Raw genomic sequence first — 72,089 nt, 5'->3', positions numbered from 1 at the left:
GGGTCAGAAAGGATCTTGCTTTGATTTATGTCATAGAGTGTTCTGCCTATGTTTTCCTCTAAGAGTTTGATAGTTTCTGGCCTTACATTTAGGTCTTTAATCCATTTTGAGCTTATTTTTGTGTATGGTGTTAGGGAGTGATCTAATCTCATACTTTTACATGTACCTGTCCAGTTTTCCCGCACCACTTATTGAAGAGGCTGTCCTTTCTCCATTGTACATTACTGCCACCTTTATCAAAGATAAGGTGTCCATATGTGCATGGGTTTATCTCTGGGCTTTCTATCCTGTTCCATTGATCTATCTTTCTGTTTTTGTGCCAGTACCATACCGTCTTGATGACTGTAGCTTTGTAGTATAGTCTGAAGTCAGGGAGCCTGATTCCTCCAGTTCCTTCTTTCGTTCTCAAGATTGCTTTGGCTATTCGGGGTCTTTTGTGTTTCCATACAAATTGTGAAATTTTTTGTTCTAGTTCTGTGAAAAATGCCAGTGGTAGTTTGATAGGGATTGCATTGAATCTATAGATTGCTTTGGGTAGTAGAGTCATTTTCACAATGTTAATTCTTCCAATCCAAGAACATGGTATATCTCTCCATCTATTTATATCATCTTTAATTTCTTTCATCAGTGTCTTATAATTTTCTGCATACAGGTCTTTTGTCTCCTTAGGTAGGTTTATTCCTAGATATTTTATTCTTTTTGTTGCAATGGTAAATGGGAGTGTTTTCTTGATTTCATTTTCAGATTTTTCATCATTAGTATATAGGAATGTCAGAGATTTCTGTGCATTAATTTTGTATCCTGCCACTTTACCAAATTCATTGATTAGCTCTAATAGTTTTCTGGTAGCATCTTTAGGGTTCTCTATGTATAGGATCATGTCATCTGCAAACAGTGACAGCTTTACTTCTTCTTTTCCAATTTGGATTCCTTTTATTTCCTTTTCTTCTCTGATTGCTGTGGCTAAAACTTCCAAAACAATGTTGAATAATAGTGGTGAGAGTGGGCAACATTGTCTTGTTCCTGATCTTAGTGGAAATGCTTTCAGTTTTTCACCATTGAGGATGATGTTTGCTGTGGGCTTGTCATATATGGCCTTTATTATGTTGAGGAAAGTTCCCTCTATGCCTACTTTCTGCAGGGTTTTTATCATAAATGGGTGTTGAATTTTGTCAAAAGCTTTCTCTGCATCTATTGAGATGATCATATGGTTTTTCTCCTTCAATTTGTTAATATGGTTTATCACATTGATAGATTTGCGTATATTGAAGAATCCTTGCATTCCTGGAATAAACCCCACTTGATCATGGTGTATGATCCTTTTAATGTGCTGTTGGATTCTGTTTGCTAGTATTTTGTTGAGGATTTTTGCATCTATGTTCATCAGTGATATTGGCCTGTAGTTTTCTTTCTTTGTGACATCCTTGTCTGGTTTTGGTATCAAGGTGATGGTGGCCTCGTAGAAGGAGTTAGGGAGTGGTCCTCCCTCTGCTATATTTTGGAAGAGTTTGAGAAGGATAGGTGTTAGCTCTGCTCTAAATGTTTGATAGAATTCGCCTGTGAAGCCATCTGGTCCTGGGCTTTTCTTTGTTGGAAGATTTTTAATCACAGTTTCAATTTCAGTGCTTGTGATTTGTCTGTTCATATTTTCTATTTCTTCCTGATTCAGTCTCGGCAGGTTGTGCATTTCTAAGAATTTGTCCATTTCTTCCAGATTGTCCATTTTATTGGCATAGAGTTGCTTGTAGTAATCTCTCATGATCTCTTTTATCTCTGCAGTGTCAGTTGTTACCTCTCCTTTTTCATTTCTAATTCTATTGATTTGAGTCTTCTCCCTTTTTTTCTTGATGAGTCTGGCTAGTGGTTTATCTATTTTGTTTATCTTCTCAAAGAACCAGCTTTTAGTTTTATTGATCTTTGCTATTGTTTCCTTCATTTCTTTTTCATTTATTTCTGATCTGATTTTTATGATTTCTTTCCTTCTGCTAGCTTTGGGGTTTTTTTGTTCTTCTTTCTCTAATTGCTTGAGGTGCAAGGTTAGGTTGTTTATTCGAGATGTTTCCTGCTTCTTAAGGTGGGCTTGTATTGCTATAAACTTCCCCCTTAGAACTGCTTTTGCTGCATCCCACAGGTTTTGGGTCGTTGTGTCTCCATTGTCATTTGTTTCTAGGTATTTTTTGATTTCCTCTTTGATTTCTTCAGTGATCTCTTCATTATAAGTAGTGTATTGTTTAGCCTCCATGTGTTTGTATTTTTTACAGATCTTTTCCTGTAATTGATATCTAGTCTTATGGCGTTGTGGTCAGAAAAGATACTTGATACAATTTCAATTTTCTTAAATTTACCAAGGCTTGATTTGTGACCTAAGATATGATCTATCCTGGAGAATGTTCCATGAGCACTTGAGAAAAATGTGTATTCTGTTGTTTTTGGATGGAGTGTCCTATAAATATCAATTAAGTCCATCTTGTTTAATGTATCATTTAAAGCTTGTGTTTCCTTATTTATTTTCATTTTGGATGATCTGTCCATGGGTGAAAGTGGGGTGTTTAAGTCCCCTACTATGAATGTGTTACTGTCGATTTCCCCTTTTATGGCTGTTAGTATTTGCCTAATGTATTGAGGTGCTCCTGTGTTGGGTGCATAAATATTTACAATTGTTATATCTTCTTCTTGGATCGATCCCTTGATCATTATGTAGTGTCCTTCTTTGTCTCTTTTAATAGTCCTTATTTTAAAGTCTATTTTGTCTGATATGAGAATTGCTACTCCAGCTTTCTTTTGGCTTCCATTTGCATGGAATATCTTTTTCCATCCCCTTACTTTCAGTCTGTATGTGTCTCTAGGTCTGAAGTGGGTCTCTTGTAGACAGCATATATAAGGGTCTTGTTTTTGTATCCATTCAGCTAATCTGTGTCTTTTGGTGGGAGCATTTAGTCCATTTACATTTAAGGTAATTATCGATATGTATGTTCCTATTCCCATTTTCTAAATTGTTTTGGGTTCGTTATTATAGGTCTTTTCCTTCTCTTGTGTTTCTTGCCTAGAGAAGGTCCTTTAGCATTTGTTGTAAAGCTGGTTTGGTGGTGCTGAACTCTCTCAGCTTTTGCTTGTCTGTAAAGGTTTTAATTTCTCCATCAAATCTGAATGAGATCCTTGCTGGGTAGAGTAGTCTTGGCTGCATGTTTTTCTCCTTCATCACTTTCAGTATGTCCTGCCACTCCCTTCTGGCTTGTAGGGTTTCTGCTGAGAGATCAGCTGTTAACCTTATGGGGATTCCCTTATGTGTTATTTGTTGTTTTTCCCTTGCTGCTTTTAATATGCTTTCTTTGTATTTAATTTTTGACAGTTTGATTAATATGTGTCTTGGCGTATTTCTCCTTGTATTTATCTTGTATGGGACTCTCTGTGCTTCCTGGACTTGATTAACTATTTCCTTTCCCATATTAGGGAAGTTTTCAACTATAATCTCTTCAAATATTTTCTCAGTCCCTTTCTTTTTCTCTTCTTCTTCTGGAACCCCTATAATTCGAATGTTGGTGCGTTTAATGTTGTCCCAGAGGTCTCTGAGACTGTCCTCAGTTCTTTTCATTCTTTTTTCTTTATTCTGCTCTGCAGTAGTTATTTCCACTATTTTATCTTCCAGGTCACTTATCCGTTCTTCTGCCTCAGTTATTCTGTTATTGATCCCATCTAGAGTACTTTTAATTTCATTTATTGTGTTGTTCATCGTTGCTTGTTTCATCTTTAGTTCTTCTAGGTCCTTGTTAACTGATTCTTGCATTTTGTCCAATCTATTGTCCATTCTATCTCCAAGATTTCGGATCAACCTTACTATCATTATTCTGAATTCTCTTTCAGGTAGACTGCCTATTTCCTCTTCATTTGTTAGGTCTGGTGCATTTTTATCTTGCTCCTTAATCTGCTGTGTGTTTTTCTGTCTTCTCATTTTGCTTATCTTACTGTGTTTGGGGTCTCCTTTTTGCAGGCTGCAGGTTTGTAGTTCCTCCTGGTTTTGATGTCTGTCTCCAGTGGCTAAGGTTGGTTCAGTGGGTTGTGTAGGCTTCCTGGTGGAGGGGGCTAGTGCCTGTGTTGTGGTGGATGAGGCTGGATCTTGTCTCTCTAGTGGGCAGGTTCACGTCTGGTGGTGTGTTTGGGGGTGTCTGTGATTTTAGGCAGCCTCTCTGCTAATGGGTGGGGTTGTGTTCCTGTTTTGCTAGTTGTTTGGCATAGGTTTTCCAGCACTGTGGCTTGCTGGTCGTTGAGTGAAGCTGGATGCTGGTGTTAAAATGGAGGTCTCTGGGAGATTTTCGCCGTTTGATATTATGTGGAGCTGGGAGGTCTCTTGTTGATCAGTGTCCTGAAGTTGGCTGTCCTACCTCAGAGGCAGAGCCCTGTCTCCTGGCTGGAGCACCAAAAACTTTTCATCCACAGGCTCAGGATAAAAGGGAGAAAAAGTAGAGGGAATTAGTAGAAGTATGAGGAAAGAAAGAAGGAAAGGAGGGTAGGAAGGAAGGAAGAAAGAAAGAAAGAAGCAAAGAAGGAAAGAAGGCAAGAAGGAAAGAAAGGAGGGAGGGAGGGAGGGAGGAAGGAAGGAAGGAGGGAAAGAAGGAAAAAAGACAGAAAGAAAGAAGATACAGTAAAAATAAAATAAAGTATAAAAAAGTTATTGAATTAAAAACTTCTTATTTAGAAAAAAAAAGGGACGGAAAGAACCTTAGGACAAATGTTGGAAGCAAAGCTATACAGACAAAATCTTACACAGAAGCATACACATACACCCTCACTAAAAGAGGTAAATGGGGAAAAATCCTAAATCTTGCTGTCAGAGACCACCTCCTCAATTTGGGATGATTCGTTGTCTAAAGGAGGGAAGGAAGGACGGAAAGAAAGAAAGAAAGAACGAAGGTAAAGTATAATAAGGTTATTAAAATTAATTATTAAGAAAAAAAATTTAAAAAAAACATGGACGGATAGAACCCTAGGACAAATGGTGGAAGCAAGACTATACAGACAAGATCTCACACAGAAGCATACACATACACATTCACAAAAAGAGGAAAGGGGAAAAAAATCATAGATCTTGCTCCTAAAGTCCACTTCCTTAATTTGGGATGATTGGTTGTCTATTCAGGTATTCCACAGATGCAGGGTACATCAAGTTGATTGTGGAGCTTTAATCCGCTGCTTCTGAGGCTGCTGGGAGAGATTTCCCTTTCTCTTCTTTGTTCTCACAGCTCCCAGGGCTAAGTTTTGGATTTGGCCCTGCCACTGCGTGTAGATCGCTGGAGGGCGTCTGTTTTTTGCTCAGATAGGATGGGGTTAAAAGAGCCGCTGATTGGGGGCTCTGGCGCACTCAGGCCGGCGGGGACGGAGGGGCACAGAGTGCGGGGCGGGCCTGCGGTGGCAAAGGCCGGCGTGACTTTGCACCAGCCTGAGGCGCGCTGTGCGCTCTCCCGGGGAAGTTGTCCCTGGATCCCGGGAACCCGGCAGTGGCGGGCTGCACAGGCTCTGCGGAAGAGGGGTGTGGAGAGTGACCTGTGCTCGCACACGGGCCCCTCGGTGGCGGCAGCAGCAGCCTTAACGTCTCCCGCCCGCCTCTGGGGTCCGCGCTTTTAGCCGCGGCTCGCGCCCGTCTCTGGATTCTGCGCTTTCAGCCGCGGCTCGCGCCCGTCTCTGGGGTCCGCGCTTTCAGTCGCGGCTCGCGCCCGTCTCTGGCGTCCGCGCTTTCAGCCGCGGCTCGCGCCCGTCTCTGGATTCTGCGCTTTCAGCCGCGGCTCGCGCCCGTCTCTGGATTCCGCGCCTTCAGCCGCGGCTCGTGCCCGTCTCTGGGGTCCGCGCTTTCAGCCGCGGCTCGCGCCCGTCTCTGGAGTCTCTCCAAGCAGCGTTCTTAAACCCCTCTCCTCACGCCCCAGGAAACAAAGAGGGAAGGAAAAGTCTCCTGCCTCTTCTGCAAGTGCAGGCTTTTCCCCGGACTCCCTCCCGGCTAGCTGTGGTGCACCAACCCCTTCAGGCTATGTTCAAGCCGCCAACCCCAGTCCTCTCCCTGCGCTCCGGCGTCAGCTCGCAGCCCCGCCCGCCCCGGCGGGTGAGCAGACAAGTCTCTCGGGCTGGTGAGTGCCGGTCGGCACCGATCCTCTGTGCGGGAATCTCCCCGCTTTGCCCTCCGCACCCGTTGCTGTGCACTCCTCCGCGGCTTCGAAGCTCCCCCCTCCACCTCCCGCAGTCTCCGCCCGCGAAGGGGCTTCCTAGAGTGTGGAAACTTTTCCTCCTTCACAGCTCCCTCCCACTGGTGCAGGTGCCGTCCCTATTCTTTTGTCTCTGTTTTTTCTTTTGCCCTACCCAGGTACGTGGGGAGTTTCTTGCCTTTTGGGAGGTCTGAGGTCTTCTGCCAGCCTTCAGTAGGTGTTCTGTAGGAGTTGTTCCACGTGTAGATGTATTTCTGGTGTATCTGTGGGGAGGAAGGTGATCTTCGCGTCTTACTCTTCCGCCATCTTCCACCTTCTCCTATAACTTTTAATTATGGCTGCATTTGACAACTTGCTTATAAAATTCCTGACAATATAACAATGGGCTCTTTCATGCCAGGTGTGAGCTTGCACACAACTGGTGAGAACCCACGGTACTGTACTATTTTGCCTCCTATCTACTCTGCTTATCGTGACTTGCTTAGCTTCCTTAGCACTTGGAAGCCTCCTCCTGCAATTTTCAAGCCTACATTTTTCTTTTTTTGCTATCAAAATTACCAAACTAAAAAGAAAGGCAATATTGTTGAGCCACTTCTCTCCACCTATGATGTCCTTGGGAGGGTTAAATTCTCCATGTTCTTCAGTCTTTTTCCCCCACTTTCTGCTAATCACTTTATAATTAAATTTCACTGGGTTTCTGGCAAGTATAATTTATGCTTTTCCCATTGACCTGCTACCTAAGGCCAGATTGAGAATACTCTGTGTGGGCCTATATAGACCTGAACTTTATATAATTTGGGGGAATATTTTAAGAAAATAGAACACAAAATACAAATTCAAATAATGTACAGGTCTTTGGAAATTCCTCTGCCTAAATTCACTTGGTTTCATAATAAATTCTCCTCTCTAGCTCCTAAATTCTGTCTTGAAAATGCATGGGTAGTTGGAGGGTTTTGTGTGTGTGTGTGTGTGTGTGTGTGTGTGTGTGCGCGCACATGTACATTCATATCAACACGATGAGGAACATCCAGAGGAGAATGTGAGCTCGAGGTTGTGTTTTGGCAGGGTTGGGTCCAAGGTAACTTCACTTTCATCTGGAATCTCCCTGTTAATTTACTGGGTGATCCTCAGCAAGTTATTTGACTCCTGGAAGTCTCAGCTTTCTCAATTGTAAAATGAAGGGATTGTACTGAGTCCCTGTCAGTTTTTAATGGCACTTTAAATGTATTTTAAATTGTTAAGATATACGTGTTGGGGGGACAAGTATCTCAAAATAAGTATTTGTAGAATAAAAGTAGGATCTGTTCATGCTTATCACAATGAAGGGTGGTACACCGGTGAGCAAACCATTATTTCCCATTTTAATTATTGTTGGAAAGAGTGACCTCTTGGAAGAGGGAGAACTGAATAAGAGATTGAGACTTATTTGTGTAATTTGTGTTTAAGTTCAGGCAATAGTCTCCTCTTAAACCTTTACTGCAGCTCTCCAGCTGTTTAACCCTTTATGACAGCTACCCAGCATCAGTAGCATTGTTACACTAAATTATTTCTCCAGAAAAGGGGGTATGTCCTTCTCAGAAGAAATTTTCCAGTGGTAATCCCCTGAATTAAGTTCTGTCTCCCTCTGCTGGGCCTTTGTGTTCAACCCCAAGACTATTTTTTTCTTGCTCCCTTTGATACGCTAAGTAAGGGTTTCATAGACTTCCCAACCTTACCCTCATTGGCTATTTCTCATTCCACCTTCTTACTTTTTGCCACAATTCTCTAAGTTCCTTCAGCTGCTGACACCTTTCCCAGCCCATCTCTCTCTTCCATGTTAGAGTCCACCCACACCTTCAGTAATGACCCTATTGCCTCCATCCATGGGCTTCACCTGTGTGGAGGGCACAAGAGTGAGCTTGGGATTGTGAAGGAAGATCAAAGTGGAGCGGGTATTGCTAAGAGAGCTCTCTAAAATGGAGCTGAGAGGCCAATGAGGAAGTGCAGTTTATGCATGTCTCAGCCCAGATGGAATCTGAACTTTCACCACTTACTCTCTCAACATAGGCATCCAGAGCATCTGTCCAATGTTCCAGGAACTCATTGGACCCTTACCCTAAATAACTTGTGACAGCCTACCCCTTAAAGATAAAATGTGTCCTTTTTGTATCAGTCATAATTCTTGTAACTTTAACAGCTGTATAGCTTTTGCCTTTATAAGCCCCTGACTCTATTTCTTCCCTGAATACTCTTTCGGTTTTACCCAAATCTGTGTCTCCCAAATTACAATTCCTAATACCCCACATAAAACTCTTTGTTCTTTGTAGCTTTGATATTGCTTATTGTTTTACAGAATCCCAACTCACAATTTACCAAACATGTCACCTCAGCCTAATTATTTAATTTCTCTTTGTCTTGATTTCCTCATTCATCAAATACAGAGAGTAAGGGTACTTAATCCATATGTTTCTTGTAAAGATTAAATCAGTAGTCAATGTGCATTAAAGACTTAGCAGAGCACTTGCAGACAGTAAAGACTAAGTAGATGTGAGATGTTATATGTTTATACTATTATATGTCATATTATGTTATATATTTCTGTGCATACTCCAAAGGCAGTGTTTGTAGGCAATACAAACACTCTTATTCCAACAGCCCGGCTGACAAACTTTACTGAAAAGTTGAAATTTTTGGTAAAGTCAATTATTTTGCATCGTGTAAAAACCCCTCTCCTATCTATCTCCCTTCAAAAATCAAAGTTTTCTGAATTTATACCTATATTTCTATAACACTTTATAATTGAACTTATTCTTGGTTATTACTAAACATTGTCAGTTTTACCTCTTCCTTTCCTATCTGGATGCCTTTTACTTTCTTTTTTCTTGCCTTATTGCACGGAATGGGACCTTCAGTACAATGTTGAGTAGGAGTGATGAGGTGACCATTCTTGCTTTGTTCCTGATCTTAGGGAAAAACTTTAATATTTCATCCAATCTATTGAGTGTGTGAATTGAACAAAAAGGCGGCCTGCTTACTTGACCTGAGACATGCATCTTCTGCCCTCATATATTGTCACTCCTGGTTTGTGGGCTTTTGGATTCAGACCAGAACTTATTTACACCATTGGCTCCCAATTTTCAGGACTTTGAACTTGGAAAGAATTACACCATTTTCTGGGTTCATAAGCTTGCAGACAGCAGATTGTGGAACTTCTTAGCCTCCATAATTTTTTGAGCCAATTCCTATGAATAAATCTCTTCTTATATCTATCTATATCTATATCTAATCTATCTATCTATATACTATTGGTTCTTTTTTTCTCAGAGAACTCTAAGCCAATGCCCTTCATCAAATTGAGGATGTACCCTTATACTCCTAATTTTCTGAGAGTTGTTTTTGTCATGATTGGATTTCAAATTTTGACAAATGTTTTTTCATCCTCAGTTTTTTATAGTTACAAAATAATCCTAATTAATGGACATATACGTTGTTCACAAATTTGCTGTTACAAAAAAAATTGTGGTAAGCAGCACCATATCAATATCTTTAAGATAAATTTCCAGGAGCAGGAATATGGAAAGGGTGTTTATTTATAATTTTGATAAGTATAAACAATTGCCCTACATAGGGATTGTACAAATGTACATTCCCTCCACCAATGTAAAAGAGTTCTCATTTCCTTTCAGGGTTGCTAACAGAGGATAATTTTATTTTATTTATTTATTTATTTATTTATTTTGCAGTATGCGGGCCTCTCACCGCTGTGGCCTCTCCCTCTGCGGAGCACAGGCTCCGGATGCGCAGGCTCAGTGGCCATGGCCCACGGGCCTAGCCGCTCCGCGGCACGTGGGATCCTCCTGGACCGGGGCACGAACCCGCGTCCCCTGCATCGGCAGGCGGACTCTCAATCACTGCGCCACCAGGGAAGCCCCTATTTTTATTTATTTTATTATATTTCATTTTTGGCCTCACTGGGTCTTTTTTGCTGCTTGCGGGCTTTCTCTAGTTGCCGCAAGCGGGGGCTACTCTCCGTTGTGGTGTGCAGGCTTCTCATTGCGGTGGCTTTAATAGAGGGTAATTTTATTTTTAATTAATTAATTTTTTAAGATTTATTTATTCAATTTATTTTTGGCTGCGTCAGGTCTTAGTTGCGGCACGCGGGATCTTCATTGAGGCATGCGGGAACTTTCGTTGTGGTGCGCGGGCTCTTCATTGTGGTGTGCGGGCTCTTCATTGTGGTGTGCGGCTTCTCTCCAGTTGTGGTGTGTGGGTTTTCTCTTCTCTAGTTGTGTTGCACAGGCTCAAGGACACATGGGCACTGTAGTTGTGGCACGCGGGTTTCAGAGCGCGTGGGCTCTGTAGTTTGCGGCACGCGGGCTCTAGTTGAGGCTCAGTAGTTGTGGCACACAGGCTTAGTTGCCCTGCGGCATGTGGGATCTTAGTTACCTGGCCAGGGATTGAATCCACATCCCCTGCATTGTAAGGCAGATTCTTTACCACTGGCACCAGGGAAGTCCCAACAGAGGGTAATTTTAAACTTTAGGATTTTCCCAATCTAAATTGGTAAAAAGTGGCTTTTCAGTAAATTTATAAATTGCATCTCTTCTTATGAGTGACAGTAACTATCTTCTATTTAAGGGCCTTTTTATATTTACTCTTCCCACCTTTTGCCCTTTTCTTTTTTTACTGTGTGTGTGTGTGTGTGTGTGTTTATGATTTTCTTATTGATTTTTAGGAAATTGTTTATTATGTATCAATGTTTTTTAGCCAATTTATTCTCTTTTGACTTTGCTTTTGGTATGTGTGTAAAGGCTATATTTTAGCTTAAGTGAGTCACATTATTTCCATTATTTTTTTCTGATGAGCCTTTAGAAATGGGCCTTATGAGAAAATCTGGGAAACACTGTAATTTTATCAATTCTTTTGACAAATCATCTTGTGGAAAGATGTCCACAGTAGTAAATCTTACAATAATAGTGTGCTGATTCCTGCTAATTTTTTTTTCACAGAAAGTACTCAATATAACTTGTTTCTTCTTTCATTGGTGTGGATAGAAGGTACAATCCTCACTCACTCACAGCATACCTTTAGTATTAGAGGAGCAGTAAAGGTGAAGAAACAGAGTCACACTATTTGATGCATATGGAGTTATGATGTCCCCTTGGACTCATGGTCACCTTGAAATGATTAGTGGCTTGGTTTCAAATAGAATGTTCCATACTTCTGAGGGTATACTCGTCATTGGTGTCTTAGCCCAAATCACATGTGGTAGAAGGAGAGTCCCAGGGCCTCATTTTACAACCCAGACTCTCCAACTTGGGGATTTCTGAGAGCCTAATATTTTAGCCCTTACTTGGATATCAAAGTGCTGAGTTCACAGTGATAAACTCAACCAACTCTTTATTTAACTTTTATTGTCATTGCCTTCAACGTATGACACTATCTCATATGATGCTGGCACATACAATGGAAACAAAAGTTATTTTTTCTTTTAAAATTAATAGTAAAAATATAGTGTTATGACATTAATATCTTCCTTCCTTCTCTCTAACTTCCGTTTTCTATAGCTTTTTTTAACCTCAACTCAACTGACCCACTTTTTCCTTAGTTTTTTTTGGATCAGTGTCTCAGTTCCTTTTTTCTTTTTCTTAGGACATACAGGAAAATCTCTTCCTAGAGCTAATTATGTTCATGTTTGTTACACTATTGAGAAATTTATTTTAATACATCAAAAAATATATTTTTAGAACATCCCAGGAAGAATGAGTATACTGGTCAATTTCAATTACACCCGCTGCTTGAGGAAATCTACAGAGGTGGAGATACGGAGAGTAAAGTGAAGAATTTTATTCATTTATGTTTTTTGTCAAAGTTTTAAAAGTACTTAATCATAATAGTCATGATTCATTTATTGATGTTTCTATTTAACAAAGAATTGTTAAAATAAATGCATGCAAAATTATTTTCATACTCCTAGTTTTTAAAAAAGTAGATGGTTGATATAATCATTATCATCAAAGACAACTGGTGTACATCTAAGAAGGCAAGACAAACAATAATGTAAATCAATTTCTGGAAAAATAGAATGGTGGAGGCAATACAGAGCCAAAGCACAATATACCATAGCAGTATTTTTCCAGCCCCCTACTTCATATTTAGGTGCTTACAGCATCTTTAAACCTTTTCTAACTAATTTTAGTGAGGAGCAGGGCAATAAGTAAAGTCAGTGTTTGCATGTATAGTGTCTTTGCATGAATTACCCAAAGATGCCCACTTTGGTAAATAAATTACAAAAAGGCATTCACTTCTGAGTACGTAAAACATATAAAGATCCATGTCACGCAGAGATTTTCCTATCTACTCCCATATGCCTGCTCAAACAGGCCGTAAGTACCTTGACCCTAGCATATTACAAAATGCCTGCATGTAGTAGATGCCTAATAAAACTTGTTGATTTGAATTGACCCTATACTTTTCTTCCTCTGTCCCTCCAGCTGTTAATAATATTACTTGTCACAACCTACTGCCAATGCATTAAGTGCCAGAGATGTCAAGGTTTTCTGACTGAGTCCCCAGTGAAGCCAGAGCAGCTTACAAAAACCACAAGAGACCCAATGCATTAATACATTGCTGGGAAAATGATGGATCAAAGCTGCCACCAGGATCAAAGCTGCCACCAGACCCCAGGCCATGGATGTTAAATCTAGCCATCCACAGATTGGTCCCTTCTCCCTAAGTCTCAGGCATTTCTCCATAGAAGCTGTGACAATAAGAGAAACAGGCACAGGGGAGAACTCAAAGTTTTCTCTCTTCTCCATCCTGGCCCCTTGTGCGCGGATTGTTCTTTTGTACTTAGAAGAAGATTTAGAAGAATATTTTCCTGCCAACAAATTTCTGGTGAGCCATCTACAAGTGCTCCTGATATGTACAGGCTTAAAACTTAGAGGAAAAATGACTTTGAAGTTAGATATGGGTTTGAATGCCCACTCTTCTACTTACTAGCTATGAGTCTTTAATTTCCAAGCTACTTAATTTCTCTGCACCTCAATTCATTCATCAATAAAGAGAAGATAAAAATACCATTCCTAGTGGGCTGTGGGGAGAATATAGCAAATGTAAATATAAACAAATGCCTAACACAGTGCCTGGCACAGAGTTGATGCAGAGAAAATGACAGCTATTATTTATTAAAGCAACATCTGAGCAAATACATGCTACTACTGTGCTGACATATCCTACTGGTCATACAGCAGTGAAAGAAGAGGGGTGGAGGAAGGGAGTTCAGAACAGTGAATATAGTCATTAAAGGTATAGAGAAGATAGGGTGGTTATTCTAGGCAGGGAAGACCACATGAGCAAAAATGTAGAGGTCAGAGTAAAAATCTTTATTTGGGGAAAGAGTAGAGGCCATGCTGTCTGAGGCAGAGCTTCCATTTTAGATGAATGAAGAATAAATTGGTTGAATTGGAGAAGTATAGGGAGTATGATGATTTATTGTTGCTCTACTTATCCCACTCCCATTGACTTGCAATTTAGATCACTAGATCACCATCAATGGGCTTAAAGGACTCTGAGTTTTAATTTAGCTCAGTCTGACTCAGGAGATGGTCTTGGGATTGCATCTCCAGGAAGTCACATTCTGGTGATATAAGCCTGGACTTTGCACATAACTTTTGTTCATCTATAATGAAACAATGATGCCAAACCCATAGAATTATTACAAGGATTAGAAAAGAAGATGCATGTGAGGGCCTGGAACCACAGCCTCGATCTCAGGTGTCAACCCTCAGTGACTCATCCATGACATAATCTCTGCTGCTATGGTCGTCCCTTCTGGGAACACAAAGACTTTAAGGAAAGTTTCACCATCTTTGGCTTATATGGCCAAATTTTGCAGATCTTATTATTGATCTTTCCCCTTTAGAAATTTCTTCTGTTGTGTCCTAAGAGTGAGTTTCATTTGGATTGTGAAATCTTTGTGTTTCACCTTTGGATAAAGAGGAATTGTCTCAGGTTAGCAACTGAGAGATTTCTAAGACTGAAAAACACTCTAGACGTGTTGGGACCCTGTCAGAGGAATGAGGGAGTCAGAGCAGTAACTTAGTCTAAGTATTTCTTTAATCTCGTTTCTCTTTTTTTTTTTTTCTCTCTCTCTTTTATTTTCCAACATCTTTATTGGAGTATAATTGCTTTACAATGGTGTGTTATTTTCTGCTTTATAACAAAGTGAATCAGCTGTACATATACCTATATCCCCATATCTCTTCCCTCTTGCATCTCCCTCCCTCCCACCCTCCCTATCCCACCCCTCTAGGTGGTCACAAAGCACCGAGCTGATCTCCCTGTGCTTTGCGGCTGCTTCCCACTAGCTATCGGTTTCTCATGTAGATTTCCATTTTAGGTCTGGAAGCCTGGATGAGAAGGTAAAGGATGTGAGCCAGGATAAAATAGGGAGCTCCCCTTACTAGAACTTTAGAGCAGGCTTTCTGAGTTAAGTCTGTTCAGAGACCAAATTTGCTAAAAAGTCAATCATTATGAGTAACTGATCTATGAGGATCAGAGAATAGAGTTGCCAATGTGATTCAATGGAAAAACGATAGTTTTTTTGTTTGTTTGTTTGTTTGTTTGTTTTGTGGCTGTGCTGTGGGTCATTGCGGGATAGATCCCTGACCAGGGACCCGTGCCCACTGCAGTGGAAGCGCAGAGTCTTAACCAATGGACCACCAGGGAAGTCCCAGAAAAGGGATAGTCTTTTTAACAAATAGTGCTGAAACAATTTGACTATGGTAAAAAGAAGCAAACAATTGTTATCACAACTACCACCACCACCATATCAACAAAAGAAAAAACAGCTCTATCCCTAGCTTGCATTATATATAAAAATTAACTAGAAATGGACTAAATGCAAGACAGAGTGGACAACACCAATGTGCATACACATTCATATACACCCCTGCATGCATATACTCACACACACACAAGCTTACATATGAAAGTAGTAACTTACAGTTTTGTTGTTAGCCAGAGAGATTAAGTTTTGAGTAGAGGAATGGGATGTTATGTTGTATCTTAGAAATTTTACCTGGCTGTTATATTATTAGTAGACTAATGGGTAAAAAGGGAAATAGAGAGAGGAAGGGAAGATTATTGTAATAATCCATGTAAGACTTGATGATGGTAGCATCAAAGAGAGTAAAAAAATGGTCGGATTCTGCATATATTTTGAAGCAGAGCTTTTAGGATTTCTTGATTGATTGACTATGCCTGGTGGAAGAAAGGAAGGATTGAAAGATAAATTCCAGAGAAAATGGAAAAAGTTGACATCAACTGGGTGGAGAAAATTGGGGAAATACTAGGTTTTAAGATCAATAGTTGTTTTTTTGTTTATTTATTTATTTATTTATTTTTCGGTACGCGGGCCTCTCACTGCTGTAGCCTCTCCCGTTGTGGAGCACAGGCTCCCAATAGTTGTTTTTCACATGTTAGATTCTAAATGCCTATTAGAAAGCCAAGTGGAGATATTTATTTATTTTTTAACTTTATTGAGAAATAATTGACAAATTGTATGTATTTAAAGTGTACAATATGATGATTTGATATACATATACATTGTAGAATGATTACCAAGATCAAGATAATTAACACATTCATCACCACACACAGGCAACATAGTTAACTAGTGTGTGTGTGCGCATGTGTGTGCATGTTTTGAGACTACCTAAGATCTACTCTCAGCAACTTTCAATTATAAAATACCATGTTATTAACTATGGTCAACATGCTGTATATTAGATCTTTTGAATGTTTTTTTTTTGCGGGAGGGCACACCAGGCTGCTTGCGGGATCTAGTTCCCTGATAAGGGATTGAACACGGGCCCAAGAGGTGAAAGAGCTGAGTCCTAACAACTGGACCACCAGGGAATTCCCTAGAACTTCTTTTTTTTAAACATCTTTATTGGAGTATAATTGCTTAGCAATGGTGTGTTAGTTTCTGCTTCATAACAAATTGAATCAGCTATACATATACATATATCCCCATATCTCTTCCCTCTTGAGTCTCCCTCCCTCCCACCCTCCTTATCCCACCCCTCTAGGTAGTCACAAAGCACCGAGCTGATCTCCCTGTGCTATGTGGCTGCTTCCCACTAGCTATCTATTTTACACTTGGTAGTGTATATATGTCTATGCCACTCTCTCACTTCATCCAATCTTACCCTTCCCACTCCCCGTGTCCTCAAGTCCATTCTCTAGGTCTGCGTCTTTATTCCTGTCCTGCCCCTAGGTTGTTCAGAACCATTTTTCTCTTGTTTTTAGATTCCATATATATGTGTTAGCATACAGTATTTGTTTTTCTCTTTCTGACTTACTTCACTCTATATGACAGACTCTAGGTCCATCCACCTCACTACAAATAACTCAATTTCGTTTCCTTTTATGGCTGAGTCATATTCCATTGTATATATGTGCCACATGTTCTTTATCCATTCATCTGTCGATGGACACTTAGGTTGATTCCATATCCTAGCTATTGTAAACAGAGCTGCAATGAACATTGTGGTACATGACTGTTTTTGAGTTACGGTTTTCTCAGGGTATATGCCAAGAAGTGGGATTGCTGGGTCCTATGGTAGTTCTATTTTTAGTTTTTTGAGGAACCTCTATACTGTTCTCCATAGTGGCTGTATCAATTTACATTCCCACCAACAGTAGAAGAGGGTTCCCGTTTCTCCACACCCTCTCCAGCATTTATTGTTTGTAGATTTTTTGATGATGACTATTCTGACTGGTGTGAGGTGATACCTCATTGCAGTTTTGGTTTGCATCATTCTAATGATTAGTGATGTTGAACGTCCTTTCATGTGTTTGTTGGCAATATTTTCTTTGGAGAAATGTCTATTTAGGTCTTCTGACCGTTTTTGGATTGGGTTGTGTTTTTTTGATATTGAGCTTCATGAGCTGCTTGTATATTTTGGAGATTAATCCTTTGTCAGTTGCTTCATTTGCAAATATTTTCTCCCATTCTGAGGGGTGTCTTTTTGTCTTGTTTGTGGTTTCCATTGCTGTGCAAAAGCTTTTAAGTTTCATTAGATCCCATTTGTTAATTTTTTTTTTTGTTTCCATTTCTTTAGGAGATGGTTCAAAAAGGATCGTGATGTGATTCATGTCATACAGTGCTCTGCCTATGTTTTCCTCTAAGAGTTTTATAGTGTCTGGACTTACATTTAGGTTTTTCATCCATTTTGAGTTTATTTTTGTATATGGTATTAGGGAGTGTTCTAATTTCATCTTTTACATGTAGCTGTCCAGTTTTCTCAGCACCACTTATTTAAGAGTCTGTCTTTCCTCCATTGTATACTCTTGCCTCCTTTATCAAAGACAAAGTGACCATTTGTGTGTGGGTTTATCTCTGGGCTTCCTATCCTGTTCCATTGATCTATATTTCTGTTTTTGTACCAGTACCATACTGCCTTGATTACTGTAGATTTGTAGTATAGTCTGAAGTCTTGGAGCCTGATTCCTCCAGCTCCGTTTTTCTCTCTCAGGATTGCTTTGGCTATTCAGGGTCTTTTGTGTTTCCATACAAATTGTGAAATTTTTTGCTCTAGTTCTGTGAAAAATGCCATTGGTACTTTGATAGGCATTACATTGAATCTATAGATTGCTTTGGGTAGTAGAGTCATTTTCACAATGTTGATTCTTCCAATCCAAGAACATGGTATATCTCTCCATCTGTTTGTATCATGTTTAATTTCTTTCATCAGTGTCTTATAGTTTTCTGCAGACAGGTCTTTTGTCTCCATAGGTAGGTATACTCCTAGGTATTTTGTTCTATTTGTTGCATTGGTAAATGGGACTGTTTCCTTAATTTCTCTTTCAGATTTTTCATCATTGGTGTATAGGAATGCAAGAGATTTCTGTGCATTAATTCTCTATCCTGCTACTTTACCAAATTCATTGATTAGCTCTAGTAGTTTTCTGGTAGCATCTTTAGGATTCTCTATGTATACTATCATGTCATGTGCAAACAGTTACCGTTTTACTTCTTCTTTTCTGATTTGGATTCCTTTTATTTCTTTTTCTTCTCTGATTCCTGTGGCTAATACTTCCAAAACTAGGTTGAATAATAGTGGTGAAAGTGGGCAACCTTGTCTTGTTCCTGATCTTAGAGGAAATGGTTTCAGTTGTTCACCATTGAGAATGATGTTGGCTATGGGTTTGTCATATATGACATTTATTATGTTGAGGTAAGTTCTCTCTATGCCTACTTTCTGGAGAATTTTCATCATAAATCGGTGTTGAATTTTGTTGAAAGCTTTTTCTGCATCTGTTGACATGGTCATATGGTTTTTCACCTTCAATTTTTTAATATTGTGCATCACATTGATTGGTTTGTATGTATTGAAGAATCCTTGCATTCCTGGGATAAACCCTACTTGATCATGGTGTATGATCTATTCAATGTGCTGTTGGATTCTGTTTGCTAGTATTTTGTTGAGGATTTTTGCATCAATGTTGATCAGCGATATTAGACTGTAGTTTTCTTTTGTTGTCACATCTTTGTCTGGTTTTGGTATCAGGGTGATGGTGGCCTCGTAGAATATGTTTGGGAATGTTCCTCCCTCTGCTATACTTTGTAAGAGTTTGAGAAGGATAGGTGTTAGCTCTTCTCTAAATGTTTGATAGAATTCACCTGTGAAGCCATCTGGTCCTAGGATTTTCTTCCTTGGCAGATTTTTAATCACAGTTTCAATTTCAGTGCTTGTGATTGTTCTGTTTATGTTTTCTATTTCTTCCAGGTTCAGTCTTGGAATATTGTGCTTTTCTAAGACTTTGTCCATTTATTCCAGGTTGTCCATTTTATTGGCCTAGAGCTGCTTGTAGTACTCTCTCATGATCTTTTGTATTTCTGCAGTGTCAGTTGTTACTTCTCCCTTTTCATTTCTAATTCTATGGATTTGAGTCTTCTCCCTTTTTTTCTTGAGAAGTCTGGCTAATGGTTCATCAATTTTGTTTATCTTCTCAAAGAACCAGCGTTTAGTTTTATTGATCTTTGCTATTGTTTCCTTCATTTCTTTTTCATTTATTTCTGATCTGATTTTTATGATTTCTTTCCTTCTGCTAACTTTGGGGTTTTTTTGTTCTTCTTTCTTTAATTGCTTTAGGTGCAAGGTTAGGTTGTTTATTCGAGATGTTTCCTGTTTCTTAAAGTAGGATTGTATTGCTATAAACTTCCCTCTTAGAACTGCTTTTGCTGCATCCCATAGGTTTTGGGTCGTCGTGTCTCCATTATCATTTGTTTCTAGGTATTTTTTTATTTCCTCCTTGATTTCCTCAGTAACCTCTTGGCTATTAAGTTGTGTATTGTTTAGCCTCCATGTATTTGTATTTTTTACAGATATTTTCCTGTAATTGATATCTAGTCTCATAGCATTGTGGTCAGAAAAGATACTTGATACAATTTCAATTTTCTTAAATTTACCAAGGCTTGATTTGTGAGCCAAGATATGATCTATCCTGGAGAATGTTTCATGAGCATTTAAGAAGAATGTGTATTGTGTTGTTTTTGGATGGAATGTCCTATAAATATCAATTAAGTCCATCTTATTTAATGTATCATTTAAAGTTTATGTTTCCTTATTTATTTTCATTTTGGATGATCTGTCCATTGGTAAAAGTGGGGTGTTAAAGTGCCCTATTGTGATTATGTTACTGTTGATTTCCCCTTTAATGGCTGTTAGCATTTGCCTTATATATTGAGGTGCTCCTATGTTGGGTGCATAAATATTTTCAATTGTTGTATCTTCTCCTTGGATTGATCCCTTGATCATTATGTAGTATCCTTCTTTGTCTCTTGTAGTAGTCTTTATTTTATAAAGTCTATTTTGTCTGATATGAGAATTGCTACTCCAGCTTTCTTTTGATTTACATTTGCATGGAATATCTTTTTCCATCCTCTCACTTTCAGTCTGTATGTGTCCCTAGGTCTGAAGTGGGTGTCTTGTAGACAGCATATAGATGGGTCTTGTTTTTGCATGCATTCAGCAGTCTAGGTCCTTTGGTTGGAGCATTTAATCCATTTACATTTAAGGTAGTTATTGATATGTATGTTCCTATTACCATTTTCTTAATTGTTTTGAGTTTGTTATTGTAGGTCTTTTCCTTCTCTTGTGTTTCCTGCCTAGAGGAGTTCCTTTAGCATTTGTGGTAAATCTGGTTTGGTGGTGCTGAATTCTCTTAGCTTTTGCTTGTCTGTAAAGCTTTTAATTTCTCCATCAAATCTGAATGAGATCCTTGCTGCATAGAGTAATCTTGGTTGTAGAATTTTCCTGTTCATCTCTTTAAATATGTCCTGCCACTCCCTTCTGGCTTGCGGAGTTTCTGCTGAAAGATCAGATGTTAACCTTATGGGTATTCCCTTGTATGTTATTTGTTGTTTTTCCCTTGCTGCTTTTGATATTTTTTCCTTGTATTTAATTTTTGATAGTTTGATTAGTTTGTGTCTTGGCATGTTTCTCCTTGCTTTTATCCTGTATGGGACTTTCTGTGCTTCCTGGACTTGATTGACTCTCTCCTTTCCCATATTAGGGAAGTTTTCAACTATAATCTCTTCAGATATTTTCTCAGTCCCTTTCTTTTTCTCTTCTTCTCTGGGACTCCTATAATTCAAGTGTTGGTGTGTTTAATGTTGTCCCAGAGGTCTCTGAGACTGTCCTCAATTCTTTTCATTCTTTTGTCTTTATTCTGCTCTGCAGTAGTTATTTCCACTACTTTATCTTCCAGCTCACTTATCCCTTCTGCTGCCTCTGTTATTCAGCTATTGATTCCTTCTAGGGAATTTTTAATTTCATTTATTCTGTTGTTCATCACTGTTTGTTTGCTCTTTAGTTCTTCTAGGTCCTTGTTAAACGTTTCTTGTATTTTCTCCATCTATTTCCAAAATTTTGGATCATCCTTATTATCATCACTGAATTCTTTTTCAGGGTGACCGCCTATTTCCTCTTCATCTCTTTGTTCTGGTGGGTTTTTACCTTGCTCCTTCATCTGCTGTGTTTCTCTGTCTTTTCATTTTGCTTAACTTACTGTGTTTGGGGTCTCCTTTTCACAGGCTGCAGGTTCGTAGTTCCCATTGTTTTTGTTGTCTGCCCACAGTGGCTAAGGTTGGTTCAATGGGTTGTGTAGGCTTCCTGGTGGAGGGGACTAGTGCCTGTGTTCTGGTGGATGAGGCTGGGTCTTGTCTTTCTGGTGGGCAGGACCATGTCTGGTGGTGTGTTTTGGGCTGTCTGTTACATTATGATTTTAGGCAGCCTCTCTGCTAATGGGTGGGGTTGTGTTCCTGTCTTGCTAGTTGTTTGGCATAGGGTTTCCAGCACTGTAGCTTGCTGGTCGTTGAGTGGAGCTGGGTCTTAGGGTTGACATGGAGATCTCTAGGAGAGCTTTTGCTGTCTGATATTACATGGAACCTGGAGGACTCTGGTGTCCAATGTCCTGAACTCAGCTCCCCCGCTTCAGAGGCAAAGGCCTGACACCTGGCTGCAGCATGAAGACCCTGTCCACCACACAGCTCAGAAGAAAAGGGAGGGAGAAAGAAAGAAAGAAAGAAAGAAAGAAAGAAAGAAAGAAAGAAAGAAAGAAAGAAAGAAAGAAAGAAAGAAAGAAAGGGAGGAAGAAAAGTTATTAAAATAAAAATTAAAAGAGTTATTAAAAAATAAAAAAGTAATTAAGAAAAACTAAAGAAGGAGAGAAGAAAGCAGCCAAACCAAAAACTAAATCCACCAATGATAACAAGCACTAAAAACTATAAAAAAAAAAACACAGGGCTTCCCTGGTGGCGCAGTGGTTGAGAGTCCTCCTGCCGATGCAGGGGACACGGGTTCGTGCCCTGGTCTGGGAAGGTCCTACATGCCGCGAAGCACTAGGCCCGTGATCCATGGCCATTGAGTCTGCGCTTCCGGAGCCTGTGCTCTGCAACGGGAGAGGCCACAACAGTGAGAGGCCCGTGCACCACAAAAAAAAAAAAAAAAAAAAAAAACAAACAAAGAAAAAATGGACAGACATAACCCTAGGACAAATGGTAAAAGCAAAGATATACAGACAAAATCACACAAAGAAGCATACACATACAAACTCACAAAAAGAGATAAACAAAAAAATATATGTATATCTATATATATAAAAAAAGGAAGAGAGCCACCAAATCAATAAACAAATCTACCAATGATTATAAACTCTAAATCCTAAACTAAGATAAACATAAAACCAGAAACAAATTAGATGCAGAAAGCAAACCCCAAGTGTACAGTTGCTCCCCATCTGGGGATGATTCATTGTCTATTCATGTATTCCAGAGAGCCAGGGTACATCAAGCTGATTGTGGGGATTTAATCCGCTGCTTCTGAGGCTGCTGGAAGAAATTTCCCTTTCTCTTTGTTTGCACAGCTCCTGGGCTTCAGCTTTGGATTCAGCCCGCCTCTGGGTGTAGGTCGCCTGAGGGCGTCTTTTCTTCGGACAGGATGGGGTTAAAGTAACAGCTAATTAGGGAGCTCTGGCTCACTCAGGCCAGGGGGAGGGAGGGGTACAGGATGCGGGACTGATCCTGCAGCGGCAGAGGCCGGTATGACGTTGCAACAGCCTGAGGCGTGAAGAGTGTCCTCCTGGGGAAGTTGTCCCTGGATCCCGGGACCCTGGCAGTGGCGAGCTGCACAGGTTCCCGGGAGGGGAGGTGTGGAGAGTCACCTGTGCTCGCACACAGGCTTCTTGGTGGCGGCAGCTGCAGCCTTGGCGTCTCATGCCCGTCTCTGGGGTCCTCGCTGATAGCCGCGGCTCATGGACGTCTCTGGACCTTGTTTAGGCGGTGCTCTGAATCTCCTCTCCTCACGCACCCTGAAACAATGGTCTCTTGCCTCTTAGGCAGTTGCAGACTTTTTCCCGGACTCTCTCCTTGCTAGCTATGGCGTACTAGGCCCCTTCAGGCTGTGTTCACGTAGCCAACCCCAGTCCTTTCACTGGGATCTGACCTCCAAAGCCCGAGCCTCAGCTCCCAGCCCCCGCCCGCCCCGGCGGGTGAGCAGACAAGCCTCTCAGGCTGGTGAGAGCTGGTCGTCACCGATCCACTGTGCGGGAATCTCTCCGCTTTTCCCTCTGCACCCCTATTGCTGTGCTCTCCTCTGTGGCTCCGAAGCTCCCACCCCCCCGTCCCCACCAGTGAAGGGGCTTCCTAGTGTGTGGAAACTTTTCCTCCTTCACAGCTCCCTCCCAGAGGTTCAGGTCCTGTCCCTATTCTTTTGTCTCTGTGTTTTCTTTTTTCTTTTGTGCTACCCAGGTACATGGGGAGTTTCTTGCCTTTTAGGAAGTCTGAGGTCTTCTGTCAGCGTTCAGTAGGTGTTCTGTAGGAGTTGTTCCCCATGTAGATGTATTTCTGATGTATTTGTGGGGAGGAAGGTGATCTCCATGTCTTACTCCTCTGCCATCTTGAAGATCTCTAGAACTTATTTTTATAACTCAGAATTTCTGCATGAAGTTATTTAATAGGCAATTAGATATATAAAAGTCTGGAATTTAGAAGAGAGGTTCAGACTGAAGATGTAAATTTTTGATTCAGGTAAATGGTGTTTAAAGCCATGGAACTAAATAGAATCATCTTGAAGACAGGGTCAAAGACTAAGCACTGGGGCAATTAAACTTTTACAGGTCAAGAAGATGAATAGAAACTAACAAAGGAAATTGAGAAGGAATAGCTAATCAGAGGGAAGGATAGCAAATGGTGGAGTTTTGGAGATCAATGGGAGTGTTATGAAGAAAGAGCAACCAGCTGGATCAAATTATGCCAGGAAGTCAAGTAAGAGGAGAAAGGAGAATTGACTATTGGGTTTAGCATCATGGTCGTTGCCAATAACCTTAACAAAAGTAAGTTTGGTAGAGTGAAAGTGACAGCTTCATTAGACTTTGAGATTGGAGAGGGAAAGTAGAAACAGTGAGTAGAGACACATCAGGCAATTTTGCTGTAAAGAACATATAAATGGAATGGTAGTTGGAAATGAATGTGGAATCAAGAGGCTTTTGCTTTGTTTTTAAGTAGAAACTATTACAGCATGCTTGCAGGCTGATAGAGTGATTCATTAAGAAAGTGTTGGGGAGTGGGAAATTTCCCCCTCTACCTCTCCTGAATTCTTGTGGCAGGACTAATAATAAAACTGACACAAGACAGATTAACAGGAGAAAAAGAACCAAATGTTAATTCATGCAAATGGAAGTCTCATAGAATTAGGACCTAAGAAGTGGCCACAGCTTTTATACCTTTTAGACAAAGAAACAATAAACTGGTGAAAAATTGACAGGACAAAGAAACTTAGGTTTGGAGTACTCAGTTAGTGAAGAATCTAAACAGAATTTAGGCTTAGGCTAGTAAATTTAAGAAGTAAAAGGTTTATACTGGCTTCTTGGCCTGAATTTCCTATCTCTGGTGAGAAGGGTATCCTAATACCTCCAGATGCAGGGAGAGTGCCTTTTGCATGAGTGACTTATTTCCTGCTTTTGAGGATACAGAAAAGAGTGTCAGAGTGTCACTCTTCCATTGGCCATTTCTTAAGTAACTTAATTCAAAATAAGCAATATGCTACTGAGGCACATTTTAGGGTGGTCTACCCTGGGCCCCAACAGAAGTAAAAATTGAGAGGCAGGATTGAACAGGGACAACTTTAGAACAATGTCTGAGTAGGAAAGAAGGAATTTCTTTTCCTGTACAATCAATCTGTGCAGGAATTGGCCTTAGATAGGAACAGGGAAAACATTTTTTTATCTGAAGGGAAAGCATAGTATATGGAGCAGGGAAGTTGGTACCTTTAGGAGTGGAGCACATAGACATTCTCTTTATGATTGCCTCTACATTCTCAGTAAAATCAGAAGCTAAGCCATCCTCTGAGACTAAGGAGTGATAAGGAGTTAGCGGAAGTTGGAGGTGAAATAATCATCTGGGAGAGTAAAAGAATGTTTATAAATGTAGGAGGATTGCTGGGCAGTTCTAAGGTACCATCTGAACGAGGTGCTGACAGATTTAAAGTGAGAGAGTCAGCAGGATGTGTGTGTGTGCATGTGTACGCATTGGTGTGTTTCCAGTCACATTCTGTTGTTCAGATGCAGTCATTGAGAAAGTGATGATTTGGATTTGTTCAAGGTTTGTGTTTTGCCCTGGAAAGTTCAATTCAGGGAGAGAGGAGCAAGGACCTTGGGAGTTTTGGCAGTGGAGTAATAATGACCTTGGGCTTTGAAATCTAAGCTGAGTAAGGATCAAAGTGAGGATATGTAAGGAAGCAAGAGATGGATAAATCAATGAATTGGAGGTTCTAGGCCATTTGAGGAATTGTTGGATTAAATTAATTAACCAGTAGTAGTGGCAGTAGTAGGGGTCAAAGAGGAGAGAAATTGAAATGGAGTTCATGAGTTATTAGTAATGACATAATGTAGTATATAACTCAGGAAGTCTATGTAAAAGTAGATTGAGAGACAAGATTATGGGAGGAGAGGACGTAAAGAAATTATGAGCCCATAATATTGGAAACATCATCTGTATATGTCCCAGCTATCTATTTTTGTATAACACATCTCCTCAAAACTTAGATAAAACAATGTATTATTATTTTTTATTTTGGCTGTGTTGGGTCTTCATTGCTGAGCATGGGCTTTCTCTAGTTGCAGCGAGCGGGGGCTACTCTTTGCTGTGGTGTGCGGGCTTCTCATCTGTGGTGGCTTTTATTGTGGAGCAGGGGCTCTAGGCACACCAGCTTCAGTAGCTGTGGCACACGGGCTCAGTAGCTGTGGCACACGGGCTTAGTTGCTCCACAGCATGTGGGATCTTCCTGGACCAGGGCTCGAACCTGTGGTGGATTCTTAACCACTGTGCCAGCAGGGAAGTCCCAACAAAGTATTATCTCTCACAGTACTGTGGTTAGTTCCAGGTAATAGCTGGGATTACAGTCTTCTAAACACTCAACTGTGTGGAAATCCAAGATGGCTCATTCACATGGCTGACAGTTGACGCTGGCTGCTTGCCAGGAGCTCAGCTAGGCTGTTGACCAGAGTGCCAACATATGGTCTCTCCATGTAACTTGGACTTCTTACATCACACGTGTTGTGTTCCAAAGGCAAGTGTCCCAAGAGTGAGTGTTCCAGGAGGCAGGAAGCAGAAACTACAAAGCCAGTGAAGGGTTACACCCAAACTGGCACAGTGTTATTTCTACCATATTGTGTTAGTAGAAGCAATCTCAGGGCCCACACAGATTCAAGGGGGTGTGGGGAATAGATTCTAACTCTTGAAAGTGGTGGCAAGGTAACATTGCAGAAGAACACGTCGAATGGAAGATATTGTTGTAGCCATCTTTGGAAAATAAAATTTGCCATAGCGTGGATACTGAAATCAATAAGAATAATAATAGGACTAGTGTTGGAGGGAGAGAGAGTGAGCCAGGTGTTAAAATGCTGATTAGGAAGAACAAAGAGCTATTTTGTTGTAGATATCTGCAACAAAGAGAAATAGAAGATAATGAGTTTGTTGGTATGAGCTTTAGCAAACTTGGGGTTTGAGGAAAAAGGAAGGGATAATGGTATAAAATTGGCAAGGAGGAACAAGAAGGATATCTACCTCACTCTCAGGTCAAGTGATAAAAGAGGAAAGAACTATCTACCCTTAAAGAAGGCTACAGGAAAGAGGTATTCTCAAGGGACAGCCAATCTCAGAGAAAGAAGGTAAAGATTATGTTCAGACAAGAACGTGTATACAATGGATTTTGCTAGTGATGAATGAAGAATTCCAGAAGATGGGGAATTCCCTGGAGGCCCAGTGGTTAGGATTCCACACTTCCACTGCATGGGTTCAATCCTTGGTCAGGGAACTGGAAATTGTGGAAGGGTGTGTGGGGTTGGAGAAGGGTGGGAGACAGAGTTAGGTTAGGGTGTATACAGAGTCACGAGGGAATGAGAGTCAGGAGATGATAAATAACCTAAGAATCTTGAGATTCATTGGTGAGCAAGGAAAACAAAATTACTGAGCATGATGGAATTAAGGCATGATGGTCTCTCTAAGACAAGTTGTTACATTAAAGTTGCAAGAATTGGGGACAGTATCCTTGGAGCAAAGAGAGCATTGTAAGACTTCTTCAGTTAAAGACCACTTTGGCCCCAGGAGTATGGGGATCTCTATAAGAAATAAAATGACTTTTAATATGTCCATGGGTAAATATTATATAGCTTCTTTTCTCTTTTGTTTTTGACAAGAGTATTGAAGTATAAATGACGTTAATAAACTACAGTTCTAAAGTGTACAATTTAATAAGGGTTGTGATAGTGTGACCATCACCAAAGTCAAGATAATGAACATATCCACAACCCCAGATATTTACTCAGGTCCCTTTATAATCTCTCTCTCTAGTCCTCCCTCCCTTCATTCTTCAGGCGGTCACTAATCTGCTTTCTGTCATTCCAGATTAATTTTAAATTACAAGAATTTTATGTAAATGAAGTAATACACTATGCACTCTTATTTTGTGTGTCCTTTCACACAGCATCATTAGTTTGAGATTCATCCATGTTCTTAGGTGTATCAGTAGTCCACACTATGTTTATATATTCACACGTTGATAGTTATGTGGGTGGTTTCCAGATTATAGTGATTACAAATATATCTGTTATGAACATTCATGTACAAGTCTGTATGGACATATGCTCTCATTTATTTTTGGTCAGTACCCAGGAATGTATAGGCTGAATCATATGGTAGATGTTTGTTTAACATTTTAAGAATCTGCCAAACTGTTTTCCAAAGTGAGTATACTATTTACATTCCCACTAGTAAAGTATGAGTGTTCTAGATGCTCAGTATTGTTATTATTCTCTCTGATGATGTCTGCTTTTTATTGGGGGGTGTGATTATGACATTTACAGTTAATGTTTTTCTTGACATAGTTAAAATGTATTCTCTTGCTAATTGTTTTCTCTTTGTCCCATATGTTATTTGTATCCCTTTTCTTCATTTTCTCTCTTCTTTTGGATTAAGTTTATTACAACATTTTATCTCCCTTTTCTGGTTTATTAGCTGTTTTGTAACTTTATTCCTTGCTTTACTATTCATGGTGTAAACCTTTAACTTATGACAGTTTTTGTTCTAATGATGTTATATGATACAACTTTACTTATAGCATTATAGCCTTACAATTGAATATTTTCATTTCTCCCCTCCCAGCCTCTGGACTATTGTCAACTATTTATTTCTACATATGTGATAAACCCACAATTCTTTATTGTTACTTTTGATTTAACCAGATGATTGTTTAAATACATTTAAATAACAGGAAAAAAAATCTTATTTATTTACCCAAACAGTTACAATTTCTAGTGGTCTTCATTATGTTGTGTAGATCCTTATTTCCATTTGGTACTATTTTCTTTCCACCTAAGGAATATTTAACATTTCTTTAACATTTCTTGTAGTGTGCACCTGCTGTTAATGAATTATTTTAACTTTTGTATGTCTGAAAAACTCTTTTTTCTCCACTTTTGTTTTTGAAAGACATTTTTACTGGGTATAGAATTCTAAGCAACAGGTTTTTTTTCTGAGTACTTAAAGACGTTGTTCACTTGTATTCTCATGCATTTTTTCCAAAAAGAAATATTCTTCCATCTTTATATTTCTCCCTCTGTGCATATATAATCTTTTTTCTCTAGCTGCTTTTACATTTTTCTGGGTTCTGGGTTCCATTAAATTTCTTGGATCTATGGATCTATAGTTTTCATCAGATTTGAAAATGTTCTACCATTTTTTCATTTTATATTTTTTTCTGTTCCTTAAGAACCCCTGCTTTCATTCAAAGTCACCAATTACACATATAATAGGACACTTCTGCTTTAATTTTTGGTACTTTTTACTCTCTTTTTCATTTTGTACAGTATGTCTTCCCATCCCTTAATCTCTTCTTCTGCAATGCTTAGGCTGTCATTAATTCCATCCAGTTTATTTTTCATCTCAAACATTATAGTTTTCATCCCTAGACGTTTGATTATTTAAAAGAAGCTTCCATGTTTCTATACTTAACATACTCAATCTTACCTGTAGCTCTTTGAACACATAAAATGTAGTCATTATAACTGTTTTTTTGTTTGTTTTGTTGTTTTTTATTTTTTTGCGGTATGCGTGCCTCTCACTGTTGTGGCCTCTCCCGTTGCGGAGCACAGGCTCTGGACGTGCAGGCTCAGCGGCCATGGCTCACGGGCCCAGCCGCTCCGCGGCACGTGGTATCTTCCTAGACCGGGGCACCAACCCGTGTCCCCTGCATCGGCAGGTGGACTCTCAACAACTGTGCCACCAGGGAAGCCCTATAACTGTTTTAATGTCCTAAACTATAGATTCTATCATCTGGGCTGGTTTCGATTATTTTTTTTTTTCTTTTTAGTTACGGGTCATGTTTTTCTGCCTTTTGCATTCTTGATAATTTTGATCAGGTACATTTGTGAATTTTGCCTTGGTGGATGCTTAAAATTCTTATAAATATTCTTTAACCTTGTTCTGGGATGCAGGTTCTTAGAAACAATTTTAGCCTTTGGGTCTTGCTTTTAAGCTGTGTTGACAGGACCAGTGAAGTGTTTATTTTAGAGCTATTTTTGTTGAACTACCAAGGCAAAGTCCTTTTGTGTATTCTACTTGATACCTCACTAATTATGAGGTTTTTCTAGTCTATAAATTGGAGACAGGCACTATTTTATTTCTGTGTGAACTATATAGGTACTATTTTCTCTACTCCTTTTGGATGGTTCTTTCCTGAACCTTTGGTAGTTCATTATCTCCACTCCCACACACACATATATACACAATGACCAGTACTCAGCCAAAGACTCAAGGGGAACCCTCAGCTGAACTCCAGAGTTCATTATGAAATGATAACTGTGATAAGTCTAGTAATCATCTGTTCTCATACAAAGTTACTACAATATTATTGATTGTATTCCTTAATCATTTGACACTTAAAGAGTGGAAATGAGAACAATCAGGTACAGATACTGCATTTCTGAAGTTAAGTGGGCACAGTTTGAATGCTAATAAGGTAGGTTAGAAGCTTGGGTTATCCCAGAAGTAGCTGATAAGCATACCTTATTGGATGGTGTCATTCAGATATAATAATTCTGTGTTCCAAAAGACTTTCCCTAATGAACAAAAAAGAGGCTGTGTCTAGAACATTAGTAACTAACTGTCTAAATTTCTTAAGAGGTCATTACAGATTTTATAAAACCATACTTATTTTAGTTTAAGTTAACTAGAAAAACAAAATGTATAATCCATAACACTTTTTTTTTTTCTTTGCGGTACGCGAACCTCTCACTGTTGTGGCCTTTCCCATTGCAGAGCACAGGCTCTGGACGCACAGGCTCAACGGCCATGGCTCACGGGCCCAGCCGCTCCGCAGCATGTGGGATCCTCCCAGACCGGGGCACGAACCTGTGTCCCCTGCATCGGCAGGTGGACTCTCAACCACTGCGCCACCAGGGAAGCCCAATCCATAACTCTTTAAATGAAGAACGTGTGGGCCAGGAAGTCAAACTAATTGCAAGCTATTCTGAGTCCCAGAAGGGCAATCCCTGCTCTAGAAATTGATGCAGGAGTACTAAGAAGTACTGATTGTTCTAAGAACCAATCCTTACTTAGTTACATGGATGGGCTATAGGTTGTTCTTTTTCTTTTTAATTAATTAATTTATTTATTTATTTTTGGCTGTGTTGGGTCTTCATTGCCACACACGGGCTTTCTCTAGTTGCAGCAAGCGGGGGCTACTCTTTTTTGCAGTGTGCGGGCTTCGTACTGCGGTGGCTTCTCTTGTTGAGGAGGAAGGGCTCTAGGTACACGGGCTCAGTAGTTGTGGCTCGTGGGCGCTACAGTGCAGGCTCAGTAGTTGTGGTGCATGGGCTTAGTTGCTCCACGGCATGTGGGATTTTCCCAGACCAGGGTTCGAACCAATGTCCCCTGCGTTGGCAGGCAGATTCTTAAGCACTGAGCCACCAGGGAAGTCCCCTTCTTTTTTAAGTCTTTACTGAATTTTGTTACAATATTGCTTCTGTTTTACGTTTTGGTTTTTTGGCTGTGAGGCATGTGGGATCTTAGCTCCCTGACCAGGGATCAAATCCACATTCCCTGCATTGGAAGGTGAAGTCTTAACCACTGGACTACCAGGGAAGACCCTGTATGTTGTTCTTTCTCATTATCAAGACAATTCAAAGAAAAGGTCTAAAAATGCACCCTCTCATCCCAAATAATTCATTTTATTGCACAAATGCCACTGACTTTGTAGCTAATGGTCAGACCTCAGAAATAGAAACACTATTCCAGAAAATGGTGAAAGATATTTTTATATTAATCTAACATTTTACTTGTGAAAAAGTATCTGGCAGGCAAGGAAAGTTCTGTGTATTTTTTTAGGAAAAATTCTGTATCATTTTTCTCTATAATTTAAAGGATCTCTAAGACTTTGTACACATGTAAATATAAAAAAATAAAATATAATATGCACTGTAATTTTTAGAAGCTATATATTTTACTAAACATAGGATTACTCAGTAAAAATTTGCTTAATGAATCTGCCCTAAGAATAAATTTCTTTTTGGAGGGGTTTAAATGATACAAAGTAATGACTTAGTATTGTAATAAAATTTAATAAATTTTATTAAAAGCAGATTCCATTTCTTCACATAGTTAAGTAAGTTTTGTGTTTTGTTAAGCCCATTTTATTGTATTACTTCATAAGAGTAAGTTTGCTCAGTGAGACTGTCACTGATAAAGACATGTACAAAGTTAGCACCAAACAGCTATAAATGCAGATAGCCACAACGACCTTTCCAATATGTACAAACTCCCTTTACACATACACACATATATTTACAGCTAATAAATAACATTTAAAGCAAAAGCATTGCTGATATATATAGTGAAGTCTGTAGAAGCCAGAGTTCCCAGGGGCATACACTGATTTGATTCATATTTTCTAAAGTTGATGCACCCTTGCTCAAAACCCAAATCCAGAGAATTAATGAATTAACAATAAAGGGTGATGCCAACAACATGTCGCACAACATTTTATTTTTAGAGAGAATTCATTCCAAGCTGGCTGATGTCAATCACAACATTCATCCTATTTTGTACAGGCAAAACCATATTTCTCAGATGAAGGGCTTAAGTTTTGGCACCACTGGAACAATTTCTACTCCAATATGTTCCAATACATCTCTTGATCATTTACCTTCCAAGCCACGCTGAGGAATAATCATACATGTGGGGCTTCATATGTGAATATGTGTTCAGACACCCACACACATTCACAGTTTGGATTCCCAGCAATAGCCTCTGAGATATTTGACTTCTTTATCATTTTATAATAATATATAGAAAAGCATTCTGAAAATATGAGATCTAGTTTATAAATAATTGTTCACTCACTCTTGACTAGTTGTTAAAAACAACAACAACTCTCATGATATTCCATGTGATTATAACAATGGAGGATCCTTTTAACTGCCCACGATGGTTTTAAGCACTGCCTATGAATATATCCTGTAACTCTTCTATTTCTTTACTTAGTAAAAACAATCCTTGTCTAAAATTTGTAAGAGTTTGCATGATGCAAAATTTGACCTTGAACACATATTTTCTTATCAAAATTAGGGAAGAAAGAGACATGCTCAAAGTCTGACTGAAGCATGGCTGAAATAAGCCTAAAATTAAATAGTAACTATCATATATTACAGGACTTCAAATCAATGAATATAATTTTGAAAATCTGATAATAAAATTATTGTTTCATTTTCTTTCTCTGTAGTTAAAATTATGTGTAAGCTGATGATAACAGGCTCATTTTAAACGCCTATCCAGGGAAATTTGTTAAAATATAATCTTGAGACAAAGCAAGAAAAGGAAGGGGAAAGACTAAGCCATAAACAGTAAAGCCTATTAAGATTTAATTGATCTCAATATTATATGTCCTTTAATTTGTAACTTTTTTATGATGCAACCAACCGCAGGGAGTATTTAAAGCTTTAGTGCTTTATCAACTCTATTCTTCTTTCCTCTCTCCAAGTCACTAGTTCCTGGTTAACTCCTGGGCTACACCCCAATGGCAAGAGGATCATTCCAAGAAAGTAGGTATTTTGACTGAGAAGTAAATGGGTCCGACTCATGCCACAAAAAATCACTTTCTATATTTAGACTTGGAGAAAACTTTGAAAAGGTTATCAGTCTAGAAAATGCAGAATTCCAATTAAAATGCGAGGTTCTAATCAATTTTAGGCTATGGCTAAACTTACTATATGAAGAGGTCTGATTATTTTACCATGAGTCCAAACAATTCTTATTTCTTTCTCAAAGGACAGAAGGCAGTGCTTTTCATATCTGCTATTTTTTAATGTTGAAAGATGTGCTATTTGGCCACTCTACTTCTCAAATTGAATTAGCCAGTTTTCAGTATTTGAGACTGTCTCCTAAAATAACTAACAAGGCTATAGAGCTGGGATTAATACTCAGGAAAGTCCACCTTTAACCACCCAAAGCACTGGGCATCTTTTGTAAAAGTTACTTCATTCTTCATAGAATTCATAGGCTGTTCTTTCTTCTGTAGATTTCCCCAGTTTCTGAGAGCAAACAGAGGAAGAACGGCAATTTATTACCTGCTTAGTGTTTTATAACCCTTCCCCCCTCCCCCCACTACCTTCATGGTGAAAAAGTAGTCACCTGGAAGTTCAGAACAAAGGTTGTGAGAATAAACTGAATCAGAGGAAGTGGCAGGCTCATAGCAATAAAAGACACTCTAATATATACTTAGCCATGTCCTGATAAGCAGTATCATTTTCAGAAGACTGAACCAAATGATTTCAAAATTTAGGAAGATTGCTTACTTCTAAAACTTGTTAAATAAAATACCTATTTTTTCTTTTCTTGAGCATTCTAACGAGTTATATCAGAAAGTGAGAGAAAGAGAAGCTTTTATTTGATTGATTAGTCACAGAGGCGACAAACTGCAGAGGGTTATTAGTCTGATTCATAATTACCTCCTAGATAAAGATCAGATGTAAAACAAAAAAAAGCTCTCTAAATATATGTTGTTCCAGTAGTCTTATAATCAGATGAGGAATGTATCATAACTATCTCAGATAAAGTCTTATAACTTATATAAATAATATGACCAATATGACCAGAAATACTTTATAAACAGCTGGAGTTATTTCCTAATTTTTCGAGTTTTGTTTTTAAATTCACATTATATGTTTAGAGTTGTGGATGATTTGGAGAGAATGTATGCAGAGGTGTGTTTGTGTATGTTTATAGGTAACGTAAAAGCAATGTATAAAACTTCATATAGGAGTTCCTTTCAAAGAGTTAAAGCAAGTGTGAAATTGCCTCAGATTTCTGATGAGGAAAAACAAAGCAATGAAGCTCTTAGTAGAAGTCTCCACTTCGATAAATATTCAGTTATTCTCCCTGGCTCAATACCAGTAGCTACTCTCTATTTCAAGTTTATCTTGAGTGCTCTTACATTAATGTTTTCAATCCAGATGGCTTCATCTTGTCACTCAAAGTACGTATGTCATAATGCCATTATGTAAAAAAATATAAATATTACATGTGCATAGAGAAAGTCTGAAAGGATATAAATTAAAATGCTAGTTGGGGGTTGTCCCTGGGTGATAGTTACAATGATTTTATTATCTTTTTGCCTGTTTTCTCTAATCTATTCAAAATCCATAATTATCCATGGATAAACTATCTTATAAAATGGAAATTAAAAATAATAGAGATATTCCACATTAGGGTCTTTAATATACTTTTTTTGATTAGAAAATTCTTATTCTGTACTTTCGTCTATAAATGTAACTGGGAGAAGACAAACCGAAAGCAATTGGCTTTTCTATTTCCAGATGATGTTGTGACCAACTTTTCCCATTGTTTCTTATGTCACTGGCTTCTATGATATGATATGATATGATCTAAGCTTTCCCCCTTTATACCTATAAGCCATCAGCACCTGGCTTCTGGCAGTGGAATGAGTGGAGGAATGAAAGTGGCACACTTTGGGAATTCAGGAGGGGATGGGGAAGGTCACATGTTCAGTCTCTACTTAGTACTGACACTCTGGAATGATTCAGCTGACAGCTGCCATGTGGATTAGCCTTAAAGGTCAAGTAGAAAAGAGCCAGGCAGTTGTTTTGAGATGGAAAAGAGAACCATCTCCTAAACTCTAAGTCCACTAGCTTTCCGTCTTTGGGGGTTTTGAGATGGATGCTTGGTGGCTGCCCCTTTGGCTCTCTGTCCTGGAATCTGCTGGCACTTGGAGAATCAAGGAGGACTCGGGCTGCAGCTAATGTTCTGCTCCCCTGGGTACATCCTGGGAGGAGCTGCACCCACAGCCGCAATCACGGCTACTAACTTGTGTTGTATCCACTGCACATAGGGTCTGTAAATGGGGCAGTACAGGAAAAAGCAGAAGTGGAGATTTTGTGGTAGTTCAAGATGTAAAATAAAATCTAAAAAGTGCACCTGGGGTGAAGGTCAGAGCTGGCAGAAAGAACAGAAAGAAAAAGAAAATAGAGGAAGTACTGCCAAAAGCAAATGCACTGGTCTAATGTGTATGCAGGAGGCCTGAGAAAGGCCACCCGAAGGCTCTGATCACAAGACTCAGTCCAAGCCTTTAGTGCAGGGCTGAAGGGTAATGCATGAAGCAGCATCCCTCAGAGAGCAAGTTCAAGATACCCAGACAGCCTTAGCCCACGATGCTCACCAGCCAGACTTTCTATTCAGAGACTTGTCATGGCATTTCACAAATATCACAGGTGACTTTCCTTTCTGCAGATGAGACATCTTCTCCCTGGAACAGAAGATCACCCTGTGGAAGAAAATGGACGTGAGCACACCATATTGGAACAATAAAAATGTTCAAAAATAAATGGTTCAGTCAGGGCTGTTTCAATCCTACATAATCGTTCTGATTGTTTTGATATTTCCAATAATTACCTGTTTATACTCAGGCCATTCAGGTCAGCAACACATCTGAATCAGAGGGTTATCTGAGGGCTTAACCCACTGTCCAGCAGTAAAGCTAGGTCATCAGTACAGACAGGCACACAGACAGCACAGACAGCCTGGAACAGGCTTAAAATCACAATATTTTCACCAAAAAATGATACAAGATCAATTTTACCACTTCTTAGTGTCTGCATTAGGGAATTCACAAACTAGCCTTCAACTGGCCCTGCTGGAAAAACAAATACTCTGTATAGCCTCTCCATTCACAACCTCTTTTCCCCCCTTTTGGTTATAAGAGAAAATGACAAAAGAGAAATACATTATCAACACTTATTTATTTATTCATTGGTCATGCCTCGTGGCTTAGGGGATCTTAGTTCCCCAGCCAGAGATTGAACCCAGGCCCTCCACAGTGAAAACACTGAGTCCTAACCACTGGACCACCAGAGAATTCCTTATCAATCCTAATTTAAAGAGTCAGTTTATTTACAATAATAGTATACTAGTTTGCAAAATCCCTGTACATTTAGTATAAAATTTTAAATCTTATGGGGCTCTCTATGCAATTCATTTTATCTATGTGAAGTGGGGCTGGGAAGAGAGGATGAGATTATCTTGGAATCTTGTCCTTCTTGAAGAGGTTAGTTTTAATCTTTGAATGTCCAAGTGGCATCTCTGAGGTTCTCTGCATAACTAACTGTTTTGTGCTTGCAAGAATCAGTGCTAAATGAGAAGCTGAGATTCTTGACTTCTAATCTCAACTCTCACTCAATGACTGTGGCAATTCAGAGTTTAGGTTTTCTTTCCATAAAATGCAGAGATACCATTACTTCCCTAGTATGACAATAAAATAACACACCTAAAAAATGATAGGTGTAATTATCTAGGTAATGTAGTTTTAAAGACAAAGCTTACTAAAGTTTCACCTGAACACTGGAGCCTCCATAAATACTATTTCTAGGTAATAACATTAGAGTGAATGAAAATGAATGGAGACGGGCGGAGTCGAGAGGGGCGGAGTCAAGATGGCGTACTAGGAGGACGCGGAATTCGCGTCTCCTCACAACTAGGGCACCTACCAGGCACCGGTGGGGGACCACGGACACGTAAGGGGACTGGAGGAGCCCCCAGTGACCAGGTAGAAGCACAGAGAATGGGGGGAGTGAAGGGGGATGAGAAGTGGAGGCGGGATGGGACTGGCGCCCCTGAGGGGCGGCTGGGGGAGGGGAAGGGATCCCACGCTGGAAGGGGTAAATTGGGGAACCACTGGGGGGCAGAGGATCAAAAGGAAGCGTGGCCAGGTTTCCTCTGCCCACTTGGACCCCGAGGAACCTGCTGAGATCCTGGGCCTGATCCTCTACCCACCGAGGCCCCCTCCAGCCATGCTGGCCCTGAGGGAGTGGGAGGGTGAGAAGGGGGAGCAAAAACAAAGGCCAGACCTCCGGCACCCCTGAGGGGCGGCTGGCGGAGGGGAGAAGTTCCTACACCATAGGACCCACCCACCAGTGGGGTGGGGGAGACCCTGGGGGAGACGGTGGTCGTGGGACATGAAGGAATGGAAGGGAACGCAGCCAGTGCTTTCCCTGTCCACTTAGAAAATGGGAAGCCTGTTGGGCTTGCGGGCTAATCCTCTGCCCTTGGAGCCTCCCTCCTGCCGCGCAGAACCTGAGCCCCACCCCTACACCCCCAACCAGGGCCCCACCTCTACACTCTGAGGGCCCCTCCAATGTGCTCAGCCTAAACCCCACTCACACACGCTCACTCAGGGCCTTACCTCCAAACTCCAGAACCCCACACTCCAGAGGCCCTCCTTCCAACGTGCTGCCTCTCCCCTTCTGTGCACTTCCTAGGCAGAGGCCCCGCCCCACGCTTGAACGTCACCCCGCCTAGGTCCTTCCCCACGCTCAAGCGTCAGTCCCCCACCAGCCTAGGTACGGCCCTACCCAAAACCCCGCCCCTGCCTAAGTTCCACCCCCTGCCTAAATTCCACCCCCATAGCCAAGGATTTTTTTTTTTCTGTGTGGTTTTATTTTACCTTGTTGCAGTTGTTTCAATTATAGTTTTATTTTTTCCTAATATGTTTTTTATCTTTCTAATTTTATTTTTTTTATCCTTTGATATGGTACTGCTCCTTCCTTTCTTTCTGATTTCTTTTTTTGTTTTTAACCATGCCACAAAGCTTGTGAGATCTTGATTCCCAGGCTGGAGGTCAGGCCCGAGCTCCTATGGTGGGAGCTCCGAGTCCAAACCGCTGGACTAACAAAGAACCCCAGACCCCAGGAAATATTGATTGGAATGAGGCCTCCCAGATGTCCTCATCTCAGCAACAAGACCTGGCTCTATCCAACTGCCTGCAAACTCAAGTGCTGGATGTCTCAGGCCAAACAACCAGTAAGACAGGAATACAGCACCACCCATCAAAAAGAGAGAAAAAAAAAAAATGACAAAAAAATATGTTACAGACAAAGGAGCAAGGTAAAAACCTATAAGACCAAATAAATGAAGATGAAATAGGCAATCTACCTGAAAAAGAATTCAGAGTAATGATAGTAAAGATGATCCAAAATCTTGGAAACAGAATGGAAAAAATACAAGAAACATTTAACAAGGATCTAGAAGAACTAAAGAGCAAAGAGTGATGAACCACACAATTACTGAAACTAAAAATACTCTAGAAGGAATCAATAGCAGAATAACTAAGGCAGAAGAACGGATAAGTGAGCTGGAAGATAAAATGGTGGAAATAACTGCCACAGAGCAGAATAAAGAAAAAACAATGAAAAGAATTGAGGACAGTCTCAGAGACCTCTGGGGCAACATTAAATGCACCAACATTTGAATTATAGAGGTCCCAGAAGAAGAAGAGAAAAAGAAAGGGGCTGAGAAAATATTTGAAGAGATTATACTTGAAAACTTCCTTAACATGGGAAAGGAAATAGTCAATCAAGTCCAGGAAGCACAGAGAGTACCATACAGAATAAACCCAAAGAGAAACACACTGAGACACATATTAATGAAACCATCAAAAATTAAATACAAAGAAAAAATATTAAAAGCAGCAAGGGTTTGTGTTAACATACAAGGCAATCCATATAAGGATAACAACTGATTTTTCAGCAGAAACTCTGCAAGCCAGAAGGGAGTGGCAGGACATATATAAAGTGATGAAAGGGAAAAACGTACAACCAAGATTACTCTATCCAGCAAATATATCATTCAGATTTGACGGAGAAATTAAAACTTTTACAGACAAGCACAAGTTAAGAGAATTCAGCACCACCAAACTAGCTATACGACAAATGCTAAAGGAACTTCTCTAGGCAGGAAACAGAAGAGAAGGAAAAGACCTACAAAAACAAACCCAAAACAATTAAGAAAATGGTAATAGGAACATACATATCGATAATTACCTTACATGTAAATGGATTAAATGTTACAACTAAAAGGTAAAGATTGGCTGACTGGATACAAAAACAAACCCGTATACATGCTGTTTACAAGACACCCACTTCAGACCTAGGGACACATACAGACTGAAAGTGAAAGGATGGAAAAAGATATTCCATGCAAATGGAGATCAAAAGAAAGCTGGAGTAGCAATTCTCATATCAGACAAAATAGACTTTATAACAAACACTATTACAAGAGACAAAGAAGTACACTACATAATGATCAAGGGATTAATCCAAGAAGAAGATATAACAATTATAAACATTTATGCACCCAACATAGGAGCACCTTAATACATAAAGCAAATGCTAAAAACCATGAAAGGAGAAATCGACAGTAACACGATAATAGTAGGAGATTTTAACACCCCACTTTCACCAATGGGCAGATCATCCAAAATGAAAATAAATAAGGAAACACAAGATTTAAATGACACATTAAGCAAGATATTCTTAATTGATATATATAGGACATTCCATCCAAAAACAACAGAATACACTTTCTTCTCAAGTGCTCATGGAACATTCTGCAAGATAGACCACATTTTGGGTCAAAAATCAAGCTTTGGTAAATTTAAGAAAATTGAAACCATATCAGGTATCTTTTCTGACCACAACGCTATGAGACTAGATATCAATTACAGGAAAAAAACTAAAAATTACAAACACGTGGAGGCTAAACAATATGCTACTAAATAACCAAGAGATCACTGAAGAAATCAAAGAGGAAATTAAAAAATACCTAGAAACAAATGACAATGAAAACAAGACGACCCAAAACCAATGGGATGCAGCAAAAGCAGTTCTAAGAGGGAAGTTTATAGCAATACAATCCTACCTCAAGAGACAAGAAACATCTCAAATAAGCAACCTAACCTTACACCTAAAGCAATTAGAGAAAGAAAAACAAAAAAAAACCCCAACGTTAGCAGAAGGAAAGAAATCATAAAGATCAGATCAGAAATACATGAAAAAGAAATGAAGGAAACACTAGCAAAGATCAATAAAACTAAAAGCCAGTTCTTTGAGAAGATAAAATTGTTAAACCATTAGCCAGACCTATGAAGAAAAAAAGGGAGAAGACTCAAACCAACAGAATTAGAAATGAAAAGGGAGAAGTAACAACTGACACCGCAGAAATACAAAGGATCATGAGAGATTACTACAAGCAATGATATGCCAATAAAATGGACAACCAGAAAGAAATTGAAAATTTCTTAGAAAAGCACAACCTACCGAGATTGAACCAGGAAGAAATAGAAAATATAAACAGACCAATCACAAGCACTGAAATTGAAACTGTGATTAAAAATCTACCAACAATCAAAACCCCAGGACCAGATGGCTTCACAGGTGAATTCTATCAAACATTTAGAGAAGACCTAACACCTATCCTTCTCAAATTCTTCCAAAATATAGCTGAGGGAGGAAGACTCCCAAACTCATCCTATGAGGCCACCATCGCGCTGATACCAAAACCACACAAAGATGTCACAAAAAAAGAAAACTACAGGCCTATATCTCTGATCAACATAGATGCAAAAATCCTCAACAAAATACTAACAAACAAAATCCAATAGCACATTAAAAGGATCAAACACCATGACCAGCTGGGATTTTTCCCAGGAATGCAAGGATTCTTCAATACATGCATATCAATCAATGTGATACACCATATTAACAAACTGAAGAATAAAAACCATATGATCAACTCAATAGATGCAGAAAAAGCTTCTGACAAAATTCAACACTCATTTATGATAAAAACCCTCCAGAAAGTAGGCTTAGAGGGAACTTATCTCAACATAGTAAAGGCCATATATGACAAACCACAGCCAACATCGTTCTCAATGGTGAAAAAATGAAACCATCTCCTCTAAGATCAGGAACAAGACAAAGTTGCCCACTCTCACCACTATTATTCAACCTAGTTTTGGAAGTTTTAGCCACAGCAATCAGAGAAGAAAAAGAAATAAAAGGAATCTAAATCAGAAAAGAAGACGTGAAACTGTCACTGTTTGCAGATGACATGATACTATACATAGAGAATTCTAAAGATGCTACCAGAGTACTACTAGAGCTAATCAATGAATTTGGTAGAGTAGCAGTATACAAAATTAATGCACAGAAATCTCTTGCATTCCTATACACTAATGATGAAAAATCTGAAAGAGAAATTAAGGAAACACTCCCATTTACCATTGCAACAAAAAGAATAAAATACCTAGGAATAAACCTGCCTAAGGAGACAAAAGACCTGTCTGCAGAAAACTATAAGACACTGATGAAAGAAATTAAAGATGATACAAACAGATGGAGAGATATACCATGTTCTCGGATTGGAAGAATCAAAATTATGAAAATGACTATACTACCCAAAGCAATCTACAGATTCAATGCAATGCCTATCAAATTGCCAATGGCATTTTTCACAGAACTAGAACAAGAAATTTTACAATTTGTATGGAAACACAAAAGACCCTGGATAGCCAAAGCTATCTTGAGAAAGAAAAATGGAGCTGGAGGAATCAGGCTCCCTGACTTCAGACAATGCTACAAAGCTATAGTAATCAAGACAGTATGATACTGGCACAAAAACAGAAATATAGATCAATGGAACAGGATAGAAAGCCCATAGATAAACCTGTGCACAAATGGTCACCTTATCTTTGATAAAGGAGGCAAGAGTATACAATGGAGGAAAGACTACCTCTTCAATAAGTGGTGCTGGGAAAACTGGACAGCTACATGGAAAAGAATGAAATTAGAACATTCCCTAACACCATACACAAAAATAAACTCAAAATGGATTAGAGACCTACATGTAAGGCTACACACTATAGAACTCTTAGAGGAAAACATAGGCAGAACACTCCATGACATAAATCACAGAAAGATCCTTTTTGACCCACCTCCTAGAGAAATGGAAATAAAAACAAAAATAAACAATTGGGACCTAATGAAACTTAAAAGCTTTTGCACAGCAAAGGAAACCATAAACAAGACCAAAAGACAACCCTCAGAACGGGAGATATTTGCAAACAAAGCAACTGACAAAGGATTAATCTCCAAAATGTATAAGGAGCTCATGCAGCTCAATATCAAAAAAACACACAACCCAAGCCAAAAGTGGGCAGGGGACCTAAATAGACATTTCTCCAAAGAAGTTATACAGATTGCCAACAAACACATGAAAAGATGCTCAACATCACTAATCATTAGAGAAATGCAAATCAAAACTACAGTGAGGTTCACCTCACACCAGTCAGAATGGCCATCATCAAAAAGTCTATAAACAGTAAATGCTGGAGAGGGTGTGGACAAAAGGGAACCCTCTTGCACAGTTGGTGAGAATGTAAGTTGATACAGCCATTATGGAGAGCAGTACGGAGTTTCCTTAAAAAACTAAAACTAGAAGTATTATATGACCCAGCAGTCCCACTACTGGGCATATACCCTGAGAAAACCATAATTCAAAAAGAGTCATGTACCACAATGTTCATTGCTGCACTATTTACAATAGCCAGGGCATGAAAGCAATCTAAGTGTCCATTGACAGATGAATGGATAAAGAAGATGTGGTACATATGTATATTGGAATATTACTCAGCCATAAACGGAAACGAAATTGAGTTATTTGTAGTGAAGTGAATGGACCTAGAGTCTGTCATACAGAGTGAAGTATGTCAGAAAGAGAAAAACAAATACCATATGCTAGCACATATATATGGAATCTAAAAAAAAAGAAAAAAAAATTGTTCTGAAGAACCTAGGGGCAGGATAGGAATAAATACACAGACGTAGAGAATGGACTTGAGGACATGCGCAGGGGGAACGGTAAGTTGGGAGAAAGTGAGAGAATAACATTAACATATATACACTACCAAATGTAAAATAGCTAGTGGGAAGCAGCCGCATAGCACAGGGAGATCAGCATAGCACAGGGAGATCAGCTTGGTGCTTTGCGACCACCTAGAGGGGTAGGATAAGGAAGGTGGGAGGGAGACACAAGAGGGAGGGGATATGGGGATATAGTATGCATATAGCTGATTCCCTTAGTTATACAGAAGAAACTAACACAACACTGTAAAGCAATTATACTCCAATAAAGATATTAAAGGAAAAAAGAAGAAAAAAACATGTGAGCTACCTTTGTAGGCTAGAGATTAAGGCAAAATAACCATTTAAAAAAAAATGAATGGAGAAAAATAAATTTAATTACTTTTTTTGAGTCTCTCCTGCCTTTACTCTGATCTTCTCAATAGCAAAGCCGGGGCTGCTCCACCAGTTGGACCAGCTGAAGTATGAATCGCTGATCCATTTGAGTTTCAACATTAGCAATTCTCCAATATCCACCTCAGTGTAAATTAGAAAGGAGTATGTTTTATTTGTGGAAACTTCAGGCCTGAATAAAAAATCAACATATTTGGTTAGTTCTGGAAAGCAGGTTTTTTTTTTTCCTTTTACTTCCTCCTAAGATATAAATAGCTTTACTGTTCAGGGAGTATTTTTCAAATGCAAAAAATGTCCAACAAAATATGCAAGATGCATGTCAATGGCATTTAGTGTATTTTAAATGATATCTACACTAATGTGTACCTTTAATGTATTCCAACTTTTATCCTAACAATATGAACTATGTAATATAATTCTTAAGAGAAAAAAGTTCATAAGTCCACCATTTAGAGATATTATTTTCATTTTCATATATTCCCTTTCAATTTGTATTGATATGTGAACGTGTCCTTTGTTACAGTCATAGTGTACATAATACAATTCTCTTTTCTTTCTTTGTTCACTTCATATTTTATCTTTCACTTTTTGCCATGTTTTACCTAGTTTTCTATAATCACAGTTTATAGAGGCTAGATTGATTTTCTTGATTTGTTAAACCACAATTCACTTAGCCATTGCCTCAGTTTTGGACACTTGCTTTGCTTCTAATTTATGCTACTATATGTACCACTGCAATGAACATCTTTTGCCATATAGCTTTTAAAAAATTTTTCTGTTAAATATGTGTTTTTCTAGGTGTCCTATGCCTCTTCTGTTCCTCAGACCAATGATTAGAACAGGAAGCAGTACCATGATAAACCCACATGCTGGAGGTCATGTTCCGTGGCTACTCACAGGGTGAAAGGGATGTTCTCACTCTCGGCCACAGTGCCATACAGAGAGATCTCGAAGGCCTGGTTGTTGTGTGTATCACTCTCAGTCCCAGAAAAATGTATCTTTACTTGGTAATGGAAGACTGTAGAGAGAAAAGCAGAACAACCTCTGATCAGTCTTTATGGAACACTACAGCCCAAATAAGCAGGCAATTCTGAACGACAGACAGTATCTTACTAATGATCAACAGGAAGTGCTCATACATGACTATAATTATGTGTGGCTTGGAAAGATTTCTTCATGTCTGTACAGTGCTCACTACTAGAAAATTCAGAATTTGAATTCTACTCCCTTGCATTAAAGTGTGATTGTAGTGGATAGGAAGAATCCAGGTGTATCTGAATTGCTAAAGCCAACCCAGAAAGTAGTCAACTTTGATGGGGTACTAGGAAGATCAAACCAAGAGGCCAAAATTCCCATGAAGGTTTCACTACGAACTCCACCTTTCCTTGGCTGTTTTGTCCCTTAGCATCTGGAACAAGCATATTTGGTATTTTTTACTGTCACTGTATGTGACCATGTTTCTTCATGTTTCTTGGGTATGTCTGACCTCCCTACGCTGTATGTAGGCTCCTTCAGTTCAGAGGGTCACATGTACCTTCTATTCTCCACTGTCTAGCACACAGTCAGTAAATAATAGGCCCACAATAACATTATTTCATTAAGTCACCAGTGAGGCTGTAAAGACAGCCAGTTCCTAAAGTGTTCTGTATTAGAGAGAGCCTCCAGAAGCAGGTACTTAAACTTCCACACCTCCTCCTGCTCTCCCCATCTCAACTAAAAACCCTGAGTAGATGGGATGCGGGAGACGTTAAGGGATAGGAAAGGCAGCAGGCTTGCGACACAGCTGTAAAGGATGAAGAGAAAGAGTTTGGGTTAAATGGAGCCCTTGCAGGCATCGCCACAGACCAGAGCAAGGGAAGTCTGACTGCCGAAGTGTCCCCGGAGAACACTGAGGCAGGATGCTGGGGATGAGTGAGCCCTGCCCAATTCTTCAGAAGATTATGGTCTCCTCTATACCTGACACACACGTCCCTACTCTGAAAAGTCAAGGAAACTAAGGATTCCCTCATTGCTTAAAATGTTTCCTTGAATTATAGATGCTCCAAACCTCTGGACCACCAAATGCACCTCTAGATTCTAACAAACCACCTTAAAAATGGGTGCCTCTATCAGATATATTTTACCCTGGGAAACTGTTCTTCAACGCCATCTCTTCCCTCATACTTCCTCCTGGACTCCACATAAACTAGCCTTTCTGATATTAGTCCCTCTCTCTAGATTTATCTGATTATCTCCTCTTCCTGTCTCCCTTCAATTCCTGCAGGTCTTGCTCTGAACAAGCTGCCAAGTTTGAAATTCAACTGTGAACAAATTCATGACAAAATGGGAATATCTTAGAAAGTTTGGTATAGACTTCCCTCCCAGGAATAGTGATATTTTCAAATACAGGTGGTTCTTGCCTTCACTGAAAGCAGACTTCAGGAGTTTGCAAACTTTTTCTATAAAGGGCCAGATAGTAAATAATTTAGGCTTTGTGGGACCAAATAGTCTCTGTCCCAACTACTCAGCTCTGCTGTGGAGGCATGAAAGCAGCCTTAGTCAGTACAGAAATGAATTAGTGTGGCTATATTCTAATAAAACTTTATTTACAAAAGCAGGTGGTGGGTTGGATTTGGCCCATGGGCCATAGTTTGCTGACCCTGGATGAATGGTTTCAGATTAACTTGGAGCCTGGTGCTAATGCAGTGGTCCATGCTAATGGTCACAAGTACAAAGGATGGTGGCAAGCAGGGCTGCTGCATAGAGCAGTGCAGTTGTGCCCTGGGTCTTACTGGCAATGGGAATTAGGAGCTTCAGTAAAATGGATTAGTACAACTCCTTCTCTACCAACAGAAACACAAGTGAGGGATCGGGGTTTAGCAACATCGTTTTATCATCTCTGTTGCAATGGACAGAATCAGTACATGTGATGCAACAAGCATGATAAGAAAAATAGGATCAAATCAATTTTCCTATTTACAACAGTCTCCAGCTTACCTTTGTAGGGCATCTGAGAACGAGTCTTCAGGTACATTTTGCTGCTTCTTTTGGCTCTGACTTTATTGACCTCATAGCCCAAGTTGTTGCAACGGTTCTTTCTGCAACTCAGGCAGAGCCCTTTTTCAAAGGCTTCCCTGGAATTGCACCGGTAGGCCTTACTTGGATTTTCTTCATTCAACAGAGAGTCAATGAAGAGATGAATGGAACGCTCGTGGGAGCACTTCACTAGCTGGTCCACATCTGGGACAAAAGAGACACAAAGAACATTTCAACTCTGTGACAGTCCACAATGAGTGTTTCGTCTTGCATGTCTAAAATAGTTGAGGTGTGGTGTTAGAATAAAATGACCCCCTTGATTGTAGGTCCTATTTAAGGAGGTACTCTTGGCGGCAGCTTCTCACCTACCCCCAAGAGTGCCAAAGTTGCAAATTTATAGGGAACTTTTGATGTTTTTGCTGTCTCCATTTGTGAGTATGTTTATGAAGCTATAATAAGAGACATCCAAGATAGAAGTTGATTTCCCCCAGTTTATCACAACTTTCTCTTATATTGAAAGCATATAATACTTCTAAATGCTTCTAGAAACATAACTCTAGAAACCACATCATAAAGGGCAGGCATAATTGTTAAATTAATAGTATTTTATCATAGATATTGATACTATGTATAATTGAGGGGTGTGTCACTGCTAATGATTTTTACATTAAATGAATTATAGAAATAATCAGCAATGTCATAAACGTGCAGCTATTACCATAAGCTTTATAACAATTGAAGTTAGTAACATTATGCTGTAAATTCTATAATATATGCCCCAAACACCTGAGCATATTGACTACAGGTAGGTCCCATTGTCCACAAGGTATGCAAAGGTCCCTTAAAACAAATCATAAAATTAACACAGCTAACATGATTATTAAAGTAAATATTAAAAACTAATATTAAATTGTATTTTCTTCTTAAAAATTTGGAATATTTATTCTTAGGGAATGGCGATTTTTTTCTGATTTGTACATCTCTTTAAAAGGCTGACAAAAGAAATTGGACTAATTAACATGTCCTTTACTTTTAGTAAAATTCAAAATAACTCTACTTGTTTTGCAGCTGTATTCAAAGTTTAGCATGTGGCCAGATAACACTTTCAAAGGCAGTGCAGTTCTCTTGTCTAAATCTCACCATTTTTTTTTTCCTGTTATTACTGCAAGTGCAGTAGTTTACAATATAAGTGTAGTTTACAATATAAGATGAAATGTCTCTCTGACCACAGGAAGTACTGAGCCTCTGAGGTGGTCATGCTAAATGTGACAGACTTCTTCAAAAACATATCTTTGCTAAATGTGTGTATTCAAACTATGTACTTGTGGAGAATGGGTAGGACACTTGGTCAGTAAGAGTTAAGGTGAAAACTTACATTTAATTAACTTCTAAATTATATTTACCTCCAAGGCCTCTCTCTGCAATCACACGGATAGCTTCTGCAATGTTACATCCTGGTTGGAAAGTGCCTCCGTTAGGATAAATGTCAACATGCCCTACTGGTTTCTGAATTCCAATACTTCGGCCAGGTGACCCTCTGGTGAAGGTGTGTAAGACATCTACAAAATCCGCATCATCTGGAGAAAGGCGACCTGGGGCTTCTGCATACTCAAAGTTGGGTCCAGCTGGATCTAGGCCTTAGTGGGAAAACAAAAAGTCCTCAGAGCTTTTTTAATTCCCATTAGTTTTAGTCTCCTCCAGTATCACCTTATCATTCCATTGTTCATCATTTGAATGTAAATGGCAGCCACATGGATTCTTATTAGCACCTCCTATTCTATAGTGACTGGATTTTTAAATTACTGAGATTCATAAAAGCAGCTTAACTCCTTCTCAAATAAAATTTGAGTTTCTCAAACTAGCCATTAAATAACAATTTTCACTCAGTATGACTTGATTCCCTTTTGTATCAATAAATTATTTCTGAGCCTGGTTAGAAGGCGTTTATATAGTGCTGGGCTCTTTCTTCCTCTCTACACAGGCCAAACAACCAATTGCTATTGGCCCAGATGACAAGACTCCTTTTTCCAAATGGCCTCTGGTGTTGGTCCTTTTTCATTTTTCCCAGTATTGATGTGAGAGGTGACATATGTGTGTGCAATAAACTATCAAAGCACAGAGCAGAGGGAGGAGGGAAATGGGTTTCTCAGAGACACCACTGGGCTCTCTGTGCTTAACTCTGCACCATTTCTCTTCTACTGCCATTAGATGGTAAGCTCATGAGAGCAAGCGTCTGTATTTTATCTTACTCCAGAAAAAGAGCCCTCCCATGAAATAACCAAATGGCCAGGTGTACCCAGAAGACTACCACTCACATATGGTTGTTTGACAAACAGTCTGATTCTCTTTCAGAAAATGACAGGCATCTCAAGTCTTTTGTTATAAGAAAACTGGCATTGCTTTCTTACCGGTAATTCTGTTGACCTTCTTATTGGTCAGACTTCCTGCAATGCCAGCAACATGGGCTCCAAGGCTATATCCCAAGAGATGCACATTGTCCAGAGGATAATTAAATTCATCCTTTGGAAGAAGAAAAGAAAAAGGTATTTGCTATTTTACAGTTCTTTGCAAAATATCACTGCTAAAAGAAATAAAAGTTTAATAGTATTCCCACCAAATAAATAAATAAATAAAATACATTGTTTTGAAAATATAGGCAATACTGAAAATTAATTCTACTTATTTTAATTTCTTGTTACAGATGAGAGGAACATATACTATAGTATTGAGATTTTCTCTTTCCTTAATAACATATTTAAATTAGAAAGTTTTCCCATACATCTGAAATAGAAATGTATGGAAACATGAATTTCCATACATCTGAAAATATATGTATAGGTGTATATTTATATTTAGATATTTGTATATATATTGAATAGATACATACATATACAAATATATATTTAACTCATTATTCTCTACTCTAAATACCCTGCATCACTTTATTCTTTAAGGTTAGCCAAGCAATGACTTAAAATCAGAAAATATTACAGGGGAAAGGACCACAGACACGTTGAGTCCAGTCTCCTCATTCAACAGATGAGAAGTCTGAGGTCCAGGAAGGTGATCTGATTTGTCCAAATTCACTCTCCTGGTTAGCAAAAGAGTCAAGAAAAGAACTTTTATCTTTTAATGAGCAGCCAATAAACAGCTTATTTTTTACCTCCAAGCATCTGACTTAAATAATTTGGTCCTGTGAGAGTATTAGCTTCCTTTCAACCCCGAGATACTTTCCAAAGGTAATTTTCAGAGAATGGCCTCAGAGAGCCAGAGGGAGTAAAACTCCTGACTCTCAGCACCTCATATCCTACAGACTTTTCCTGCCATTTTTCCCTAGTTCATCTCCATCACTCCCTTAACCCTCAACAAAAATCTGGATCCTTAATCCACACTAAGGAATAAGTACTATTAATATTTTTGTCAAAGAGATTGATATTCTAACAGGTCAAACCCTGGATAAAATTTCCATGTGCCAGCCAACTGGGAGGGAAGGATTTGGGTGAACATGACATCTCCCCTCTGCCCTGAAATAACAAGCTTTTGTCCCTCCTGCCCACTTAGTTCTTGGTCTCAGCAAATCCATTCACCATGAAAATATCAAAGGACAGGGCAGGGCAGGACTACGCCTTATGGGCTTTATAGCTTTATCATTCTTATCATAATGATGCTTTTAGTCAGAAAATAATGTCCAGGCTTATTCTAAAGATATGAGTTGACCCAGAAAATATCTATATCTAAGTGAAAAAGAGCAACAACCAGTCATTAATTCAGCTGTAGCCAAGAGATCTGTTTTGGACATACAAGGCTCCTTCCCCCAGTCTTACCGCCATCCAGTTGATAAACTTGGCCACATCCTGTCCCACCAGTTTGGTGTACCCCGCAGACACAGGATAATGCTGCTGGGCCCGTGACAGCCAGTCCACCACAATAACGTTAGAGTCCGGTTCCCTCTTGTACAGGGCAGCCACGAGTTTTGGCACCCAACTCTCATACATTCCTGTCACCTGAAGAGGATGATACCAGCATTCTTAAAATATCCACCTACAACTTGTTATAGATATGTCAGCCCAATACACCTACATTAAATGGAAAAAAGAAACAAACCCACGGGAAGCCCATTGGCTCAGACACAAAACTCAAACCACAAGAGTATTCAGAGTCTTCTGCCTGACCCTTCTGAGGCAAATTTGTGTACCCCAAAGAAGGACTGTGTTGAGCTCAGGAATGGCAGACTGAGGTTTCAATTTTAAAAGCATATTTTATAAATTCAGTAAAACTTCAATAATTTATAGTATTAAAAGGAAAGATCAATCTGAATAAGTTAAAAATTTGCAGCAGAATTACAGACGATTTTAAAAGAAATTTAGTTTAAAAAAAAAGAAATTTAGTTTAAATAATTTCAATTAGGCTAACAAGTTAATTGGGAGATGTGAATGCCCTTTATTCTTATAAAGGGTCATTTACGTACAACATTTGATGTGATAATGAAAAAAATAGTTTTAAACATACTAATCTATTCCAACAGAAGGTAACTTTGTTTAGCAATCTCTTCATACATAAGAAAATTATTAGTTTCAGTTCAGACTTTTTCACAATTCTCTCAAATTCTTGATTATCACAGTGCAAATTAATGAGGCTTAATAATTGCATTTCCCAAATTATTAGATTGGTCCTGTTTTGGAGATAAGCAGACTGCCAACTGTAATTCTTTGCTTCTTGTTGATAAAAGCCCCCAAATTCAAAGTCAAAAGACTTATGCTGTCAAAGAAGAGACATTGGACATCTTTGCAAAGATGTTTACTTTAAAATAATCGAAACACACTAAAAAACTGCAGATGATAAAATTCCATGCCTTCCTGCCAGGAGCCTGTACACAGCAACAACCTACTTTAAATCCGCAAATCTATCCACTCCTAATATTACCTGAGAGCAGATCATACTGTAGCCACAGTAAAGGTTACTCAACTATGTACTCGACAGGAAAAGATTCTGAAATCCATGTTTAAGGCAGCTTTTAAGGGGAAGCTCGTAAAACCTATATTCTTCTTAGAGTAATGCCAATAGACAAAAATAAGACTCTTGAATTCCCAAACCAAGGGACTTCATTTAAAACTTTGATCTTAGATGGTGGGTTCTTTTAAATCTATGCTTCCATTTTGTTTAGTCTATTTTCTAGGCTAAAACATTAAAACATGAGCTCTCTCTTCACTCCTGACACTAACTGCACAATTTTTAACCAAATTGTTGTGCTCTGTGGAAGGAAAAAGCAAGCCTGGGACTCAGGAGATCTTGGTTCCAATCCCAGCTCTTCCACTGATTACTTCTATGAACACAGGCACTGTATTAACCTTACTAGGCTACCTATAAAACAAAACAGTCAGAATCAGATGACCCGGAAGTTACTCTCCACCTCCAAAATTTCTTCTTGTGACCATTTTGGTTCCCAATCTACTTGCAGTGATCAAATGCCAGCTCTATAATCTATTTCCAGCATGAGGAGAAAACCAAAAAGAAAAAGCACATAGGTGATGTGAGCCCATTAGGAACATGTTTAAGTCTTCTTTGAACATGTCTCAGTGAGGCTGCTTCAAGCCTGGGTACAGCCTGGGTCTTTGGAGGAACCAGCTGGAATGCCCACCCAGCAAAAAAACCCTAAGGAATTGGTCCTGTCTCCCTTTCTCCTCTCTTAGAGGTTGAAGGCTGGCCACCCTTTGCAGCTGCCTTTTGAGAGAGGATGATGTCATTTCTTCAGAATGCAATGTTAATCACTCCTCTCAGCCAGGGGTGAGGATATCCAACACCACAATGAGAACCCTGGACTTAAACACAAGCAGGTGGCCAAGCTCCAGGACAGCTGTGTCTGATTGCCTTCTGGCAGGTGTCCTGTGCACACTGCATGCTAAGCATTCTTTCAGGTTCGTCAGAGCTGCAGAACAAAGCTGCAGAACCTCCTCACTTCCCCTAGTCCTACGCCCTTGAGTCGCTGAGCAGCTTACCTCAGACACGGCAGGAAAATCTCATTTGCTCTCAGCCCGTTTTAAGTTTTTCTGTACTATCAGTGTTTCTAAATTAGGTAATCTGTCAAAGGGCAAGGAACCCAACATACTCCTACAGTGAATGATACTTTTAGTAACTGCCTAACAACCAATCTAATTCTTTCTTTTTTTAATTTAACATAAGACACTGCTATAAGTAACCCCAACAAAGGGGTGGAAAACAAGGACCCAACTTCTTCAATTCTGAAAAGGTATTATTTCCTAATTTTTTCTTCTGTGCTTCCTTAAATCAGTACCAATTTTTAAAGGCTTTGATTCTCAGGCATACAGCTGAACTTGAAGCTCTCCTTGCCACCTGCCCCAGGTGGTCCCACTGAACCAGCCAGGGAGTTGACTGAAATGGCTGAGATCGGTTATCCAGCACAGCTGGATGAGTTATAGCACATACCGACCAGCTCTGTACGATGAAACTCAGTCCCACAGCCAGTGGCCCAGCCTCTGAGCCCAGGAACTCAAAAAAGTCAGGACATATGATGTGAAGAATATAAGTGGGCTTATTGGGCAGTAGGGCTAATGATAGAAATTGGTGCTATCTACTGATACTAGGTGAGTCGTGTCATCTTAATGTGAGAAGGAAATGTTTTTCAAATATTCTTAAATTATAAAATTCTCTCAGGGATAAGATTGAGATGCCTGAGATATTCAATTTATTTCTGTCATATAAATGTTTATTAAGCTTAAACTTTTTTGAAAAGTATTAACAGCCAAGACTACATACAACTAGAATGTCTCTAAAATCACCAAAGATTATGTTTTCCTATTTAAACCTCTTAAAATATAAAAAGATCTATGTTAGGAATTTGAATATGTAATTTTATCATAAGATATGTAATTTACTGTGTTACCTCTAGTAAATAGATGTATTTTATTAAAATAAACATCCCTGTGAATTCTGTTACTAGTTGCCTTCATCTCTATAAAAGTTATAGCAATTGTCCTACACTGTCAATAACAAAGGCACTTATGTAGGAAAAAAAATCAGGACTGGAAGTATCAATCGTTAGCTAATTCATCTCATTAGAATTTAGTGTCTATTACCTTATTCACAAGCTCTGACACAATGGAAAGATATTATCTCTTTAACCATCAATTTTATATAAGTCCTTTTTAATAAACAGTAAAATATGCTCACTAAGGAATGAAAATATTGAAAACAAGCTAAAGTAGTTAAGTAAGAACTATACCATATAAAGTGACTAATTAGCATATCTATTCACATTCTTATCATGTCGCTGACAGTTCCCTGGCTAGCCCTCTTTAATCTCAAGTAAAGCTCCCAAAAGTTTACAACTGGAGAATGTTGAAAGTGGAGGGGCGTCTAGTCTAATCTCATTGTTTTACAGATTAGTAAACTGAGGCCCAGGGATGAGAGGTATCTGGATCCACATCACAGAGCTGGAGAATGGCAAAGCAGAACCAGAACCAGCACCTCCTCCCTCCACTCCAGCTCTCTCCTCCCCCTTACAGGTTATCTTCCTTAGGAAAGGACTTTGGCGAAGTGCTGGACAAATCAGGATCATGCCAGTTTTCCATTGTCTCCTCTAAATGGTAACCTATATTCTTCTCTGTACTTGAGCAAAGGCCCAGGGGAATGGCTGGTTCAAGGTCACAGCTAGGTACCGTGGTAAAATGAAGGCTGGCACTGTCCAGAGGAAGTACCTGTGAACCTTTGGCTTTAGATTCCTCAGTCCCCACCCCGAGCCAGAATTGTCTTTACTCAAGTTTTAAAGCAAAGCCATCACTGGGTTCCCATCACTGGGCTCCCAACAACTGGGGCAAGACAATCAGAATGCTTGGTTCATGCCACTCAGCTCCTTCCTAAGGAGCCTTTCTTACCGTCCAGCCGTGGAGCACCATAAAGGTTTTGCTGCTGTGGTTAAATTGACAGTTAGCCACAGATTCTGTCACTCCAGGAATGAGGTGGCAAGTGTCCTCAGCTGTGTCTTCGGGGGTCCTGAGAGCAAATTTACTTTCGATGTCTATAAAATCTTTTCCTCCTGTAATTCCTGAAAAGGAAAAATTGGATAAGAGCTTAATTAGACGGTTGTTTTACTTGCTGGACTGATATGTTTTAGATTCACAAGCAAAACACCACCAATGCTATTTTTATTTCTAAAGTTCAAAAAAAAAAAAACTGAATGTGGATTGAAAGAGAATGACTGATCCTCCAGCGGTGCTCAAAGTTGACAGAGACAGCCTTAAAATAACTGAGTTAAGTAATATTGACCTCTCCTGTGTCTTCCAACCTTTTCTTCAGCTCTTTTTCAGTCAAGGGGTGTGTGTGTGTGGTGTATACAGTTTCAAGTAAGACAACTTCTATTTGGGAATTCCTTAATTAACCTTCTCTCAAAATATGAATTTAAGTGAGTTAGCTGAGGTTATGCTGCCAATAGTGGGAGAGAGAGTAGGGACCAGAACCCAGGTCTCTTGGTTGTAGTTCTTCTAGAGAACACTGGCTCAGGGTGCTTCTGTTGTGTAGTTCCACTTACTTCATATATGATTTCACCCTCTTTAAATCTCTGATTACATCAAAAGATTGTCTTCCTGCAAAATATGGTACAATAAGGTTTGTTTGAAGGAAGGTTGTTTCCTTTTCACTAGCATTATTTTTTTTAATTTTAGAAAGAAGAAAAGTTGGAAACATGGGGAAGTTTTTGTATGGAATCATTCCCACCAGCATGGCAAGATGCATCACTTTAAAATGTTTTTAAAAATCCTTTAGCGGGTTGTTCAGAAATATCTGTGCTATGTGTGAGTTATGGTTAATTCTTCCCCCCAGTATTTCTTTTCTCAATTTTGTCTCTACAGTCTTCCACACAAAGTCCTTGCCTAAAGTACTGTAGCAAAGGTGGTTTTGGAAAGAATCCACTTTGGTTCTTCATGGTTAATCCCAAAGTGAGTCAGTCAGGAGAGAAAGAGAACTTTGGCCTATTTTTTGACTCTCTGGACAATACTTCTGAATGTTGATAAATGTTCACAGGGTATTTGTAGGTAGTACATATAATATCACAGTGAACACTTTAAGTAAATTGTATTGCAAATAAAATCAAACTCTTTTATAAAGCAAGCACACCAAAGGGAAGTTATATTAAGAAGTTATCTAATTTCTGGTCAAGTAAAAAAGAAGTCAAAAAACCTATCCATTCACTACCAGAAGGTAGTAACTTATACATTTTAGATTTGGCTATTTAAAAGTTTCAAAAGGTAAATAACTAAGGTTGCTTAGAAATACTTCTAATTTCTTAATCTAAAACTTCTTCCTTTTCACAAAAGTTGAAAATCCATAATTTCAAATAACCTTGCAAAAGTCAGACCAAAAATTAAAATAAGAATGATATAGTACAGTGAAAGTACAGGCATTTGAATCAAACTTATCATATAACTTTCTGAGGACTGACCAGCATTCTCCTTTTTAATTATTTCCCCAAATTCCTTAAACAATAGTGTGGTTGTTTGCAAGTGATTCATTATATGTAACAAGTTGATCTCTGTCTGTCTGTCTGTCTCTCTCTCTCTCTCTCTCTCTCTCACACACACACACCTCTAGCACCTAAACATACTAAGAAGATTTATTCAAATAAAAGACTGTGATAGACTATTGATATTTAAAGCTTTTTTTTCATTTCCATATAGTAAAATTTCACTTGAAATCCATTCATTAATCAAGAATATTCTCTGCCTCTCAACTCATTTGAAGATGTGGGTTTTCCTTTTCCTTCCTAACCAGAAAGCACTCTGGTGGCCTAATAATTTATCTGATGGTCGAAAAAAATTATAGATTTTTAATCTGATTCCACTTTCAGATTCTGCCCAAGAAGTTCTTTTACTGTAAGAAAGTGCTTTAGAAAATTGAAAACTAAATTAACTTTACCCTCTATATATTTGCTCTATATCAAATAACTCATGTTTCCTCTCATAACAGTCTTATTTTAACACGTTCGATCAGCAAGCTTTTTAAAGCAGAAATACTCTGAACAATCTGGCAGACAGATCTTGCCCACTACTTATTTGCCAAACTGATATTTAAGATTATTGCCTTGCATAACTCCAGAGGATACCAGTCACTTTTATTCTATTTTTTCCTAGAATTGTGCAACACTGTGGCTCTGGTATTGCTGGTGGTTTTGAAATCACTAAGAATATTCTTTGAAATTATTAAGGCAGGATTCCAGTTTCCCACAACCAACCTTTTCTGTTGGGTACATCACTTGTAAAGAAAAATGATAGGAAATTCATACATTCTCAAGCAAATTTGTATTTGGAAACTTTTGTTTCACTTTTCATGGAATTTTTTTTTTTTCATTTTAAGTTACAGAAAACATAATGAAGGCTTTGACAAGAAAATAATACCACTCTATATGCCACGTGATGTTTTCAATTCTATGTTTGTTCTTTATATGAAATCATAAATGTTACTGGTGTTTAGTCAGTCTTTCCCTCTCTTTGGCGTTCTGACAGGTATTTCCACGCTACTGGTGTTTCCAACCCCTCAAGGATGTCTTGGCATTCTAAAGATGAGTGTGCTTTCCAAACATCCACCAGCCCTCACACAACTGACTTAGGCCAGGAAGAGTTAGGGAGAAGGATGGACCCTGATTTATGGGTCATGAATTCATTATGGGTCATTATGAGTATGTTTAGTTGACCTAATATATACACTGGGATTGCTCCTGGCTGGCAGATGAACTGATTTGGCTCAACTGCTGCTAAAAAAATTATTGTTTTTCATACATGGAAATGATATTAGTGACTCTGCCCTTAGCCCTTTAAGGGGAGAAGGACCTTTCACCAGATCCCCTTAGAAATTAAAGCCATCTTAGAATAGTGTGTGTCAGGGGAGAGGTGCATAGGTTTAATCGTTTATAAGGGCCCCTATTCTGAATTTGGCTTCTCATATCAGTAACATCACACCATCAGACCTGTTCTTATCAAACACTAAGGGGAGAGATTTTGGGGCACCAGGAAAGTTACAAGTTAACGCATTTCTTGATATTATCTTTATCCCTAAATTCCTAAATAGATAGCTAAAAATCTATGTGTATAAACAAAGACAAGGAGTTATCTTAATATGGATAATAACTCACAGGAACGAAATTAGGCTGAGAAGTCAAAGCACTTTAAAGGTACATTTATAGAGGGTACATTATAGGAGGAACACTGAGCATCCCAGGAAAGAGACTCTAAAGGCAGTTCACAGTTATCAGATAAATAAGATTAACATTTATGTGAAGACATGAGATACAAGAGCTCAATTATAATGCAATTCTCTTAGAAGTTTCTACTTCCTTTCTCTCTTTTTCTTTCCTCTCTCTCTCTCACACAAAAACACACACTCCTAAAGAACTTCATCAGTAATTCACCTCCTCTCTGAGGCTGATGGTCACAGTCATTGACAGCTTCTGTAGAATGCCAAAAAACAAGTGAAAAAAAACCAATGGGGGTGGGGTGGGGGGGTAATCAGTGCTGTTATCTGACTGAATTAATTGAGGTTTTCAGATATTCCAATGTAAACAATGTGCCTGACTTACCTAACAAGCTGATTTACTTTTCATTTTTATAGAAAAAAAGTGTTTGCTAAAATAGTGGCCGTAAAATGTGCAGCCCAATTTCTCTTCCCAGAATAAAGCAAAAAAGGAGGGCTGAGCTAAAAATACACTGCCTGAAAGAAAGTGAAAATTTCCCATTGTCAGTCTTCCCCAGTGCCTGACTCCCACCTTTCCATACAGCTATTCATCAATCACTCTCTTGCTGAGCTCTGCTCCCCTTGCAGGTGGTACCTGCTACTTTGCTGTCATCACCCAACATGTTTAACTCAGATGTTAACCTAGAAATTCACTATGGCCAGTCAAATAGAACTGCAACTACTGAGCTCTTCAAATTTCCTAATGGGGCCACGCAGAGGCTGTAGTGCCTCCAAGAGCAAAGAGCTGAGGGCAGTGCCTGTGTCCTCATATTTTTCCTAGAAATCGAGAATGAATAAGTAAAGTCAGAGCCCAGAGGGGGTGCTGCTTGCCATTCCCTCACACTCGTACCTTTCTACTCTGAATTTCTTACATTCCTACCTAAATTCATTTGGAGGATAAAGGGGGCAGAAATCTGCTGTGTTGGGAGAGGCACAATATAAAGGGGAGGGGGGGAGGGGAGCAGTAGAGTGAGAGTGGGAGGGAAGGATGAGAAGGATTAATTTCAAGTCCACTTCAAAATGATTCCTCCCTTACAAAGCATTTACAGCCACGAAAAGCATGTGTTGATGAAAATCCAATCTAATTCATTAATCACTTGTATCCATTTACATCAAAGAGTAAAGAATTAGAGGGGTCTAAGAGAACGCTTTTTAGAATTTTTTATTTGAGTATAATTGCTTTACACTGTTGTGTTAGTTTCTGCTGTACAGCAAAGTCAATCAGTTATATGTATACATATACCCCCTTTTTTATTTTATTTTTTATTTATTTTTTTTTCATATACCCCCTTTTTTAGATTTCTCTTCCATCTAGGTCGCCACAGAGCATTGAGCAGACTTCCTTGTGCTATACAGTAGGGTCTCATCGGTTATCTATTTTATACATAGTAGTGTATATATGTCAATCCCAATCTCCCAATTCATCCCATCCCCACTTCCTCCCTTGGTATCCATAAGTTTGTTCTCTACATCTGGAGGGGTCTAAGAGAATTTTGAGTCTGGTCCAAACTCCTCATTTTAGAGTTGAGGAAGCAAAACCCAGAGAGGTGACCACTGACTAGCCCAGGAATTTAGGGTCCTGAATCTCTCAGGGAGTCTAGAAAAAACTCAATCTGTGGATGACACTTATTTGTGTGTGTTTTTTAGTCTAAGTAACATTACTCTGTAGTGTACTTTCTGAAATAAGAATTTGGAGTTTGTTCCAACCTTTTTCTTGGACCGTGTAAAACACTATCCAGCGCCACATGCTACTTCATGAGATGTTTAAGACTTTCTAATTGAACAACTTAGTGCTGAAATAAAACAAGCGTTTGGCAGCAACCAAAGTCAGAGACAAACTCGACTATAACGTGAACCACTGCAGACCGCGCCGCCTGAAAGCACAACCGAAGGACACCGCCCTAACTGCAAGTCCACCAAGGAAGAGAAAAGAAAACGTTGCCTCCTTGCATGACTTGCTTCAGTTGCCTTTTCAGTTGCTGCTGTGTGTTAACTGAACCAAGGTTCAAGTTACACAGGCTGCCTCTACTGTGGCAGGTCTCGGGCTGGGCGCTCACCTTCCCTGCAATAAAGAAATGCACATCCGGCCTCGAAGCCTCAACCCTGGTGAGAGGTAACTGGGGTTCAGCCAGTGGCCTCCCGGCGGCGCCCAAGAAACCCCAAGTGCTCGCGACCGCACCGCGGGGCAGGGCGCCCGGAGCCGAGCTCAGCTCGCAGGACGGTAAGGGTAGCCAAGTGCAAACCTGGCAACCCCCAAGTCAGCGGCCACAGACTGCTGGTCGTTCTGCCACGTTTTTCAGGAGGGTCAACCCTTCGCTAGGTTTGCTGGCCGCTAAGAAAAGCCGAGCGTACAAGAGTCGAAGTTAAACAGCTTCCCCGGCGCCCCAACTCTTGCAGGACGCTGCGTCCCCAGGACTCCGCGTCCCGCGTCCTCTCCTCCCACCTCCACGTGCAGAGCAAGAATGTCCTGTACTCCTAAGTGGCGGCCAACACCTCCCCCCGCGACCCGCGGCCACGGGCCAGCTTCTCCAGGAGAAGGGGCCACTTTCTAACCGCGCTCTCAATGACGGGGACTGAGCCGCGGCCAAGGCCAAGCCAGGGTCACCTTGGCTCCCTTGCCTTTCATTCCAGGCCCCCCCCTCACCCCGAGCGAAAAGGTTGCTGCAGGTCACCGCCATCTGAGCCCTTCCTCCCGCACCCCTGGTCCCGCCCCTCACACTCTCCCCCAGCTCCCTTCCCTGCTGAGCCCAGGCGGCCGGGAACTCAGCCTCAGCCAGAGTGGAGGGGACAGCGCGGGAACGCGGGAAAGAGAGAAAGGAGAAGTGGGAGCCGCCCCAGAGAGATCGGAGGAAAAATTCCCTCCGTGGCCCTCCCAGATCCCACCCCGGTGACCCTTTCTGGGGCAAGCGCTCGGGCTAGGAGAGTCCCCGGCGCGCATCGCAACCCCTTCCTACTTCCTCCTTCCCATCTTCACAACGTGTGCAAGTGGCCGCTGAGCAGATTCTGCAAGTGGAGGGGAGTGTGCGCGCAAAACTTACTGTCAGCGGTGGCCACCCCTCCGCGGGAGACGGTCAGACTCTGAAGCCACACGCTCAGAGCCACCAGAAGCAGGGCTTTGCTCTCCATCTCGGGGCGCGTCCCTCTGTGGGAGTTACAGGGCACCCGGCTGGAGCGGGGACAGACGGATGGACCGGCTGAGTCTGAGGCGGGAGCAGGCTGGAGCAGCAGTCTGGCGCAGGGCAAGTCACCCTTTAAAGAGGAGGCAGGACAGCTAGAAGTGGCAGGTTTCCTCGGAGAAGGAGGAGGAAGAGGAGGAGGAGAAATTGAGTCTGACACTGTTTCCACTCCACGGCTGCTTATGTGATTGGAAATATGCAAATAAACCTCATCACCTATTGGCTATAAAATCATAAGCTGGGGGGAGGGTCCTAAATTCACTTCCAAATAGTTGAGCAAATTGTAATGAGGATCAACCCTGCCAGCAAGAAGAGGGGGAAAGGGCAGAAAGGAAATTTTACTTTCTCTATGAGGCCTATTTGCTTTTCCTAAGGGGTCTGGCTCTCCTGGGTGCCTGGCACAAGCACCAAACACAGGTTTATGTGAAATAATCTGGAATCACCAGTTTTCCAAGGAAAGGAAGTTAAGTTGTTAAACTACCTTTGGTCAACACTGAAACCCACTCCTCTTTTGATGGATCCTGTTTGTAACTTGCAGTGTTTTTTGTTTGTTTGTTTGTTTTGTTTTTGGTTTATCCCCCCACCCCCCAAATTCTCCTGGACAATGTCAATCTAAGGACCCATGAACACACGTTGTTCTGCAGCTTGAACTTGCTCAATCTGGTATTTTAACATTGGCAAAATGGCAAGTGGCTGTGGAAAGTCCTCTGGCTCTAACTAGTTTCTAATTTCTGCCTCACGAAAATTATACCCAGTCCTCAAAATCATCAAGGAATGCAACGATTACATTTTATCCTCAGAGGCAGAATATTGAGGCCACATAGTCTAAAACTATATTGTTATGCTAAATGAAAGAAGCCAGTCACAAAAGACACATATCCTATGATTCCATTGATATAAAATATCCACCAGTAGGCAAATCTTAGAGAGTAGATTAGTGGTTGCCTAGTGCAGGGGAATAGGGGAGGGAGGAGAATGGAGATGTTTTCGGGGAGATGGTGATGAAAATGTCTAAAATTACATTATGGTGATGGTTATACAACTGGGTAGATAAATGAAGAAAATTGACTTGTACACTTTATTTATTTATTTTTTGCGGTGTGCGGGCCTCTCACTGCTGTGGCCTCTCCCATTGCGGAGCACAGGCTCCGGACGCGCAGGCTCAGCGGCCATGGCTCACGGGCCCAGCTGCTCCGCGGCATGTGGGATCTTTCCGGGGCACGAACCCATATCCCCTGCATCAGCAGGCGGACTCCCAACCACTGCGCCATCAGGGAAGCCCGACTTGGACATTTTAAATGGGCAAACTTTATGGTATGTAAATTATATCTTAATAAAGCTATTAAAAAGATGTATTGAGGTATGCAAGTAAAATACTAAGAATAATAAAATCACTTTGGATATTGCATTTTTTTGCCAAAATGCTGAGAATACTTTCAAATATCTTTTTAAATGTAAAGAATTAGAATTAGCCAGGAGGGATAATTAACTCTATACTCTCCACTTTACATCTGAGTAATGGGCTAATAAACCAAAACCTCCAATTCACTGTCTATATTGGATTATTTCTCTGAATACCTTTAATGCTTCCTTCTACTCATCCCTCCTTCCTTCCCTCTCCCTCTGCCTCTCCTCCCTCACAGACACACACACAATCTACATTTGTTTGTTAGAAAGATGAAAGGCCATACAATTTAAATTAGGCTCATATTTTCAGTTTTTCTCAAAAACAAAATACCTGATAATGCCCAAATAATTCAGTTTGCTATTCTACAGAATAGAGTTCTATCTTTAAGCTACTGTGTTAAACGTCACAGCACAATTTGTCTTGTATTGCAAATATTAAACAATACAGCGCGCACATGCAGTCTATACTACAGTACATGTAAAGGAATTTTGAAATGTGCCAAGAATTAAACCCTCAGAAGGTTTCAGAAGTAGCAGAACAGACCAAGCAGCAGATGAATAATTATGATGTGGCAGTCCTCCAAAAATTCTATAGTAAATTCTAATTTTAAAAAATGACACAAGATGAGTACATTTGCATTGCCTGTGCTCAAGGTGTAAATAACATATTAACAAAAGTGCAAAAATGTCTACTATCTTATATAGAATACACTAGCAGTCTATTTTCACACATAAATATCATTTGTTAAGAGAACCAAACCAATCTGCACAGCTGTGCCTTTCAGTGAACTGCAAGAAGATTTTACGTAATTGCTAAAGGGAAGTGTGATGCTTATATGTTTAAAATGATTTTCCGGGTTAACAGACACAAAATCAGAGCAGTCAAGAGTTAGAGTAATTTTTATTTTAAATATGAAACAGATTTTGCAGTGGTCTGTACTGTTACACTGCATGTCCATCAGAGTTGTAGAGATTTCCAGGAAGAATTCACTTATAGCAGCTCAGCGTGGTAGAAAAGCAGACAGATTGGCTCCAATCCCGGGAACAAGCAGTGGGCAGGTGGGTGTGGCGGCAAGGCACTCTCTTGATTGGCTGCTCTCAGAGCATCAGATGCCTGTGTTCTCTTGCAGAGGCTCACATGATCTCCAAGTACAGACTTGCATGTGCGTTAGAGAAGTGCCTCGCCCAAACTTCAGCAAGGTTACTTGATCACGGATAGTGTGAGCCTTGACTTTTTCCATGATTGACACTTCCCTTGTAACAGACTTAAAAAGCTTCAGGTTAAAAGATACTAAGCTTTGTATAAACGTTTAACAAACAAGTACTCTTATGGTAGGACATTTGCCCCTGTTATAAGCTTAAAACTGTAAGTAAAAAGTTAAATGGGCATACCTGAAGAAACGACCAGAAACTCCAGAATTCCTCATGTGAGGAAGTTTCTTCCTTCCTTCCTTCCTTCCTTTCTTTCTTTCTTGTCTATCTTTTGTCATCTGCTATTTGCACAGGCTGGGCGCTTTCCATCCCTTTTTGCATTTAATCATTTCAAAACTTAATGATATTCCCACTGTACAGATGAGGGACTATGAAACTCAAGGAAGATTAAACAAAGGTAACCACAAATCATATGTTTTTTTTTTTTTTTTTGGAGATCCAAAGGAAGAACAAAAAATGTATTTTATGTGTGATATTTTAATGTTGTTGTAATTGCAAACCAGAAAAGGCTGGGAAGCAGATATTTTTTCTACATGCATAGTTTAGTGCAGATTTTATTTTGTGGCTGTTTTGCTAAATTAGTATGATGAAATGTCTAAGTGGGCTCTAAAAGAGCATCTGTACTGAAGTGAATATGGTCTCTATCGAAAAAATTATATTTAATGTAGAAAAAAGCATGGCTAATACAAATAAAATTTATAAATACAAAATCATAATTATAAAAAATTTAAATCTATTGACCTTAATAAAAGCAAAAACCAAGATGTTTACTAAATATTGCCACAGAAGTCTTTTCTGCTGCTACCCACCTATATCCCAGCATTAAAACGAGGGAGGAGCCCAATCTGAATCTGAACAGAGATGATATGACAGTGAGGGTGAGGATGAGGTTGAGGTTGTAGCTCTGGAATCTGGGGACTGAGGCAGTTGATAAGTGAAGATGTTGGTCTTGCAGACCTCTTCTTTTACTCATTACCCAGCAAAGCTATGTTGAAGAAATTCCAAGTAGCAGTTCAAGGGGAGATTAAACTCAGACAGAATATAGTTCTTCACTGGTAAAGTTAGGTGTTACGTTCTAAAAAAGTTAAAGTACAAATAAATGTTATATTTTGCCAATTTGCTACTGTCTCCTTCCTCCACCAGGTTTAAATAAAGGGAGCAGGTTACTTTCTTTGCTTTGGCGGCAAAGAAATTGTGGGGTGGGGGGAGAACTGCTTCAGATGACAAAAGTATGGTGTTAAATAAGCCAGATACATTTTAAGGATTTTAGTTTTCTTGAGTTGGAGGTATTCATCTCCTCCCCTCTTCCAAACACACAAGAAAACAAACCAAAAAAATGAAGAGAAATAAAAAAATCATGTGATAATATCAACATTAAAAGATTTGTCTAGGGACTTCCCTTGTGGCTCAGTGGTTAAGAATCGGCCTGCCAATGCAGCGGACACGGGTTCGAGCCCTGGTCCAGGAAGATTCCACATGCTACAGAGCAGCTAAGCCTGTGCCCCACAACTACTGAGCCTGTGCTCTAGATCCCACAAGCCACAACTAGTGAGCCCATGTGCTACAACTACTGAAGCCTGATCGCCTAGAGCCCATGCTCCACAACAAGAGAAGCCACTGCAATGAGAAGCCTACGCACCGCGATGCAGAGTAGCCCCTGCTCGCTGCAACTAGAGAAAGCCCACGCGTAGCAATGAAGACCCAATGCAGCCAAAAATAAATAAATAAATATAAATTTATTTTAAAAATAAATAAATAAATAAAAATTTATTTTAAAAATAAATAAATAAAATAAGTTTTGTCTAAATAAAGTTAATAAGAGAAATAAAAGATACGTAAGATAAATAAAAGATTGAATAAGAAAGAAAATAAAGATTACGTAAATTGTACATAAGGTGAAGGAAGGTATTGCTCTTTTCACCTCTGTGGTCCTTCCCACAGCATCAATTTTTTTAAAAAGAGAGACAAAATGAAAAAGAAAAAGACAATACCTTGCAATGACATGTCCTAGAATAAGGCTTTACAGTGAGGGGGGCACATCAGAACATGACAGAGAGACAAATTCTGTCACAGAGGAACTACAACAGGTCAGGGGAGTGCAGAGAAGGATATAGGCCTTTCCTAGAAGACAGCTCATGAAAACTAAAAAGAATGTCACATACATAACCCACAGATTTATAATCCATATTTGTTTATAAGTAGTTTTTTTTTCCCTTCTCTGAAAAAACAAAAAATCTTAAAAACTTAAGTCCATGTAGGAAATCAAAGGAGACTTTCTATGAGACTTGAATATGGAAGAGACCACAAATGTTTTATGCAGAGGGCTTCACATTTACCTTCAGACAAAGCATCAAAGCCCTAGATGGAAATGAGCTGAGCTTGACTTAGCGTAGACATGTTTGAAGTGCCCCCTGCTGACTTCCTGGTGATACTGTAACGTGTCAGAAAAGCCGTTTTAAGAGGTTTGACTTGGAATTGACTTGAGTTAACGTTAAGCTCTTATATTGTTATTTGGGGTTTTCTTGTTTCTTTTGTTAAATTATATGTAAGGTGCAGGAAGTTATTGCTCTTTTCACCTCTGTGGTACTTCCCACAGCGTCAAACTGTGCAGTGAAGTTAGGAAGCTCTTAGTCAATAGTTGTTGGGTGAATTAATAACACTGAGTAAAAGATTATCTAGTGCTAAATAGGGGAGAAAGCAGGATATTTTTTTATTTCGAATTTTCACTAGATTTAGTAATTAGGAAACTTGACTATGCACGTGCACACACACACACACACGCACACACACACACACACACACACACACATCCTCCTTGCTATAATCTAGTTAGGCCAAATCTATCTGGGTTAGAGAAATGGAGGATAACTTCATTTGACTGGAACTTTTTGCTGGCCTCATATATTTCTCTTCTTCCTTTTAATTAACTCTTTAGTTAAAAATGTAATATACTCTTGATCAAAGTAAAACCACAAAAGACAAAATTTCAAGCACTACGAAAGTGTGTGCAGTCAAACAAAAGTCTTTCTCTGACCTCAGACTTCCAAGCCTCTACTCTCTCTCCAGGAGCAACTAGTTTCCTTTTATGTGTAACTTTCTAGAAAAGACTATGTATTTGCCTGCATAAATGTGTTTGTAAACGTGTGTACATGTATGTGTATATTCATCCACACATGCACAACTTGCTTTTTTGCAGTAATGTCAACACACTGTAAGCACTATTCTACAATTTATTCTTTCACCTAATAATGTGACTTAGAGATGAAGGCCCCCCTTTTTTTTTTCTTTTTATGGCTGTGTAAGTTGTACATCATTTATTAAACCAGACATCTATTAATAGTTATTTACGTCTTTTGGTAATATAAACCAGGTTGTAATGAACAAAGACAAATTCTTTGAAAATATTGAGTCAAAAAGTATGGCTATTTATTATTTTAATAAGTAAAGATACTTGTTCTCTAATGAAATTGCACAAATTTACATTCCTACCTACAGTGTAGGAGAGTTGGGTGATTGGGGACATTCTGGCCATTGCTGTGCATTATTGAGCTATTTAATCTCTACCAACCACAAAGTGGAAAATGGTGTCTTGTTTTAATTGTCATTTAAAATAATAATCGGGAATTCCCTGGCAGTCCAGTGATTAAGATTGCACTTCCACTGCAGGGGGCATGGGTTCCATCCCAGATCCCACAAGCCATGCTGCACGCCCAAAAATAAAAAATAAAATAAAAAAATAATAATATCAGCTAACTCTCATATAGCACTTGCTGTGTATAATAGTTAATATCATATATTACAAATATATTACAGTAGCTTTTTTAAGATATGTCACATATATAATACATCCATTTAAGCTGTACAATTATATTGTGTTTAGTATGTTCAGAGTTGTGTAAACATAATCAATTTTAGAACATTTTAATCATGCTCAAAGAAGCTCTGTGCCCATTAGGTGTCACTCCCCTCCCCACCCTCACCCAGAGCCAGCCCTAGATTACTTTCTGTCTCCATACATTTACCTATTCTAAACATCTCATGTATATGGAATCATATAATATGTGGTTTTTGTGACCAGCTTTCTTCACTTAACATAATATTTTCAAGGTAAAGCCATGTTGAAGTATGAGTCAATACTTCATTCCTTTTTATTGCCAAATAATATTCCATTATATGAATGTAACCCAGTTTATCCATATATCAGTTGATGTATATTTGGGTTTTTCTCACTTTTTGTTTCTATGAATAAAGCTGCTATGAACATTTGTGTACAAGTTTTTGTGTGAACAATATGTTTTTAATTCTCTTAGATATACCTGGAAGTGTAGGATTGCTGGGTCATATGGTAACTAACTCTGTGTTTCAGTCTCTGAGGAACTGCCAGACTATTAAGTATCTCTTTCTTCATAGAGTTTCCAGATTTCTCTCTGAGGGTTTGTTGCCACTTCCTTGTGTTGCAAAATAGTGCTCATTTCTTGATTATTACATATTGTATATATTTATATATATATAATAGGATATTATTTACAGTCTGTCTATTGCATGAGATTGTGGTCTTGCATAGTTGGGGATGAAATCTTATTCATACCCTCTGTCTCCTTAATACCAAGCATAGAACTGGGTACCAGAGTAGGTACGCAAACATTCATGTAAACAAATGATTGAATAGAAGAAGAAAGGAAAAGTTTTAAAGGTGAAAATTGGCATATACTACAATGTGTTTACATTTATCTCAAAACGTATTTTCTATTTTCCTTGGCAAAACAGTTAAATAAAAAAAGCCAGCATTAAAGGGATCAGTTGAAACCTTAAGTCTTAAAGAAGTTTATGTATGAATTGAATATGGTGGTGTGGGATATTCACAAATAAAAGGTAAAGGTAAATACAGGAAATCAGAATGAAATCAAGAGGATCCAGATCTCAGCTTGCGTTGTCATAACCATTTGTGGTTACACGGTCATGGTTTCTTACTATTATTATATGACTTAGATATGTCATAGAAACATAATTTTTTTTTTTTTTTTTTGCAGTACACAGACCTCTCACTGTTGGCCCCTCCCGTTGCGGAGCACAGGCTCTGGATGCACAGGCCCAGCGGCCTTGGCTCACGGGCCCAGCCGCTCCGCGGCATGTGGGATCTTCCCGGACCGGGGCACGAACCCGAGTCCCCTGCATTGGCAGGCAGACTCTCAACCACTGCGCCACCAGGGAAGCCCCAGAAACATATAATTTTATAGGTGATTTTTTTCTCCTACTTGAATGGATATTTTAGTGTAAAACTAACGGCCATTTTCATGAATATTTTGTCATCAATGATAAAGTTAGAGTACTATTTTATCAAAAAATATTTGTATGCTGTCCAATACCTTTCATTCAAGGTATTTAAATAGGCTAATAATAGTATAAAGTGTCACATATGAACAGTCTTCACAGTTGTAAAGGCTGAGGCATTATACTCAGAATTGAGAATTTGCCTGGATCTAGCCTGATTCTCAAAGAACCACCTGGGAAAACCAGCACACAAACTGATCTTCAGGATTATTTCTAAAAATACTCTGCTCTCTGCCTTCACACATCAATTACTATATTTCCTATCTCTACAGAGAAATTTGATTGAGCCTTGTGTAAATTTCTACACAGCCACCTCAAGCCTACTGCACATACCCTACCCTAGAGGCATTCTTTGGACCATTTCAGGCTATAGAAAGTCAGCCCAGTTGACTTATTACCTAAGAGCAATGCAATAAATCTGCCAAGACCTTGAGTCTACATTATTAACAGCTTTCTCTAGAGGTCTTGAAACAAATGTCTGCTTGACTGGTCAGGAAAAAATAAGCAGTCTCATCCGTTCAGTCTTGCCTGAATAAGGAAGGCTTTTCTACCTCAAACTTCAGCTCCGGCAGCCTCTCCAAGGAAAGTGAACCTCATTAGAATTTGATCCTAATCAAGATTAGAAGATTGAGAATAGGTGGCAAGATCCACACGGAAAGGGGAGGCGACCACAAAAGTTGGAGTTCTGGGCCTATTCCTGGTTGCTAGGACCCTGGCCCCAGGGATCTCATTGACATCATCCGTCTCATAGAGATGGAATACTCTGTTCACTTAAGCACTATAGATCCTTATCCGTAAAGTGCTAAAGCTGGCTTCTATCAGCTCCCTAAAGCTGATGATCTTTAGAAATTTTGCAAGCAGATTGATGACATGTGTAGCTTGAAATAAGCCACTGAGGTAGTATTTACACAATGAAAATTGGCAAACAGTACAAACTAAGGCTTTTTCCTCAAGAGAGTTGGCTGTTAAATAGTTACCAGTATACCATTTATCCCTACCCTATAACAAACTACATATAAATCAGTGGTTCTCACCCAGGAGTGATTTTTGCCCACAGGTGACGTTTGGCAATGTCTGGAGACATTTTTGATTGTCGTAAGTGGGAGGAGGGGAGAGTTGCTACTGTCACCTAGTGGGTAGAAGCCAGCGATGCTGCTAAACATCTTAATAGAACCCTACATAACAGAGAATTTTCCAGCCCCAAATGTCAATAGTTTTGAGGTTGAGAAACCTTGGTGTAAACCTTGAGGAAGTAAACCTTCCTGATAGCCAATATTCATTAAGACTAAAATGGATTTCTAGTAGCAGAACTGACCAGAATATCCCTATAAGTACTCTCTTTCCCCATTAAAATGCTCACGTGATCACCTTACAACCATTGCTAATGCTCACGTATTAACAATTAATGTTACAAGCACTTGACACCTGAACTGTTGTTGCCTCTATCTACTCATATTGGAGTCCTACCCACCTTCCAATGATTGCTTTTTCTACCTATTCCAGTGACATTCTGCTACATTCAACCAACCCCTACCCACCTATCCAACTACCTTCTTTTAAAAAAACTGCTTTATTGAGATATTATTCACATGTCATACAATTCACCCATTTAAAGTGTACAATTGGCTTTTAGTATACGCACAGGGTTCTGCAACCATCACCGCAATCAGTTCTAGAACATTTTCATTACCTCAAAAACAAACCCTAAACCTATAACCAGTCGACCCCAATTTCCCCTAAGCTTCCCAGCCCTAGGCAGCCACTAATTTACTTTCTGTTTGTATAGATTTGCTGTTCTGAATATTTAATAAAAATAGAATTATATAATATCCGTGGTCTTTTGTAATCATGGTGAATCATATGTCAGTATTTCATTCCTTTTAATGACAAATAATATTCCAATGTGTGGATGTGCCACATTTTATTTATCAGTCGATGGACATTTGGGTTGTTCTCACTTTTGGGCTATTTTGGATAATTCTGCTATGAACATTCGTGGATACAGATTTTTGTGTGGATATGTTTTTACCTAGGAGTAGAATAACTGAGTCCTATGGTCACCCTATGTTTAATCATTTGAGGAACTTCCAGGCTGTTTTCCAAGCTAGCTGCACAATTTTATATTCCAATCAATAATGTATGAGGATTCCAATTTCTCCACATACTCACAAACACTTTTTTTTTTTTTTTTTTTTTTTGCGGTACGCGGGCCTCTCACTGTTGTGGCCTCTCCCGTTGCGGAGCACAGGCTCCGGACGCGCAGGCTCAGCGGCCATGGCTCACGGGCCCAGCCGCTCCGCGGCACGTGGGATCTTCCCGGACCAGGGCACGAACCTGCGTCCCCTTCATTGCCAGGCGCACTCGCAACCACTGCGCCACCAGGGAAGCCCCCACAAACACTTTTTATTATCTCTCTTTCTGATTACAGGCATCCTATTTGGTGCAAAGTGATATCCCATTGTGCTTTTGATTTACATTTACCTAATAGCTGATGATATTGAGCATCCTTTTGTGTGTGTGTATGGGCCATTTGTATATCTTCTTTGGAGAAATGTGTATTTAGATCTATTATCCATTTTTTAGTTGGGTTGTTTGTCTTTTATTATTGAGTTGTAAAAGATTTTTCTGTATTCTTTTACACACTTTTTTCCCAGCTCTGTGGATTGTCTCCTCAGATTCTTGATGGTGTTTTTTGATGCACAAAGCTTTTTTAAAAAATTTTGTTGAGGTCCAATTTATGTATATTTTCTTTTATAATGTGTGCTTTCGGTAGCATATCTAAGACACCATTGCCTACTTCAAGGTCATGAAGCTTTAC

At 39.4% G+C, this 72,089-nt stretch overlaps 1 protein-coding gene across 2 annotated transcripts; it reads right to left on the bottom strand.

The window, feature by feature from the left end:
- Window positions 1-31,837: 31,837 nt before the first annotated feature.
- LPL (lipoprotein lipase) lies at window positions 31,838-61,484 on the bottom strand (the record flags this gene model as incomplete). 2 transcript variants are annotated; one of them, XM_082656192.1, is made up of 10 exons in its annotated part: window positions 61,184-61,484; window positions 54,800-54,969; window positions 50,732-50,911; window positions 49,316-49,427; window positions 48,311-48,544; window positions 46,869-47,111; window positions 44,790-44,910; window positions 43,882-44,064; window positions 35,966-36,070; window positions 31,838-33,821 (listed from the first exon to the last, which is right to left on the bottom strand). In XM_082656192.1, coding segments are annotated over exons 1-10 (1,437 nt in total). In that variant the 5' UTR covers window positions 61,272-61,484. The 2 variants fall into 2 exon arrangements, with proteins under 2 accessions (XP_082512318.1, XP_082512317.1); XM_082656191.1 differs by lacking the exon at window positions 31,838-33,821 and having other exon boundaries at window positions 35,962-36,070.
- Between the last annotated feature and the right edge of the window lie 10,605 nt (window positions 61,485-72,089).

The sequence above is a fragment of the Grampus griseus genome (assembly GCF_964374135.1).
Source record: "Grampus griseus genome assembly, chromosome: 6".
NCBI lineage: Eukaryota > Metazoa > Chordata > Mammalia > Artiodactyla > Delphinidae > Grampus > Grampus griseus.
The sequence above is the reverse complement of the archived record's forward strand: the minus strand, read 5'-3'. Positions and strand labels throughout refer to the sequence as shown.